This window comes from Bidens hawaiensis, unplaced genomic scaffold, assembly GCF_021521415.1.
Source record: "Bidens hawaiensis isolate Kalapana, Puna unplaced genomic scaffold, B.hawaiensis_p1.1 tig00049766_1, whole genome shotgun sequence".
Taxonomy (NCBI): domain Eukaryota; kingdom Viridiplantae; phylum Streptophyta; class Magnoliopsida; order Asterales; family Asteraceae; genus Bidens; species Bidens hawaiensis.
The window spans coordinates 1-72,089 of record NW_027498903.1 but is presented as its reverse complement, the minus strand read 5'-3'; the positions used below and the strand labels follow the sequence as shown (position 1 = coordinate 72,089).

The following is a 72,089-nucleotide window of genomic DNA, read 5'->3' as shown; positions in this document are numbered from 1 at the left end:
GACATATTTAGTGTTTAAATGGTGTTTAAAAATAGATAAATAAATTTTAAATATAAAAATTAATTCTGGAAATATTTTTATAAAATTCCCCACTGTCAAAAAGTGATTTGTGAAAAATTTCAAGATCCGAGATTAAACGGATAATTATTTGTGCTAATTATCAAACTTTTAAAGTTTTAAAGTTTAAAACGCGTAAACCGGTAAAGTTCGCCTAAACGAGCTGACCGGTGTATAAAAACCCTAAAAATGAACTATTTTCATATAACTGAGTTAAACAAGTAAAAATAAATCATCCGAAAATAATTCGGATTATTTGGGTAATTTTATCCGATAAAACAGTTTCCGGTGCACTAAAGACGGAAACGGGTTCCGCGGCCTATCGGGGCGTCTAAACCGAGTTCTAGTTTCACAACTTTAATTAAATTATCAGTCAACCACTATTTTCGGGTCGTGTGTGACCAAACTCATTTTTGAAACGTAAAAACGGATAACCGTGCTAGGCACGCAAAACGGGGAAAACAAACTAATAATAATTTTGACTATTGAACTCTAAACGATATCACAATCTGAGTCCGGAGATGTGTTCTGGGTTAACATTGACCCGGGAACGGGTACAGTTCTGGGTTAACATTGCCCCCGGAACGGGTACAGTACTGGGTTAACAGTGTCCCCAGTTGTACCGGTTGATACGGTTAAAGATTATATAAACAATAATTGTATAGTAACGATCGTAGGAATCATATTACAGATTGGACGTGTTAACTGATAATGACTGTTGTTACCTGCTTGCATGTGCGAAGGTGAGTTTCACGAGCCCCTTTTTCTGAATTGTTTTTAAATATTTTCCCGGGGCGGAAAGCATGTTACTATTGAAATGTTTAAGTACATACTGAACGCATGGATTTGCGTGTATTTATAAATATTTGATTGTACGGAAATCGTACGGAATAGGTACAGTACTTGGTTAACAGTGTCCCCAGATGTCCCTAGAAGTGTTTCTGGGTTAACATTGCCCCCGGAATGGGTACAGTACTGGGTTAACAGTGTCCCCAGATGTCCCTAGAAGTGTTTCTGGGTTAACATTGCCCCCGGAATGGGTACTGTACTGGGTTAACAGTGTCCCCAGATGTCCTTAGAAGTGTTTCTGGGTTAACATTGCCCCCGAAACGGGTACAGTACTGGGTTAACAGAGGTTTCACTTGTGGGCTCAGCATAATTACATCGATAATATTATATTATGATAATGATTTATCATGGTTTACTCAAATTGTGAAAACTCACCAACTATTCGTAGTTGACCCGTTTTCTCACATGCTTTTCAGGTACGATTAAGATGAAGTGATTGCTTACGTGCTAAGTGCTTGATGTGTGTAAGATTTGCGTGCGGGATGTTAGGATACATTATAATAAATAGAATTATGTATCGTATTGTATGATGTGTGTATCACCTAGACGGTAATGAAATACGAGATAATGTGATTTGAAGTATATTAATGTATTCGGTTTTCTTTATAAACAATGTGGTTGATATCAGAGGTGTCTGTTGCATCCCGGTTACGTTTCCGCTGCGGTTACGGGGTGTTACAAGTCCCGAGAGTTATACATACTCTACAAGCTTTAGTTCTTCAAACCGGAGTTAACGGGTGTTACAAGTTGAGAAATGGATAGTTGGGGTACCCATGGGTTGACATGGAAATTTCCACCAACTAAACATTTTAAAATAAATAATAATAAAATATTGAAAAATTTTCCCGAATTTAGCCTCGAACCACAATGAATTCAATTTTTATTAACGGGATGTAACCGGCCGGCCATGTTGACCACTTAAAGTTCTGGTCGGATGACATTTGTTCCGCTTTGACCTATAGGATCAAAAACCGTGGTCAAGTTATCCTCTAGGTAAGAAATAGCGTCTTACCTTGAGTTCTCGGAACCATTGTGCCAAGGCCTGACTCACAGTTCTCTCCCCCTTACGGCTACTACAAGAACATGTCATACTCCCATGCTTTAAGGTGAGGGAGTAAAAACAAAACAAGGGAATTTTGAAGGAATTTCCCAAAATAAAAGCAATCTAATAGAAAATAAAAGAATTTAAAAATATTTTGAATGTGAGGCATAGCCTTGGAATTTGTGTGTGCACAATATTAAAATAATAAAATAATAAAATAAAAAAATAATCTAAGTAAGCTGTAAACACATATTAAATAGCACATAAAGCAATCAAGTAGGCACGTATAGGGTCCTAAGCATATTACTGGGACTTTTTAACCACCTATCTTATAACCTTCGGCTCTGATACCAATCTGTCGCACCCCAAACTAAGGCAGAAATTCTGGGGTGTGAACCGTTGGTTCACAGCTCACAAGGTACTATCATACAATGTGAAATATAACAATATCTATTTAATTTATTTATTTATTTCAAATTTCAATTCAAGTAGACAAGTTTCCAAACACAACAACTATAACCCAAAACAAATAGATAATCTATAACAAAATACAATGTGTTCTTCACCTTAGCTTCAATTCAACTGATAACCTGCATATGCGTAGAAAATAGACAGAGATTTGTCAGCAACACATGTTGAGTGAGATGATCACCACTTCCCTCACTAATAATAAAATATAATATATGATAAATGATAAATGCTCAAACAAAATAATGTGAGTAATAATCAATCAAACCATGAGCAAATAGTTGTGTCAGTTGACCGTTGCCTTGCGAATTGGGCATTGGCTACTATGACTAGCATACAAATTTGATTGTCGGTTGATCATCGCCATGCGAATCAGGATTTTGCTACTAAGACTAGCATATAAACGTGATTGTCGGCTGACCATCACCAAGTGAACGGGCTTTGGCTACTAAGACGGTTTATAATTATACTTACTGCCATATATTATGACGGACCTCTCCAAATACAATAAAATAAACACTTAAACAAGTAGCAATTAGCATTTTATTTAAATACACACAATATTTACGTTTGCGAGTTTGTGTAAATATATGATATAAAAATATAAATTAGATACACATATGTCCCCAAAATGTTTGAAAACAATAAAATAAAAAGGGGAATGATATCTCACCTTATTGCTTAGACGAGTGTGCGAGAAATAGAATAAAAACAAGATTAGACGAACGAACCGTCCTTTAACGTGCTGACTGAGATAAATCCAAACAGGCCTAAAACTTAGATATAATAAACTATGCTTAAAACCGAGAACATAGCCACTGGAATCAATCCAAATGGATGTCTAGAACTCCGTCTAAGAGATAATTAGCATTTAAGCGAGCTGATACTGACCAGAATCCGAACCACGAGTCGGAATTCGAGTTTTGGTAAGTAGCCTTAAGATATCTAAACAAAAAATAAAAGTCTTTGAGACTGAAAGTCAGTTCCGACCAGAAGTGATAGAAATCGATTGGTCAAAGTTGTTGACCAATATGCCCTTAAAGGGGTTAGAGTCCAATTGACCCGTCAATTCCCCTCAATCTCATAAGTTGATTAAGGGTTATTGACTAAGGAATACAATAGATGATTTATAGTAAATAACTTACACGGAATGTTCATGAATGATAGAAAAACGAAGATAAATGTTAGTATTATGGCAAAGTCAAACACCAAGGCTTGTATCTTTGAGTAATACAGAAAAACGGAGGAGAAACCGAGGGTTTAATGAGGATGACGGCTGAGGGAGTTTTTATTAGGGTTTAGGGAAGTATTTGGCAGGTGATTTATGTCTTGTTTATATAGAATAGGCATGCATGAGTCAATTTTAGTTAATATGCTCGATTAAGTAACCGAATATCGATTTAATGACTAAATCAACTAGAAAATCATTAAAAATTCATTGTTGATGAAGGGGTTATTGAATGTGGACATGGACCTAATCTAGATTAGTTTTCTTGGGGCATAAATCATGTGATTTAGTCCAAACATAACCGATTTTGCACTAAAAACGAACTAGGAGTTAAAATAAAACAAAGATTATGTGTAGGTGTGTGGCCGCGCCACGCGACCAATTTCACCCTTCATGGCCGTGCGCCACGGCGTGACCATGGGGGGGAAGTTTTGTGGTTTGGCAACTTTGGTCCTTGTACTTGTTAAAGTGTTAATTTTTGATATTTTAAGAGTTTTTAAGCAAGAAATGACAAGTTTAAACAAGACAAAGGGTAGAAAATGAAAACACATCAAGGAATACTTATAAATGTATGATTTTATTAATAATAAAGATCTGATTAACGTTCCCAGATCGGTTTAAACATAAACGAATGCAAATACAAAAAGTCCGAGATGTTACACCGACCATTCACTCAACCGTATGAACTCGCATTTCCATTCCTTTGGCTGTGATCCCTGTCATCTAATCGAGCAAACATCAATCTTTCCTGATCTTCTTGGTTTTTCTTGATTCATGACCTGTGCAAACCCGTACTCCCTCTTTTAGCTTTTGTGAATTTTTGTAATTAATCACAAAACCAACAATAGTAACCACTAACTATAAAACCCGATTAAAAACAACCATTCGCAATCGAACATCTTTAACAGAACCTTTTCGAACAAAAATCATATTCTTATTTAATCGGCGTCTTTAATCGTCACTTCTTAAAACAAATCTCTATAGTTCTCTGGAGTTTGCTCCCATGCAATCTTGATTGACTGGATCTTACGTTTTTTCTGGCCGATCGAATCCTCATGCTATCTTGTTCGATTGGACATGCATCAAACACTTCCTTCTGTTCAATCCGCAACCTCGTCTCACCACTTTGATCACCACTTGTTTGAACTTGGTTGTAATTCCAGTCAAGACTTGGCCGGATCCTCCTTATCAATCACGACTTTGATCAAGGTCTTGAGTTTTTGGCCTCCTAATCGGTTTTTTTGAACTTGGCTCTGATACCAATTCAAGTCCCAGATTAATAATCAAACACAAATTAAACAAATAACTCTTGTTTATGTTAATCAGAAAATATAACTCAAAATACTAATTACAATCTCAAACCCTAACTCGGTTTGACTCTTGATTAACCCTAACTTGGTTTCACCAACTTCAAAATCTATAATGTCTAATCAAAACTTGGTTTATATAGACTAACCTAACTTGCTAGTCAAGACATTATCAAATATAATAAAACCCTAATTGCAACGCCATAAACCCATTACATAATTAATGAATCCCACTTGCCTAATAGGTCTAACCGGTCTCCTACACATGACGGGTCTATTGAGTTGGAAATTACGTCTAACACCATTTATTAATTTGGACATTTGATATACACTTAGAAGTTTATAAGAGAGATTGATGTAAAATTGTTAAAGTTGGTACTTGGTATAGATTCGGCTAGTTAATCAATTTTGTTCTATCTCATCGGTAGCGATTGCATATTGGTTATGTTTCATGTTTCCTAAAGCGAGCACAGATTATGTAGTTATTAACAATGGTAGTGTGTGTTATTCACCTTTCCAATGTTCTACTTATATATTGAAGCAATTGTTCCATTTATACATAATGGTCATTAGGCGCACAAAGTGTAGAAGCCATCATCCTGATGTCCTTAATAAGTTGGCCTTAGCCCCACTCATACGGAATGGTGTTCCTAATCTCCTACCATCTCGATCTCCTTCTTCTCGGCCCTTCTGTTTTTTCTTCTTTGCTTCCTTACTTGATTAGGATGAAGCTCAATCCTAATTTCCTCTGTCATCTCAATCTTGCTTACATTCAATTGAAATTCATCCATCTCGAGTCATGCAGCTTTCATCCTGTTTACCATTATAATGTTGTTGCTTAGAGGGTACACATAATTTGACAATGGAGAAAGCTATGCTTCAAATAGCAATATATAAATTTAAATTGTATTTCTTTTGTCAATAAAAACGAGTGAAAATGTTAACTATGAAAGATATTATAAGTTGTGACACATACAGGGGTTGTTTAATTTTTTCGTTTCTAATATTGTGAATGTGATTTTTTTTTTATTTTAGTTTATTTATTGCAAGAAGTTAATAATATACTTGAACCTATTTTGATTAATTTATTTTGGGTTATGCTCGTTTTTTAATGAAACGTTGAATGAATTATCTACTTAATTTTTATATTTATTCATTTATGTTCATTTGTTATAACTTGGATATTATTTTATGAAACTTTTCATTTAAGTTAAACTTAAAAGAAAAAATAATCACTAGTGTAACTAAATCCATGTTGAGAAATTAAATTAGGGTTTGATTACAAGGTTTGTTTTGCATTTTACGTTTCTAATATTTATATATTTTTTTGTATTTTAGTTTTATTTGTTGTAAGAAAATTAATAATATACTTAGGGTTTGATGATGAATGGGTTTCACAAATAAATGAGATGTTATAACCCGTTTAAAAGATATCTGGGTTTGATAAGACCCATGACCCGCTTATTTTTTTTTTACTATAAAATTGTTTCATAATTATAAATAATATCTTCTTTTTTTAAAAAATCAAATATTAGTTTTTAGTATATCCCTATTTTATAGGATTTTCATATCAAATAATTGGTGAGATTAATTTTTAATATAATGAGATGTTATAACCCGTTTAATAGTTATCTGGGTTTAGTGAGACCCATACCCGTGAATTCGGGTCAAATGCATGAGAATTCACCATTTACAAATAAAGCAATCTGATGACTTGAAAGAAAATATGGAGGTTTCATTTATATATATTTAAGACTAGATTGTATCCCCCGTATTACGGGGATTATCTTACATTATTCGTTTTTTAATATTTATATATGTATATTTGGATTTTAATTTTATTTATTGTAAAAAAGTTAATAATTAATATACTTGAGGTTTAATGATGAAATAGTTTCACAAATAAATGATAGGTTATAATCCGGTTTAAAAGCTATCTGGGTTTGGTGATACCCATTACCTGTTTATTTTCTTTATTATAAAATTGTTTCTTAGCTATAAATAATATCTTTTTTTTTAAATAAAATAGGATATTAATTTTTAGTATATTCCTATTTTATAGGATTTTCATATCAAATATTTGATGAGATTATTTTTTTAATATAATGAGTTGTTATACCCCGATTAAGAGCTATCTGGGTTTCGTGAGACCTTTACTCGTGAATTCCGGTCAAATGCGTGAGAAGCCTTCATTTACAAATTAAGTAATCTGATGGCTTGAAAGAATGGTTGTTTTACATTTTTCATTTTTTAATATTTATTTTTTGGATTTTAATTTTCTTTATTGTAAGAAAGTTAATAATATACTTAGGGTTTGATGATGAAAAGGTTTCATAAATAAATAATATGTTATAACCCGTTTAAAAGCTATCTGGATTTGGTGACCCATGACCAGCTTATGTTTTTTACTATAAAATTGTTTATTAATTATAAATAATATCTTTTTTTTTAAATTGGATATTAAATTTTAGTATATTCCTATTTTGTAGGATTTTCATATCAAATCATTGGTAACATTAATTTTTAATTTAATGAGATGTTATAACCCGTTTAAGAGCTATCTGGTTTTGGTAAGACCCATACCCATAAATTTGGGTTAAATCAATGAGAGACCTCCATTTAAAAATCAAGAAATCTGGTGGCTTCCATAAAAAGGGGAAGCAACTAAATCGCGACACATTACCCGTTTATTTTCTTTATTATAAAATTGTTTCTTAACTATAAATAATATCTTTTTTTAAAATAAAATAGGATATTAATTTTTAGTATATTCCTATTTTATAAGATTTTCATATCAAATATTTGATGAGATTACTGTTTTAATATAATAAGATGTTATAACCCTTTTAAGAGCTATCTGGGTTTGGTGAGACCTTTACCCGTGAATTCGGGTCAAATGCGTGAGAAGCCTTCATTTACAAATTAATTAATCTGATGGCTTGAGAGAATGGTTGTTTTACATTTTTCGTTTTTTAATATTTATTTTTTGGATTTTAATTTTCTTTATTGTAAGAAAGTTAATTATATACTTAGGGTTTGATGATAAAAATATTTCATAAATAAATGATATGTTATAACCCGTTTAAAAGATATCTGGATTTGGTGACCCATGACCAGCTTATGTTTTTTACTATAAAATTGTTTATTAATTATAAATAATATCTATTTTTTTAAATTAGATATTAAATTTTAGTATATTCCTATTTTGTAGAATTTTCATATCAAATCATTGGTAAGATTAATTTTTAATTTAATGAGATGTTATAACCCGTTTAAAAGCTATCTGGTTTTGGTAAGACCCATACCCATAAATTTGGGTTAAATCAATGAGAGATATCCATTTAAAAATCAAGAAATCTAGTGGCTTCCATAAAAAGGGGAAGCGACTACATCGCGACACATAGGATTTTTGGGTTTTTGTTTATATATATTATAGATTCGATCTTTATGTTTATATTCTCGTTGTTCGGATTACATTTTTATATTCATATTCGATTCTTTCTTACATGATCCACTTAATTCATTGATTCTTATTCATGCATGCTACTAGGGAATGATTTTACTCTTTTTTTTTCTTGAAAGGCAAACTTGTAATAAAAAGCCACACCTGAATTAAAATTCTTAGCAGAGAACAAAACAAAAATTACATGCTTATTAACAATTTTTCGAGTCACGCTACTTGTTCAAGTTAAATTACAATTACAAGATGACAATCACAAAAACAAAACTAAAACAATAGAATCAAAAAGTGTTTCTTTGTTGTCATTGGAATGACCATAAATAACTTCATTCTCGATTTAACTGAATAAAATTTTTTAAAACCGAATATGTTTGATGTTTGGTTTAATTTATTTGTAGCAAACTACTAAGAGCATTCCCAGTGGGTTTTCCAAATTATGTGAGGGAGTTTTCTATTTTTTAGAGATTGTAAAAAGTGGTTGTGAGAGGAGGAGAGAGAAAATGTTACTGTTCATGGTTAAATTTGGAGAAACACACTGTTGATCTCTATAATTTTTTAATATTTTTGAAAGTGGTTGTGAGTGAATGAGAGAGAAAAGGTAATGATAAAAGTATAAAAAAAGTATTATTTAATTGAAAATGAGAGAGAAAAGATGGTATTTTTAGTGTAATTATATGATATATATGGATATAGGGTAAGGAATGGGTTGGGAATGCTCTAAACACCCTTATCCATATTCTTTTATGGAGCAACTCAGATTTGTTTTATTATTATCAAAATTTGGTAAAATGGTAACAGTCTGAGCGCAAATCCTGATATTTTTTAATATAACAATCTTAAATATATATCTATAATATACATAAACAAAAACCCTAAAATCCTACGTGTCGCGATGTGGTCGCTCCCCCGTTTTATGGAAGTCACCATATTACTTCATTTGTAAACGGTGAAATCTCCTTGATTTAGCCCGTTTTTAACCCATTTAAGCTTTAAAATTCGCAGGTCTTGGGTCTTCAAATGGGTATAGATCGGGTCAAACAACATCCTCTGAAACCCTAACTCTTCCATTCCTTCACCACCGCCCTCATTCTAAATCGATCACTTCTGAATCATCTCTAAATCAATGTATCCTCATTGCATCAGAGTCTCTTTCTCTCTCTCATGGTTTTTTAAGCGATTCGTTGTTTCTGTGTGCTAAATCTTAGATTTTCGTTTTGAATTATTCTTCCTGAGCGCCTGGGGTTTGGGATTTATTACTATTATTATTTGATTTTGTGATTGAAATATTGAGTATTTGAATTTGATGTCGTTGTATACACTAAACCAGCATAAACTGGTATACGCCCTCCAAGGGTTTGTATAAATGCCACACAAAAAATTTAGTTAAAACTCAAAGGACATTGCTATTATTTCATATGTTCATACCTGCAAAGAATATTATTATAGGAAAGATTTCAAATTTTGTAGCGATTGAAGATGTTGATGATGTGATTGCCGCATCTAGAATGATGGTGTTCAAAAACATGTTTTAAACTATAGTGAGGAAAGATGCTGATGATTCAGCTGTATTAATTTGTTTAAAGTGTTTGTATATTTAAGAAGTTTGTGTAAGTAATCAACTCAAACTCTCCTAGGGGTGTCATTCGGGTTGTGTGAACGGTTTTTAGGTTAAATTTGTTACTTTTTATTGGTGTTGGAATCTCATCTGAATATTGACCATAATATGCTAGGGCTAATAAGTTTTTTGAGTGTAAACGGGTCGGTTGTAATCAGTAATCAGGTTATGGATGTGGGCTTGTGATTGGGTTGTAGTATAAAAAGATATTTTTGTAAAAGCTGAGAGCTCACTTTTTATAAATTTGATGTACATATTTTTATGGTGTGCAGGTAGCATAATACAAAGGTACATCCAAGGCTACAATTTTTAGCTTCTTATAGATTCTACAAAAGCAATAAGCTAGAGATGGAACGTGAAGCCATTGAACGAGTAAGTTTTAAATCTCTTAATGACTGATAAATGAAAATAGAGTTTGTAGTTTTTAAAAACCAATTAAACATTATAAGAATTAACATTTTGAAAATCAAGTTGTAACTTAGTACTATTATATTTGAATGCTTAGGATTATGCCATAGCTTCTACCAGTTTAAAAAGTTTACCTTGTGATGTGAGCTAAACTTTTTGTTCAACTTAGAAATGGCAGATTGCAAAATAAATTGAAGTTTGGTTTTAGTTGGAAACCAAAAGAAATCAACAAAAGGGCATTTTCTGAATTTCTTAAAAAAACAAGGTACAATTACTTTTAGCTTGATATATAATAATTTGTTCTTTTGATGATGACAAGGTTAAGGGGTCAGGCTACAAAGTTACTTACACATCAAGAAACAAATACAAAAATGATTTTGTTGATTTTGGTGGAATTAAGAACCAATAGAGTGGTCGGGAACGGGTCTGTAAAGGTGGAAACAGTTTGGGAATGGTCTAAAGTGAACCTTTCTCCTGAGAATCTTGCTGAATTGGTAGACCTGAAGGAGATGGTTGTTGTGTACTCTTTTCATTCTGGTAAACAGGGCACTTGGAGATGATCGATGACTTGTCGGGTATTTTTTTCGGTTCAAGTTTTAAGCCGTGTTATGGCTAATAATCTTTATGATAATAAATTAATGATGCAGACTCTCCTTGCAAATTGGAAAGTTGGATTCCTATCAAAGTTAACTGCTTCGTTTTGAGATTACTTCTTAATAGAATCCAGTCATTGTAAACTTGATTGCAAGAGGGATGACTTTGGTCTCTCCCGATTATCCGTGGTGTCCTTTAACAAAGGAATCGTCTTTCCATGCATATATGCATTGTGCTTGAGCTAAAGCGATTTGGAGAGAAGCTTATTTCGGTGGATCGAAGAAGACTACGAGACATGGTAAGAGAATTTTAAAAGCCATCATTTTTTCGTCCACTTGGTGCATTTGAAAACAAAAAAATGCTAGGATTTTCAGCAACAAGTCTCTCTCAACCGAAATTGTTTTGGAGGAGATTATGACTAACCTCTATGGTTGGGTCAAGTTTAGATCAAATCATAAGGAGATAGTTTGAATAGATTGGGTCGTCTCTCCTATTTCTTGTTTTAATATGTAAAATTTTGTGGTTTTTTTCTTTTGGTTGGTCTTTTACCATCTGTATGTTTGGATTTTCCAGCTCCTAGCTGGAGGTAATTTATTCCTCTAATATATGTTGCTTGCTGTTTAGAAAACTATAAGGACTACATTTAATAAAGAATTGATAAAATAACTATACAACGTTATGGATTAAATAACTTAGAATTTGGTGATGGATATTAAATAACTAAGGGACGGGGGTTTATTGAGGAACTTAAAAAAAGTATGGAATTGAGGAACCATGTCTTTTACATGCAAAAAAAATAATATAAAGCTTGATTTCATATGCAAAAAATTAGTTTTAACATAAACGTTTTTGAAATTTTTCTTATAAATACAAATAGAAGACACTCTAATAAAAAATAATTATGTAAGAAATATTTTTCTTACGTTTACCAGTTGGATATGATATTAAGAAGCTTCAGATCAAGTTGACTATTTTTGATGATTTTGTGTTTGTATAATCACCTGAGGAAGTAAGTAATCAGTTTGTCCAGGTTGTGATATTGCACCCATCAATAATAAAAAGTTTTTTAAATTAATTTTTGTTTAAGTGATCTCTCTTTTAGTGGAGATACAACAAAAATGTTTCTGAAAGATAATAAAATAGGTAATATTTATGTTTTATGTATCCCTTAATAACAAGATTGATTCTTGATATTTTCTTTTACAAATTGGATATTGTGACAAATTTATAATCGTTATAGTTTATTTTAATTTGATATCCTTTCAGAGGTGACAAATTGAGTTAAAAATACGACACACTCACACAGATAAGATTAATGATGAGAATGATTTTAGAACATAAATAAGACTATAAGAGATTGGTAAATTAACACATATACGTTCATATATATAGGCAAACTGAATGAAATGAATGGTCATGTTATTCACTTTTATGTTAGAAAATTATCTTTTGTATATTTTGTATAAATCTATGATGGATCTTGAAATAAAAAGGTTTATTGGATTTTAATAACTTCTATTAAACAGTATTAGCCAATAATAATCCCAGGTCAGTTTATCGCCACTAACGGTCCCAAATTTTTTAAGAGTTAGGCCTCAAGGACCCCTTGTTAAAAAGAACTTAACTACGTCATATTTTTTTTTTCCAAATTTCAAATTAATGTCTTAAGGCATTGATCTGCAGGAGAATACGAGTCGATTGATGTAAACCTTTACTCAAAACGATGATCCAAACGGCTTGATTTTTGTTAATTGAAAATTTAAACAACCGATGAAATATTTTTCCGGCATTTTTTTTTTTTTTTTTAACTTGAACGATATGGGCATTCTTATTTTTTCCATTAACTAATCTTCATTTCAATTACCTAACTATAGGCCATAATCTATTTAGAGTAAAACAAACAAACAAACATAGCTAGATACCACATTTACTACACTGAATAATGTAACATCTACTCATAATAAAAACTAATAAAACATTTAACTTAACTTGAACTTCTATATATTTATTGCATTTCCCATTCTGCAACAGAAAAACAACATAAGATAAACCTAAACAATCATTATTATTAACATAAGGATGGATATGAACCAAGCAATCCCAATCGTGTTACACATAATACTTCAACAAAAACCAAATAAAATGTGAAACAATCCATACATAAAAATATTCATAAAAAAAAGATCATATATAATAGGATTAATTGTAAGGGTATATATGAAATTGCCCCTATTATTTTAAAACATTAGATTTACATAGTTTGCATAGAATTCAGATTTAAAAACATTGGATTTACACAAGAAGTTTAAAACTAACATGTTCATTGTTATTATTCATTGATTCACATAACTGTCCACATTTGCTGTAACATTTCGGAGTTTTCAAACCGTATTCATTTACGTTTAACCCGATCCGGGAATATTTTGGATCAGTATTATTAATAAAAATCAAATCTTTATAAGTGTTAAATTACTAATGTTCACTTTAGGCCCTTGTCCTTTAAATAACGTTTAAATCCTAATGATTTCATCAAAAAGTGCATTTAAAGACCAAACACCAAACTAAAAGGACTAAAACTGTAAAAAAAAATGAAACTTTCCCCTCCTAAACCCTGGAGCGCCGCGCGGGCAGACCCTTCACCCCCGTCGCATGCCGCCTTGAACTCCCTGCACAGGTCATTTATGCTCTAGTTCATTTTCTAGCTCGTTTAAGGTATTAAATCGTTTATTTTAGGCATATTAGAGAGAATTAAGGGCCAAGAAACAATCCTATAACTGAAACATAAGTATAATCTCGTTTCTTATCATCCAAGGTCAAATCTTTTGATTATATTCAGTGATTTATTCATAAAAGTATGATTTACTTACCTAAACAGACCAAAAGCCCATAATTTGTTCGTTTATGTTTTCCTAAATAAACAAGACATAACCATCTGCTGTAAACTTTAATCTAACCCTAAAGAACATCCCATAGCCATCACCTACCTCTGTTAATCCTCCAACCCTTCGGTTTTTGCATATACGTTAAAGATTCAAGACTTGTTCGTTGACTTTGCAAACTCAAGGACCTTTGACTTTCGTTTCTCATCAATCCTTTCACTTTTCGGGTAAGTTGTAAACTGTAAAATCGTTCATACATATTCCCTAGTCAATAAACTTCAATCAATTTTGGTGGTTGAAGGGTGTTGACTGGTCAATTGCTTTAAAACCCGTTAAAGGGCAAAACAGTCAACAAGTTTGACTTTGCGTTTTCTCATGCTTCTGGTCGGGTTCAACGTTCGGTCCAGAAGACTTTTATTCTCATAACAAAATTTTAAGGCTACTGACCAAAACCCGACTCCCGAATCAAAGTTCGGATTCGGGTCAGACTCGACTCGTTTAAACATTAAAATCAACATAACTAGAGTTCTACTCATCCGTTTGGATTGATTCCAATGGCATTAAGTTCGTTTTTATTTATTGTTTCATATCACAAAGTTTCAGATTCTGATCATTAATCTCGTTGGACGCGTATTGGACAACTCGCTTAAATCATTAGTTCGTTGTCGAATTTATTTATCACTTGCATTCCGTCTAAGATGAGTTTTATCATTCCCCTATTTTTCTTGATTTTCATAAACGTTTTGGGGACATATGCGTATATAATACTATATATACATATCTATATATACATACATATCAAAATAGCAAACGTGTAATTGTGTGTGATTAATCAAATCTACTTGTTATGTGCTTATGTGTTATTGTATTGATTTGCTTGACATATCCCCTGGAGAGGGTTCTCATTCTCATTGACCATCGCCCGATTCGCTTGGCAGCGGTCTTATTCTCATTATTTGCTCATAGTTGATTTGTCGGCGCCCGATTCGCTTGGCAATGGTTTAATCAACAACTTACTTGCTTATGGTTTGATTTTATTACCGCACTTATTACGTTTTGCTTATTTATCATATTAACATTATTTTGGTGTCAAAACTTGGTGGTAAACTCACTCAACATGTTTGTTGACAAAACTCCATTTTCTACGCATATGCAAGTTGCTTTTATTGAAGATTGAAGTTGGACACGTAGACAAGACCTTAGGATATAATCAAGATAATTGTAATATGAACTCATATTTGTGTATTTGAATTCTTTTGTATATTTGGATAATGTGTGTAATATTTGTAAATAATTAATTAGATATTGTCACATTTTATATATGATAGTATCTTCGAGCTGTGAGCAATCGGATCACGTCCCGATATTTCCGCCTTAGGTTGGGGTGTGACATTTGCAGCTATCCAATTTACATAACTAAACTCTTTTTCTAAATTCATATATGATTCTTTGATTCCTCAAGGTCGAAGTTTAATTAATACTTTTGCATATATTAATAAAAATGAAATTACTATACACACATATATGTATATAAATTAAATATATACATATTATTAATAAAAGTAAATATTTTTTATTCAAAACATTAAAAAATAACATACATAATACAATAGAGGTAAACAAACACAACAAATATTAAACCTGTTAAAAATATTACATAATAGTTAAACCTGTTAAAAATATTATATAGTAGGTAATTATTTGCATGCTAATAACAGCAAACCCATATAAAACTACTATATGACAAAAACTATACTTAAAACACCCCATTATGTTCAAAACAAGCCCACAACAACAAGCACATACAAACATTCTAGCAACTCACAAACTAAAGTTAAACTCTAACTATAAACATAAGCATCTCAATCCAAAGAGTCAAACTATAAACTTTAACTCCAACCAATTATAAGCCTATTAATCTCAATTGGAATAGTCAAAACGTTAAAAAAATATAATTCACGTCACAAATTAATATATACGTGTATTATATCAAAACCAAACTTGTTTGAAAATTAAAACAAATAATTAAAAAAATATAATTACAAAATGATTTAAAAACCTAGAAGTAACCCGCGTAACACGCGGGCTAAAAGCTAGTATATATATAAACGAAACATTTAAAAGCTCTTTGATTGTTTTCTATATTTCTTAAGCCACTAAATTTCTTTATTTGTAAATGGAGACTTCTCATGCATTTAACCCAAATTCACGGGTATAGGTCTCACCAAACCCAGGTAATCCTTAAACGGGTTATAGCATCTCATTGTATTAAAATTTAATCTCACCAAATATTGATGTGAAAATCCTATAAAATAGGGATATACTAAAAATTAATAATTAATTTAAAAAAAAAAGATATTATTTATAATTAAGAAATAATTTTATAGTAAAAAAACAAGAAGGTCATGGGTCTCACCAAACACATATGGCTTTTAAACGGGTTATAACATCTCATTTATTTGTGAAACCATTTCATCATCAAATCCTAAATATATTATTAACTTTCTTACAATAAATAAAATTAAAATTAAAAAAGATATATAAATATTAGAAACAAAAAATGAAAGCAACCATTTAATACAAGGATAAAACCTAGTTTATAATATTGTTTCTTTTACACCTACCCATAAACAAAGACCTTCGAGAATATAAATCAAAGAGAAGGATTTTTCTTTGCACTCAAATCTCATTTCGGCTCACAAATCAATATATGGATAGCTAATAATTATAATTTTATGTTTCATCAATAAATACCCGATTTAATAAAATATACTTTTAACACACGTGGTATTAATTTGTTTAAAAAAAATACTTAATTAAATTGGCCATGATATTTTAAAAGTCAAAATATCAGCAATTGCCACGCAAGCATATATCCATCACAAAATCACAATTAAAAATTTGCCCTCAAGTCCTAAGGTTGGCCCAATAGCATTCAACTGCCATCAGGTGGGCCCAACCGTCAATTCTAACGGCAACTGCTCACGGCGTTAAAACGTGCCAGCCCACCACCACTGGCCACCGACCCGCCGCTATATTTATGGTTGCGCACGTAACAACCCATGCCAGCCACCAAATTGCACTAACCACCCTTATTGTTTATAATTATCTGTATAGGCCCTCCAGTTTCACACAAAATATACTTTGGGATGCAAGTTATTACTATATTTTTTTTTAAATCAGTTTTGAGTTATAATTTATTATTGACAAATGAAATGATCCAATGACAATAGAGAGGTAGGTAGACGGGCAACAAGTTACGTCGCTACCCCCTTTTGAATAGCAAAACCGATCCTACTGAAAATAAGGTTATCGTTCTTCAGCGTCGTTGAGTTACTGTGCAGATACTGCTGAACTTTTTTAGAAACGTAGCAGCATCGAAGGCAATAGACCTAAATATATCGAAAGCAAAATGAATGAAGGCGTGTTGATTCTCAACGGAGAAGTGCTCAACATTTTTTCCTGTTTCTTCCTTAACACGGTCTGCCTAGCAACAAACCCAGTGTCCCTAAGCCTGACAAGAGGGGACACCCCAGTAAGGTCCCCACAAGCATTCCCCCCCCCCCCCCCCACATCCAAACACAAGCATGTCCGTTGATCGGATAGTAGATCTTCCTTCACGCAGATCCGACAAGAAATTCACAGTAGCCTCTTTTTTTGTTGAGATTCCCGCCTGCTTTAACACATCACAAAAGGCATCCCTGACCAAATTATGTCTATATTTAAATTTCGGGAGTTCTTTGCAATGAACCGCATGTTCACCAAAATTATCTAAATAAACTTTACGGCAGACCTGGGGCTCATCAACTGGGAACAGGGGGGTCATTAAACGATATTTAAGAATGGCCTGATACTCCACTGCTGACATATGTTGGCCTAACCCTTCGATGGGGGTGACAGTCAAAAATCTTGAGCATAAGGAGTCTGAAGACATTCTAATATCGCTTTCTGATGAAAGGACAGACTAAATTTTTCTCCTAAACTTTGGACAGTTTTACTATAAAGGGCACTTCCAAACATGATAAGCCTGAAGACAAAATAATTATAATTCAGATTCAGAATAAATAAATACATACATACATAAATATGCGTGTCACATTTAATACCAAAATGATTTATACAGAAAATTACAAGAATCATATGTCTTATTTTCACCAAGTGCCTTGATAATTTAACAAAAGACATACAAATATATTATATGATTTTCTTTTTAACGGTTTTGGCACAATTGAGTGTCAAGGATTCTGAAAACTTATCACCCGTATATAAGCCACTTTGTGATTCAAAAAAGAATAGCGGCGTAGCTTGTTGCTCGCTTATCTTCTATTTCGATGTAATCTAAACTTTTCTTTAATAAGATATTTTATTATCATAACAAAAAAAATTTACCGAGTCCAAATATAAAATGTAGGGATTTTTACATATTTCTCCTTCCTAAACAAGGTAAATTACATATTTTCCCAAAATACAAGTTTTTAATGCACAATGTACAATGCTCTTTAAGCATGATTTGAGGAAATATGTAATTTCAAAGTTTAGGGAGGGGAAATATGTAAATGCCCCTAAAATGTATTATATGATCATTACGCTCTCTTTTTTCTTATTGAATTTCCTTACAAATATTAATTTCAAGGAAAGTTAATTCCTTTCATATTCAAATTTAATAAATAAGTAAATTTATATTTCTATCTGACATAAGTAATAAAATGAATCACATGAAGATACCTCACACGCAATTATTAACAAGTGACACTAGCATTTGCATATGTGTAAATATTTGTTTTATTAATATTTTATGCATGAATTAAATCAGATTCCGAAAGACATGTTTTATAAATATTTTGATCGGATTTAACATGGGTTGTTTTGGTCTATTAAAACTATCATAGGTGGCTTTAGATAAAATAAAAAAAAATAAAAATAAAATATATGGTCAGCCCGATGGTAAATTAAAAAATAAAAGGTCAAATTGGGTTGAAAAGATAGTGGCTTAGGGTTTTTTATAATATAGACATCGGGAGTCTCAGACACTAAGACATCGGCCGTCGATTAAATCACGGGCAAGAAGACTTGAATCCAGGTTTGATTTTTGGTTTTCTTATTGCATAACCCCTGTGAAACAAGTTTTAGTTTAACAGTTGAATCGGTAGTTCTATATATTCATCAATGTTTGTATGGTTTAGCGTAAGAGTTATTTATGTTCTTGTTAAATTGATGATAAAAAGCCTTAGCATCCATCTGGTCAGCCTGAACCTATTTTGGTCTGAACCCGTTTTCATCCGAACCTACTTTTGATCAAAGATTTGGTTTAACTCGAATCTATTTTGGGTATAACATCGGACACTAACCAAATTGGACATGTTTAAAATTTTTTTTTAAGCTCCAATCAGTTCTCATTCTCATTAAAATCGAAACGATTACAATAAAGTGGCAGGCAAATGGGCAACAAGCTGTGCCGCAACCCCTTTCTGAATAGTAAAACCAATTCTACTAAAAACAAAGCGTTGGGTCGTTGGAGACGAAAGTCCTAGATATTGCTGAAGATTTATGATTCAACCAAAGTACTTAAAATATAAAGTTTAATAAAATAATTTTATTTTTTAAAATTCTGATCTCAATACCCTTAAAAGGTTTAAATTGACTTATTATAGTTGTCCTTATTGCGATTGATATAATTATTCGTATTTAACAAACTTTTCAAATCTGAACATATATCACACATAAGGATGGGCAATAATGCATATGCAGGTAATCAAAGTTTCATAAGTTGGTCCAATATTATTGTGGAGTAATTATGTGTTAAGTATTGAGCATAACTACTTGTTACAAATCGCATATTGTTTCCTATTTGTTTCATTAAAGTCACTCAAACCTTTTTGTTTCACTAACGTCACCCAAACTTGTGTGTTGCTTCACTCTTATGCAATTACTAGGTTAACAAGTTACACTTGATGATGTGTCATGTTCTTTTTTCTTTTTCAATTTTTGCCGTTGATTTTGAACAAAAATTATTAAGTAATTTAATCATCTTTTTGCTGTCCATCAACAAAGAAAAGTGGAACTAACTCCTCATCAAGTGTAACCTATAAACAAACTAATTGATCAAGAACGAAGCAATAAATAAGTGTCTTTACTTGGATAAATGAAAACCTTGATTACTATTTTATAAAGTTTTCTTTGTTATTTGTCAATTAATATATAAAAAACAAACTAAAAGAAAGAAAAAAGAGAAATAACCTTACGATTCAGGTAAACGAGTATATATATTTTGTTTAAAGTCGGGACGTAACAAAGTGGTGGGCTTTGTGGAATGTTGAAAACCTAAAGGACAAATTGTATAAATATGATGAAACTTATGGATGAGTCTTCCAATGCAAAATCTATCTGTTAGTCATATTCCCAAGAAAGAAAACCACCGATGCGATGCCTTGAAATAGCAGAGAAGAGAATGCCACCACTTTACCCTCTCTCTACTTCTTCTACTCGTCTTTAAAAACCAAAACCAACAGCCGCTTATTATTGATATCTTTCATTCTTCAGCATCAAGCGCCTGGTGAAACTCAAATGCTCCGTCCAGAATTACGATTGGGTACGAGTGGCGAGGTTGTTTGAGAGGAACTCTGGTGGCCAGATTGACGAGAAGAAGCATTACGCTGAGTTTTGGATTGGGACCCATGTCTCTGGGCCTGTTGATGGGTTGAGTTTGAAGTCGTGGGTTGTGCAAAACCCCTGGGCTTTGGGGGATGTGGTTGTTGATAAGTGGGGTGCTGATCTTCCCTTCCTGCTTAAGGTAATCGCTTCATTTTTTTTCTTGTTTTAACTGTTAATTATTAATTAATTTTATTATTACAGGACAGGCTCTGATTTTTATTATTACTATTTCTATACTAGTGTAGTATTTATTTAATACATATTTATAAAACTAGTCTTTTAGGTCAAGCTAATAATTCGAATTGTTCGTGAGGATGGTTCAAGTTCATCATTAGTGTCATTTACATGATTAGTGAATTAAGGTTTTTTCATTTTTATTTTTTATTTTTTGTAATTACATCTGTGAAAGTAACTGGTTATGTGAAGTGATTTGTTAAATAATATAATACTATGATTTTGAAATTTTTTAGAGAAGTAATTTGAGAAAATATGAAGCAAGTGATAAGATTTATGCAGTTACAGTTCATTTACAGCAAGGGACGCGTGTAACATTATTGTTTTATTATTAATTGATACGTGTAGAATTGTTGTTTCTATATTTAGTTTATTTGTTTGTTTGATCTATTCTAATTCAGATGAATATGATATCGTTTCCACAATGATCAAATTTAAACAAATTTCAGTAATTATTGTTAATTTGTTATTAGTACATTTATTTAAACCGATTTTGTGTCTTATTCGTGCCATGTGTTTATGCATCAGGTTCTTTCTGTGGGTAGATCATTGTCAATACAGGCCCATCCCGATAAGGAATTAGCAGAGTATCTTCATAAGGCACAACCAAGCGTTTACAAGGATCCAAATCACAAGCCTGAAATGGCTCTAGCTTTAACCGAGTTTGAGGCATTGTGCGGGTTCATTAGTTCAGAGGTATATTATTTATATTTCAAATCCAGTTCTTTTGTGATGACAGCTGTTAATAGTTTTTGGAATTAGTTAGTTTTAGGGGTATTGACTATTGACTGCTAAGAAGTCAAAGTTTGACTTGAAAAGATTCAAACTTGGTACTTTTCTTACTAAGATTTAAGATATAGATTTTTGTTCAAGTTTGTTATCTCTCCAAATTGTTCTCGATAAGTTACAATTTACATCAATTTCATAGTTTTAAAATCTTATTTTTCATTTGAAAAAGTCAAAAGTTTTGACTTTTTAATCAAGAGCTAAGATATACCATTATCATTCTGTTTTACATATACAATTAAAAATAAATATATAATGTAATGTATATTATTTAGTTATTTTTATCATAGCTTTATGTATAGTAATATCCTTATATAAATTAATATTTAATATTTTAAATACATATATTATAAATAATATGTTAGTTTATACTCGCGAGCCAAGCTCGAACTCCATAACTGCAGCTCGGGCTCAGGCTTGGTGTGAGCTCGTTTAATTTTTCTCTATTCGGGCTTTTAGTGAGTCAGTCACTCTTGTCTCTGCTTCTTAACGGGGTGATTGACTCGCTATAACGTACTCACAAAGCTTGTGATCTATTGTAGGAACTTGATATTGTGCTTGATATGGTTCCGGAGATTAACGAAGTGGTCAGCAATGCTTCTGTTGACCAACACGATGGTGAGGTCAAAGGACGAGATCTTCGGTCAATATTCACTAAACTCATATCAATTGACCGAGACGTGATTTTCAAAGCACTATCTAAATTGGTCAACCGTCTAACCAGAGAAAACGAGGTATATAGCCAGTTTTCATATAAAACGAAAATCTACAAAAGTTATTTACAAAATTACATTTTTACCCTTTTCAGACAAGGCAGTTAACTAGCAAAGAAGAACTTGTGTTGAAGCTTGAAAAACAGTACCCGAATGATGTCGGGGTGTTGGCCTCCCTTCTCCTTAATCTTGTCAAACTCGAACCAGGTGACGGCCTATACATAGGTGCAAACGAACCGCACGCGCATTTAAACGGCGAGTGTATTGAGTGCATGGCAACCTCTGATAATGTGGTCCGCGCGGGCCTCACTCCAAAATACATGGATGTCAAAACCCTATGTTCCATGCTCACATACAAACAGGTAACCTTAAAACCGACAACAGAAAGTCAAACTTTTGTATATCAAGTCAAATGTTGTATGTATCTTCACTTGTTGTAAATTGTAATATAACAATTTTATTTAACTACAGGGGTTACCCGAAATCTTGAAAGGTGTACCTATAAACCAATATGTGAGACGATACACACCACCTTTTGAGGAGTTTGAGGTTGACCAATGTGTGGTTGACCAAGGTGGATCGGTTGTGTTTCCGGCGCTTCCGGGTCCGTCTGTTTTTGTGGTTATTTCAGGTGAGGGAATGATGCTGACATCAACAAGTGAAGATGGGGTGTCGGAAGGTGATGCGTTGTTTGCACCTGCGGGGACCGAAGTTCAGGTGAGTAGTGAATCGGAGGTGCGGGTGTATCGAGCTGGAGTGAATAATAAGGTGCTTTTGAACCCTTGAAGTGGAGTATGAAGAACGGGTTAATGGTAGTTTGTGTACATTTAAGTTTCATTACGTTTACAGAATAACGGGGTTATGGTTATAATGGTTTTTAATATATAACTAGTGTTTTACCCGGCACGTTGTGCCGGACAAGTCAGTAAAACTTGAGTGGTAGTAAAACTCAACCGTTGTCGGCCTTAAGCATTGAGGCGGTAAGTCAAAGCAAATTTGGTCAGTTTCGCTTACGTGCGTTATTGTACAGAAACTAAAACAAAAAATTTTAAAAATTGAGGTAGACCAATGGGCGGCGTCGGTTGGTAGAACTCCATTGTTGATAAAAACCCATCTCTCTACACGAATTCGGTCTGTTTCCGTCACGTTCGTTAAGGTACCAAAACTAAAACGAAAAAAAAATCAGCATTCAGTCGGTTTTTGTTACGTTCATTACGATACTTGAAATAAAACAAAACACAATGAGTCTAAACGGGCCTGGTCGGTTTCCATCACGTTCGTTATGGTACCAGACCTAAAACAAAACAAAAATAAAATTGGCATTCGGCTAAATTTTGTTACATACCTTACGAACCGAAACTAAAACAAAACAAAATACCACCAATAAGGTGCCGCAAAGTAGCCAATAAAGACTACGGCACCAAAGTTATAAATTATTATATATAATAATAATTATATACAGTTTGGTTCAGTTAAAATATATTTTTTTTATAGTTTCTGGTTTCATGCGGGTTGATTTGACCCGTGTGCTCGTGTTGAAGTAAACAATATACACTAGAACGTAAAAAGTTTGTAGAAAGATTCTAGCTATGCTTAAAACCAAAGCTAGAAACTCAAGCCGGCCTGTGGTTAAGACTGGTCTACTCAATTAAATTCATGTGAACTATTACCTAATATATATATATATATACACTAGCTTTTAAATCCGTATATTACATGAGATTTGTTAAATAATAAAAATTAATAAAGTTTGTTATTTGAAATAAAGACATAAAATTAAATGAAAAAAATAATGCAATACAGTATATAGTATAAACAATAAAAAGTCTAGAATCTTAATTTTACAAATAAGAGAAAATCTTTTTATATACAACATTTGTAGTTTTATCACAATTATATACTATTTAGTATTATTAGGACTATAAACATAATCAACATTTTTTATTTCATGTTTTTACTTTGTATCTTTTTTTTGTTTGTTTCAAATAATTAATTTATTAATTTAAACATTGACAAATCTCATGTATGACACAAGTTCTAGAGCTAGATGAAATAAACAATTGATAAAATAAATTTATTTAGGTTTACATTCATAGCCTAATTTTCCTCCTAATTCTCTAAGTTATAACCCTTTTGGCAAAATGGTTTTACCCATGATCCATGAATAGCTAGGATGAATGAGGTGAGATATTAGAAAATTAGAAAAGAAATTTAGGCTAGGATTAGATATGGTTAGGACACCTAAGCATTAGTATTTTGTTTATTATAAGAGTAAGATAAGATTTGGCAAAATGGTTTTACCCATGATCCGTGGATAGCTAGGAATCTATGATGAATAAGGTGAGAGATTAGAAAATTAGGATTAAATATGGTTAAGACACCTAAGCATTAATATTTTTGTTTATTAGAAGAGTAAGATATTTTTAATGTTAGGGTACTCCCACCTCTTGTCCTTCATCCAATATCATTTATTTAACATTTTTTTCACATACTCTCTCTTATCCACGTTAGCGTCATATCATTTCATCTCAACCATCTCAATTCATCCCTAAACCTTTGCAATTATCTCATAACCATCCCAATCCATTTTTTAAAGTAAACCAAAAAAAAAGAAGTAAGAAAAAAAGGAATAAATAATGGGGTGGAGATCGACAAGAAGTCACTGATCCAAGAAGCATTTTTTCGATACCGAAGGGGACGGGCCGGTGTTTCTGCCGGTCCCCAACCCCTCCCGATCTCCTTCCCACTTCTTTTTGTTCTATCAAGAATACCCCGGACAATGAAAGGAAAGCAATGCGGAGGAAATCTTTTTCTTTTTCAATAGTTGGACTTTTTTATAATTGTTCTATAAAGATTCTACTTTTTTTCTTTTTTTTTTCTTAAATTCCAAGTTAATTGCCACGATCACATCTAAGATTTACTTTTTTGTAACTCGGTTTCATGTAGCTTGTTTGGCCTACGTGTTATGTTTGTGTCAGGTTTTATTGTCACAACTTGATAACCCTGATGAAATCATAATCTTAAAACGTGATTATAGTACCTTTTTGTTAATTATTATCTCCAATTGTTACGCTCAGAGCCTCATACTACCTTTGTTAATATAAAAAAAAGTCCACTTGGACACAAGGCTGGCTCAACTTGATTATCTTAACAAGTTGAAGCACTAAGCACAAAACTTGTAGAAAGCTTGAGGAGCTTGTGGCTAGTTGAGCCAACTTGTTTATTTTTAGAAAACAAAATTATGGTTTGTCTCTGCGTTGGATGGACGGGGCATTCTAGAGGTCTTATTCTTAATTTGCGCGTTTTGTGTCACCGTCGTTTTTGGGTGGGCACAGTCTAACTTCTACCGTTAGATTTCCGTATAGGTATTTGCTATAATGACTATTATGCTCCTTTCTGATGAGCAACTCGTACTCCTGTGCTAACGAGAATTTTCATATGTGTCCCTCTGGCTTAATTTCCCTTCAATATTTAAATAATTGTTTTTTCTAATTTAACCCCTCAAAGCTATGGAAAAATCAATTTTGGTCCCTGAAATTTTTTTTATAAAATTATAAAAAATCCAATTCTTATAAATTTCAACCAAATAACATCCAAATTTCAACCCGAACCTTAAAATTTTAAGTTGATTATTTTTTTCACACTATTCAAACGAATAACATCCAAACTTTAACACAAAACTTAAAAAAACTTGGTTTTTTTCAAAGTTTTCAACCAAAACGGGACCGAAACTTTAACAGTAAACTAGTTTTTTCCACAATTTTCAACCGAATAATACCGAAACTTCAACACGAAACTAAAAAAAAGATGAATTTTTTCAAAGTTTTCAATCAAGCGGGCCCGAAACTTCAATCCGAACATCGAAACTTCAACCCGAAACTAAAAAAAAGTTAATTTTTTTTCAAAGTTTTCAATCAAACGGCCCGAAACTTCAATCTGAACATCGAAACTTCAACCCAAAAAAAAAAAGTTGATTGCTTTTCAAAGTTTTCAACCAAACGGGCCCGAAACTTCAACACGAACACCGAAACTTCAACCCGAAACTTAAAAAAAGTTTATATTTTTAAAGTTTTCAAGCAAGCGGGCCCGAAACTTCAACCCGAACACCGAAACTTCAACCCGAAACTACAAAAACTGATTTTTTTTAAAAGTTTTCAACCAAACGGACCCGAAACTTCAATCCGAACACCGAAACTTCAACCCGAAACTTAACCCGAGCCTACCATGTGAACTAAGCTGATCTTTGGTATTATTACGGAATATGACACATATATTACCAATTTCAACAATTCATCTTCCCCAAAATTATGAATAACACAGATCTTGCATATGCTTGAGGCCAAGTATGCCTTAGAATTTAATTATCGAGTAAGCGATTAACCGTTTATTTCGTAATGAACAAACGAATAACCAAACAAGTCTGGTTATGACCCGGATATCTCGGAGGGGGGCATCTATGAGTGATATGCGTATATTATAAACTAACATATTGATTTTATGGCCTTAGTACAATAGCAAACTAGTTAAACGAAAAGATACTCGTTTAACTACCCGGTATGATTTTAAAAGCGAAAGTTAATTCCAAAACAAGCATTGTATCATCCGTTAAGCCGAAAAGACCTAGGAAACATTTATTTGGGATGTTTTAAGCGATCCGTGAAAATATTTTGGATTTTTACAACCTAATAGTATATTTTTCTAAATTTACAAGAACTTGGCTGAAAAACACTCGTTTTCGCGTTGTTTGTCGCACCCGATATATTTTTCTCACCAAAAACAGAACCCGAAATAAATTTGAACTCGGGATTTCACGTTAGGCACGAAAAACGATGCAAAATGGACTAAAGGGGGCCCAAGAGGACCACACAAGGGGGCGGCCGCAAGTTAAGGGGTCCTATCCCTTTGATATTTGTGTAAAATTTTTTTACCACATCCAAACTCAAATATCTTCATAGACACTTCTGCTCATACTCTTCCTCTTTCATTTCCCACCAAGACCCTAAGGTAAACATGAAGATTTGATCATTTTTGGCTTGATTTAACCTATTTAAACATATAAGATCATGGTTTGATTAGTAAAAACCATGATTAACAATGTAAAACTCTTTAAAATGATCTAAAAATAGGTTTTTATCCTAAACACATGTACTAAACTGAATCAAATACTTTTTTGGCCATAAACACGGATTAGATGGTTTAAATCGCGTGTTTACGGTTCAAAAGTTCGGTTTAAAACCCTAATCGAAACCCTATGTTTTAAGGCTGGAATTTTGATGATACATGCTTGGTTTTGTGATATAGGACCTATAGTTACATTAGATAGAAGACCAAGGATCTGGACAATCAAGTAAAAGGTTGAAACAGTCGAAAACCGCAAAGGTATTACCGAAATACTCATTTAAGGGGTTGTTTAGGATGAGATTGTAACGTGCTTTTTGTTATCTTGTGAAATTTTTCAGGACATAAGGGACCATATGAATGAGTCCCTGTCCAAATTTGGTAATTTTTCGATCATTCAAGAATATTGACAATATTTATTACCGTTTGTGAACGTTTATTTGGGAAAAATACTTAAATTGTTTGAAAATTATGAAATTTTATGGATAACTAAGGTATGGTATAATATGATCATATGTAAAATTTGGGGTCATTTGGAGAACCCTAGCTATGTTTTCTGGATTCGTGTTTATTCGAGTTTTAATGGTTGTTTTTGGATCAAAAGGGTAACTTGGCAATATTTTTATGTTCTAGAAATTTTATAGACTATTTTGGAAGTTATTTGGATCACTCAGAAAAATTACCGAATTTTTCAGAAGTCGTTTGATATAAACGAACGATTTACGGATTAAATATAGCATATAAAATGAATTTCTATAAATTAATAAATCAATAAATAATTCCAAAAATATATTTATAAAAATTTACATATTTTAATTAGTGAGTGTGTAAATTTTCATAATTTAATGATAAACAGATAATTAGTTATGCTAATTTGAACGTTAAACCAATTCAATTCTGATAAAAACTGACAAGTTTGTGATTAACGAACCTGTTGGAATATCAGAACCATCAAGAGTGATAAAAAATCATATTTTTTGGGTTAATTGAGCAAAACCAAACTTTTTGCGAGAAAACCGGACAATTCAGATGGATTGTGCACGTTTTTCTCCAAACCAAACTGAATAAACGAAAATTAATCATGTGACGTATCCAGACATCTAAACTATGATTTCTCTTTATAAATTTAATTATTTTATTAACCGACACGTTTACCCAAGTTTATGTGGTCATACCTGTTTTTTAAACGCGTAAACGAGCAACTTAGCTTAGCAGGTGAAACTGAGCCAAGTTCGATTTCAGCATTAGACATTGAACATCACAATCTAAGCCTATTGACATGTTCTGGGCATGACAGCCATGCCCAGACTAGATATACATCCCAGTTTAATATGGAGATTATAAAAATATTAAAATATTAATATTATTATAATATTGATTGTATGGACTAAGTGATAGCACGTGAAACAAACCACGAGCTGAGATCACATTGAGTACTTACTAAACCGTGAGTTTCATGAGCCTTCGTTTTTAAACTGTTTTACGAATTTTGGGGTGAAAAGCATGCTTATATATATTTATCTGTTTGGAAACGTATTATCATAGAAATTGCCTAAGTGTTGATATACGAAAAAATCCCTATAGTAATTGATCATGAGCCGTAAAATGTGGATAGTACTATTGATTATATACATGACTTTATATATGACAATTCAATTGAGTATGGGGCGGATGCCAAGGTTCTACTGCAGTTGAAAAAAATTAAGTTGAGTATGGCTGGAATGCCAAGATTCTACTGTAATTTAATAAACTAAGTTGAGTATGACACATATGCCAAGATCTACCATAACCAAACAAGCTAAGTTGAGTATGGCACGTATGCCAAGGTCTACTGCAACTGAACAAACGAAGTTGAATATGGCACGTATGCCAAGGTCCTACTGCAACTGAACAAACTAAATTGATTATGGCATGAATGCCAATAATCTACTGTAATTATACATTACTATATATTACATGCACACTATGTAGTACTAGACATAGTTACTCGAGACATGTTATGTGGGGAAGGGGGGCCACAGTGATTGATTGCGCGTGAGAAATGGAGGCATGTAGCACGAACAAACAGTCACGGTCTCACTGTAGTTTTTCATAATAACATCATAAACATACAAACATACCTATGTACATATAAACATACACATGTACATACAAACAAACAAACGTACGTACATATATATACGCACATACAGACAAGCTATGATTGTTATAGTACGCATAACTGGTTTCGTTAAAACTTATGAAACTCACCAACTATTCATAGCTGACCCGTTTTAACGTGCTTTCCAGGTGTCCAGAAAGGTGGATTAGATTGCTTATGTGCTACGTGTTTGGATTGTGATCGATGCTATGTGAATTGATGCAACCCTATTAGTAAGGAGTGGATGGCAGACTGTTCTTGTTTTGTATTACTTAGTTTGTAAACAAAAATCGAATAATGTAATATAATGTAATTTAGTTTGTAAGGTTTCTTTATAAACAATGTGGTTGATACCAGGTGTCTGTTACATTCTCTTTAAAGAAATAAATGAAGTTGTTACAATTATTTGCTTTTGTTTGGACATGATTGATTATTTTCTTGAAATTTGTGTACTTATGTTGCTTTTAACTAATTAATGATATTATAGTCATTTAATAGTGTCACGTGTATTTGAGCAATCTGTACGTCACAATTATTTGCTTTAAACGAAGTTGTTACAATTATTTGATTTTGTTTGGACATGATTGATTATGTACTTGAACTTGTGTACTTATGTTGCTTTAAGCGAATTAATGATATTATGGTAATTTAATAGTGTCACGTGTGTTTGATCAATCTGTACGTTACACTCGGGCGTTTTCGTTTAAGCCGGGGTGTTACAGCCTACAATCTCAACTTCTCAGGCATGACATGATTTCAGGACTAAAACCTCCTTACACTTTCTTTTCTTTTCTTGGTACGAACACAAACAATAAAAACGGTGTGGATCTTGACTAGCAAACTACGATCAAACAACTTGGTGTGTAACGAGCCTAATGTCACACCCCGACTAACAAAACACGGAAGCGTAAAACGGGAATGTAACAGACACCTCTGGTATTAACCACATTGTTTATAAAGAAACACTACAAACTAATTTTACAATATTTTACAGCGATCTAAATTAGTTTACAACTAGGTGATACAAACTAAATCCAGCCCGTTAAGCGACTTTACTTCTTACTAGCACACTTGCATCAATTCACCCAGCATTGATCGCAAGTCAAACAAGTAGCACATTGACTTTCTAGTCCAAGTCTGGCACACCTAAAAAACATGTTAAAACGGGTCAACTACAAATAGTTAGTGAGTTTCACGAGTTTCAAGAAATCAATTGTGCGTATAACAATCATAGTTTGTAAACACACAAGTATTTATGTATGTACGTTCACAAGTACGTGTGTAATTATGCTAAGCTACAGTGGAGCCTTGACTGTTCGTGCTGCGTGCCTCCATTTCCCACGCTCAATTAACAACTGTGGCCCCCTTCCGCCCACAACATGCTCTAAGTAGCCATGTCTAACACTACATAGCGTGTTTGTATCATTATGGTCATGTGCAAATGGCGTTATGTGTGACACGGCAAACAGGCCGATTCTGTTTGGGTTTGTCAAACCAATAGTACTATTCACAAGCCACCGGCTTGAAGTTAATCATTGTGTTCGTGGGGACTTTCGTGTGTTAGCACTTAAATAATTCTCATCATCAAACAATTCAGAGTATATAGATATGTATCAACATGTTTTTCACCCCAAAAGTTCGTAAAAATAGTTTAAAAGTGAGGTCATGAAAGTCACGGTTTAGTAGATGTTCGGTACTGTATCGGTTCGTGTTTCGTCTTACTTGCTCTTACTTAGTTCCTATAATCAATATTATAATAATATTAATATTTTAATATTATTATAATATCCATACTAAACTGGGCTATATAGCTAGTCTGGGTATGGCTGTTACGCTCAGAAAGTGCCAATAGGCTTAAATTGTGATGCTGTTCAATGTCTAATACTTAAATTCGAACTTGGTTCAGTTTCTCCGTTTTACCAGCTAGGCCAAGTTGATTGTTTACGTGTTTTGGGAACATGTATGGGTATGTAAACTTGGGTAAACATGTTGGTTGATAAAATGATTAAGTTATAAAGAAAGATCACAAATTAGGGGTCTGGATTCGCTACGAGGCATATTTTCGTTTATTCAGTATGGTTCAGAGAAATACGCGCATCATTCACCCAAATTGTCCGGATTTCTCACAAAAGGTTCGGTTTTACTTAATTAACCCAAAAACATGGTTTTTGATCACTCTTGACGTTTTGATATTCCAACAGGTTCGTTAATCACGAACTCACTGGTTTTTATCAGAATTAAATTTGTTTAATTTTTAATTTAGCACAATTAATTATCCATTTATCACTAAATTATGAAAATTTAGTAACTTATCAATTAAAATATGTATATTTTTATAAAAGTATTTCTAGAATTGTTTACTAATTTATTAATTTATAAATATTCATTTTATATACTATGTTTAGCCTGAAAATCGTCCGTTAATACCAAACGATTTCCGAAAAATATGAAAAAAATTCATGAGTGACCCAAATACTTACCAAACACCTTGCAAAATCGCAGAACCTAACACTTTTGTCAAATTACCTTTTGGAGCCAAAATCGACTATAAAAACTCTATTAAACGCGAATCAACAAAACATAGCTAGGGTTTTCAAAATGACCCCAATTTTCACATGTGATCATTATTACACCAAATATGAGTTTCTCACAAAATTTCATAATTTTTCAAGTATTTTAAGTATGTTTCCCAAATAAACGTCCCTAATCAGTAATAAATTCGCCAAATATTCTCGGATGACCGAAAAATTACCAAATTTGGACAGAGACTCATTCATATGGTCCCTGATGTCCCTGAAAAATTTTACAATATAAAAATATGCACATAACAATCTAACCCTAAACAGCCCCTAATCGAGCAATTTGGCATTACCTTTGCGATTTTCGTTCGTTTTCGCTCTCTTAATCAAAATTCTGGGTTCTTGTGCTTCTAAGTAAGGTAGATACAGGTCCTATATCACAAAAAAATCATGTATCATCAACAAAACAACCTTGAAAATTAGGGTTTCGGTTAGGGCCTTAAATCGAACTTTTGAACCGTAAGAATGAGATTTAAACCCCTTAATCCATGTTTATGGCCAAAAAACTTATCAAAGCAGGTTCTTAACCATCTGTAGGATCAAAACATATTTTTGGACCATTTTTAGGGTTTTTGCATGGTTAGAAATTATTTTTGATAATCAAAGAACAATATTTATGAAAAAATCATGATTTAAGATGCATAAAATGATCAAAATTGATGTTATTACCTAGGGTTTTGTCTGGATTTTGATGATCTCAGTTGAAGCAGTTTCAAACCATGTTACTTGATGATCTTTTTGGAAGGTCTTGGAAGTGTTTAAATATAAAAAAAATGTAAGGGGGTGGGCCTCAACAATTGCGGCCGGAAGTGTCACACCCTGAAAATCTTAATTAAACAGCGGAAGGCTTTGACTAAGTCGTTTCGGGTGATGACAGACGCCATTTCAGCCAATCACAATTAAATCTACATATAATACATAAATTGAATTTTATTCAACCATCAGAGTTTTTACACGTGTCATAATACACGATTTTATTCAAATACAAGTCCAAACTTTGAAAAGTCAACAGTTTCCATTCAAACACACACGTCATCTTTTCCCATGCCCTCCACGAAGCTTCCACCTTTTTATTTACCTGAAAGACTCATTTAAAATATTTTGTCAACGCAAGGTTGGTGAGTTCTCAATTTTTAAAACCATGTATTTTGAAACAAAGCTTTTTTTTGTTTAATTATTTCCATAAATACCACTTCGTCCATAAGGCCCGAGGTCAACTTTCATTGAAGTAGCGAAAATCGCATTAACGACTTACAGTCGTATCAATATATATAATCCTCTTTGAATGCTTACGAAGGTAATCCATAATTCAAACTTTATCTAACATTTTATTATTATAACAAGTGTATTAGTTATAAGTTTGCAAGAAATATGACACATGAAAGGAATTTAAACCTATAACCTGACACATACCAAACTCAAAATATTTGCCCCCAACATTTAACCAGAGCGACTGGTCAGCAGGCAGGGCGTTACCCTGATAGATCTATCAATGTTTCTACGTCCCAATACATGGTTAACGGTTATAACGACCAGGTAGTTGTTTCCTTACCTTCGCGTTCATACTATATTTAGGCAGTTGTTTCCTTACCTAAGTATTTCACGTCAGTCTGATTTAACCCATTACATTTAATACAATTGTAAAATAAAATGCTCACGAAATGTGTCTTTCCCCCAAAAACATTTAATTATTAAAACGAGGGGGTGTGTGAGAAACTCACCTTCGGTAGGTAAAGCTTCAGATATGTCAAACACCTCGTGTCCTATTAATATAGTACACGCTTTTAATAATCTAACGTTTTAGTTTTCTTAAAATGTTTCTTTTTATCTTTTTATTAGTTCAAGTTCGAAAGACTCGTTGGTAACTTTTAGTTTGTTTCAAGTCCAATTCATATTTTCACACAAGCATACAAGTAGTCTAACTTACAAGTAGTCTAACTTAATTTTTTACTAGCAAATTTTGTATGTCTAAATACAAGCATCAAGTAATAACACCACAATAATAATAATTATTATTATTATTATTATTATTATAGAAAATAATGTTATATTATTTAATATTATCTAAATTTATATTCTAGCAATTATTATTTGGAGGACTATTTATAAAGTACAAGATTTATAATATTATATTTCTAAGGTTGTTTTCCCTGGTTTCGTGTTTAACGACGAACCGGTTAACTTTTCGTTTATAAAAATCATTGTTTAAAGTTTAGAAAACACTTCTTAGATAAAAATATATAATTTTAATTAGTTATTTTATAAAAACACCTTCTTTCTTATTTTAGTTATAATTTTCACGGAAACGAAAATTTTAACGTTTTCGTGTCGGTTTTCGAGGATCAAGTTTTTACCAAGTTGTCCTTGTTATATACATTATTTTGAGTAATGTATATTATTTTTAGCTTTTAGGGGCTGTTCTAAAATAGTCCCGAAAATTGTGTCGGTTCATGTTAAAAGGTCGAACTTTTTTGACCGTTTAAGCAACCGACTAACAAGCTAAGCAAAACTAAACATGTTGAACACATTATGCACCAAATATAATCACTTTAAACTTATAAAACACAAAATTTTTCTAGAATTTAATCATGTGTCATATAATTATATTTTCAATTAACTAAAAGTAAACATGTTCATCATGTTCAAGCTTCATGTAGTAATAACAATTTGACTAATCATTTAGTACTTATTGTGTGATTTTACTAGCACTTAAAATCAGATTCTATGGCCATATAAGAAGTTTTAAAATCTTAGTTCCTAATCAAGATTGTTTAACAAGAAATTTGAGCATGTTTTAACTATGCATGTAAATAAGTACTTTATGCAATACAAGTTGTACATTTTCTTATGTTCATGTGGGTTTTCCATATAAACATTCATTATTATGTTGTTTCTTTTCAAGTACTCTAGTTTTTGTATATATCATCCATCAAAGATTTTCAATAACATTATCAAAACAATATTAAGATTAACACATTTGAACGTCTAGATCATAAACCAAGTTTCAATATGTATAAGCATGAAAAACACTCCCACTCATACTCACGGCTTCTTTCTCAACATCAATAATTATTAAAATGGAAATTAAATGCACATGTACGCATGTATATAAATATATACATGTATGCACACATGCATACTACCTTACGTGACACACACACACACAAACATTACCCATGTTCCATTTTTATATTTGATTTGATGTGATTTCTCCTTTGTGTGAAGGATCTAAGTATGAATGAACAAACCTTTTTGTTCCTTTACTAATCTTAAAAGGATTAAAAATCTAATCTAGTGGGTTTTACCTTGGGGTTTTGAAATAGAGATGGTGATGAGTTTTTGGTGTATTCCTAGCTTTAAAGCTCTTAAATTGCTCCTAAAAGGCTTCCAAAATAGTCCCAACACTTAGATTCTTCAAGGTTTTAAATTAATCAACAATGGAGAATGAAAAATGGTGAAAATATATTGGTAGGGTGGAGGTGACGGTGAGAGAGAAGGAAAAGAGGTTGGAGTGTTAACTTAACTTGGCTTGTTCATAATTATATGTGAAAGATGGGTGACAAATGGCAATGTGTGTTGAAGAATTGGACACTTTTCAAGCATGCCTTATACCATCCTAGTCATCTCTTTAATAGGGCCCCAAGTTAGATGTTTTGAAAAACCAAGTGTTTCGGGGACGGTTTGGGTGGAGGTAGGGTGGGGTTTGTGTTAGTGGGTTTTTAAACAATTATCTTAAGTTTCCGTTTTAACGTCTAACGAACTTTAGCTAATCAAACGAATTCTGATCCTAATAATTTCTATCAGATTTTATCTGATATTGAATTCCTGACAATATGGACTAAAGAAAGTAAATTTTGGTGATGGTTGGTTTCGGGTTCATACAGTGTCCGACACTGGCTCTTGAACCGCTATTTTTTTTAAAATATTTCTAACCGAACATTCTTAAAATAAGTTTATAACTTATTACTAATGTTTTTATCATAATAATAATTTTTCGAGTTATTCCAAATACTTTGGACATTTAACTTTTATTTTTAAATCGTCGTTGGTGTTCGTTTCGCGTAGTGTCCGCTACACGACAAAATTTAACTTTTCGAACATAAATAAATATATCACACATATTTGGAGTTTTTGGACTAAAATAATGTCACTTTATTTATTATATTATTTTATTTACATAAGCACGGTTACATTAGTCACAGGATTAAGATAGTTTTTAGCCGGGCGTCACAGGAAGTCCCCATGGGCCTCATATTGGCCCAATTTTCTCGGTTTGTGTGCCCGAACGTGAAACCCCGAGTCCAAATTTATTTCGGGTTCGGTTTTTGGCGTTAAAATATATCGGGCACGACAAACAATGCGGAAACGAGTGTTTTTCGGCTAATTCATTGTAAATTTAGAAAAACATATCATTTGGTTGTAAAAATCCAAAATATTTTCACGTATCGCTTAACATCCCCAACAAGTGTTTTGTAAGTCTTTTTCGGCTTAACGGATGATACAATGCTTGTTTCGTAACTATCTTTCGCGATTAAAATCATAGCAGGTAATTAAACGAGTATGTTTTCGTTTAACTGGTTTGCTGTCGTACTAAGGCTATAATATCAATATGTTGGCTTATGTTAAACTTATATCACTTATAGATGCCCCCCCCCCCCCCCCCGAGATATCCGGGTCATAACCAGACCCGTTTGGTTAATTGTTTGTTTGATACACAATAAGTGGTTAATCGCTTATTCGTCATGTAAATACCGAGGTGTATCCGGTTTTGTCACGAATGTCACACCTAAGCTCTGATACCAATTGTTGACCCAGACAGAACAAACAATCAGATCAAACAAATGAATACGAGATGTTTGGGTGACAACCCGTGACTCTTTTCATATAATCAAACGAACTTATCATGAACATACAAGGAGAAGAAACTCCTCTTGACACATAAAATAAACAATAACCTACACCTCTATTTAAATATATACTAAACTAGCCATCCAAGACAGTTACTAAACTTGTTCTCCAAGAATTTTTTTTTTTCCTAAACCTACTACAATTCAATAAATATAACAAAATAAACTCTTAACTTTATTAGTAATTCAAGATTAACCTTCATGAAAGACGTAAAATATGGTAGAATATAGACATTATAAGCTAAAAAAATCTATAACTAAAATGTATTAACATTTTTGTTATACTTTTTGGGTTTAATATTGAAGAGTTTAAAAAGTACAAAATTTAAAACTGATATGTATTACTCCCTCCGTCCCATTAGAAGTGTCCATATTTCCTTTTTTATTTGTTCTATTACAAATGTCCACTCTCAAACGTTATTAGCCAATTTCCAAATTTATCCATAATCACACAAAACTAGTATTAATAAACAATATTGATCGACCCAATTTTTAAGGGCATTATTGTCATTTGGTATGCAAAAAAGTAATCATTCAATCCACCTTAAACTTTATGTTTTTCAAACCATGACACTTCTAATGGGACGGAGGGAGTGATAGTTTGGTTATACTTCTGGGTTTAATGTGTGTGTGTGTGTATTGGTTTTGGGTTTAATATGTAGGAACGCTGATGATCATACTAGGGCTTGCAAACAAAGTGCGAATGCCGAATAAAAGGTCCAACAAGATTAACCGGTAATGTAGATAATAACGTCCATTTGCTTGTTTTTTGCAATCGTTCATGTTTTCGTTGTATTTTTTTTTTGAAAGAAATGCCTTTAGAATTTAGATCAATCATCAACCTATTCCTTAATGTTTCTAGACTTTTTGTTTCATGGGCCCACATTTTACACTCTCCCAGCCAAATTATATACATATATATATATAGGATTGTTTAGAAGAGAAGTCAAGTTATTCTGAGAAGTACGAGAAGTCATTTATAGCCCTTGATTAAGATGGATCAATCGCCTACATCACTTATGGCATATTTGTAATTAATGGTTCAATGATTTAATGAAATTCTAACAAAAAAGGGTAGTATAGTAATTTTGTAGCTAATAGACTCAACATCTGACAATTATAAATCCCAAACTTAATACTCCACTCATGACTAATTACTTATTCCCAAAATTAACACCTAACAACTCCAGCAAGTCAATCTCACAAAAAATCAATTGATTGTTCATATTTTCCTTCATTTGCAGAAATTCATTCATCGGGATTCTATAAAAGGGGAATTTTAGGGTTTTTTAAGAGCATCAGCAGGTGAGGTGAAGCCATAACAACCGTCGGTGTAGGAATCTACAATTACGAAGGTTAGAAGAATGTTGTAAATCTTATTTCTTGTATTGTGTGTTCCAATTAATGTAGAAAATCATGGATGTATGTTATTTTGAAAATAATCGGTGGTTAAAGGACCACTTTTGTTTAGTCAATTTATTATTATTATTATTATTATTATTATTATTATTATTTGTTTGAATCAATGTAGGAAATTTTAGCGATGTGTTAGTTTGATATTAATCATTGGTAGAAAATGTTAGGGTTTATGCTTCTCAGTCCAATTTCATGTGTTTTATGTTTTGGTGTTAGTTTATTCATTCAAAATTTCAATTTTTTCCCTTCATTTTCATTTAGCGAAACCGTCACTGTGTTTGTGAAGAACTGAATTGTGATAGTGGCACTGAATCATCGGAATCACTTAGAATTTACTTTGTTTTTGGAAATGGTTATTGGTGTAAAGATGAAATTTGAGATATACAAAGAAAAAGACGAGGCAGTATAGGTTATGTTTGCGTTCATAATGATTTGGATTTTGTTTTTACTTTCTTTATTTTTAATTTTCTTTTGCTGATAATGATACTTTTTTACGTTCATGCATGTGTAGGTAATACAAAAATAAAGGTTAAATGTCATTGAAAAGGTATGCGTAGCATGGAATTAGTTGTTAAGAACTTTTGTTACACAATACGTATTTAGTGCAAGAATATCACGTGACTTTATGGTTTTCAATTGTAAACAACAAGTTTGGATGTTATAGTTACAATTAGGTATGTGTGGGAAGCATGCTAAACATATACAATATGTGACTGTGTAGGTAATGGATGATCTGTGTGTAGGATTCATAGTAGAATGTGAAATTTAATATTCATAATGACATGTAGAGTTGTGTAGGGAAATGGCGATTTTGGTAGGTGTTGTGTGTATATATGTGTTGGTACACATTTTTGTGTATTTAGCTCATGTATAATCCTTGCTTTAGGTTTACTTTACACCTTTAGATTTTGCACCTACATAATCTTATTTTTGGCCTATTTGTGTGTTAAATTTGTAGCTTTGTCAGTTTAGTGTAGATGATATTTGTAGATAATATGATGAACATATGGTGTTTATTGACCTTCATATAGGGAGAAGAAGCGCGACCTTCATATGGTGTTTATTGACCTAGAAAAGGCATACGACAGTGTGCCACGCCAAGTGCTTTGGGAATCCTGGAGGGTAGAAGGGTCCCGAGGAAATATATAGAGATAACATGGATATATATGCCAGGAGTGCTACAAGTGTCATGCGCCCGTGGGGGATACTGACCTCTTCCCCGTGGAGGTAGGCCTTCACCAGGGGTCAGCGTTGAGCCCTTTTCTTTTTGTAGTAGTCTTGGACGAGTTGTCAAAGATGATTCAGGAGACACTCCCGTGGTGCATGATGTTCGCAGACGATGTTGTGTTAGTTGCCGAGACAAAACAAGATCTAAACATGAGACTAGAGGAGTGGAGAACAACCTTAGAGAGAAAAGGTTTAAGGATCAGTCGCTCTAAAACGGAGTACCTCCACTGTGTTTTCGGTGGAGTAAATGACAATGAGGACATCCAGATCACCATTGAAGGGCAAGTAGTCCCACAAGTAACGAAGTTCAAGTATCTTGGATCGTTTGTCCAAAGCGATGGGGAGTTAGACAGTGATGTGGCCCATCGAATTCAGGTAGGATGGTGTAGATGGAGAGCAGCCACAGGTGTATTGTGCGACAGGAGATTCCCAACTAAACTAAAGGGAAAGTTTTATAGGGTCGCAGTTAGACCTGCAATGTTATATGGAACAGATTGTTGGGCCATCAAGAAGGCACACGAGCGGAAAATGGAGGTAGCAGAGATGAGAATGTTGCGCTGGATGTGTGGGCACACAAGGCTAGACCGAATAAGAAACAGTGTGTTTCGGGAGAGATTAGGGGTAGCTAACATATCAGACAAAATAAGAGAGTGGAGACTAGGAGGGTTTGGACATGTGAAGAGAAGGCAGACAACGAATCCTGTTAGATCCGTAGAAAACATTAATATAGAGGGGAGGAGGGGTAGAGGCCGACCAAAATTGACTTGGGATGAGAGGATTAGACATGATTTGCTAGAACTAAACCTCTCTGAGGACATGGTTGAGGATAGGAATTCTTGGAGACGTAGAATTAAGGTTAATGACTTTTAGGGAGAAAGTAATACCTTAGGAGGCTTCCCTTTACCTTATTTTTGTTCACACGCCATTATGTTATTTTCTTTTCATATATTATGTAGTTTCTTCGTTGTTTTTTATTTTTATTATTTCAGTATATCTATATATTATTATCATTATTATTACTAAGTGTTATTATTAATTATATTACTGTTGAATTTTGATTGCTTTTATATTCTCCCATACATATGATTTTTAGAGCTGAGGGTCTCTCTGGAAGCCACCTCTCTATTCTATTGAATAGAGGTACGGTGTGCCTACATCCCACCCTCCCCAGACCCTACTTATAGCTTTGCTATTGGTGGGATTTTATACTAGGTATGATAGATGATTGATAATTGATGATGATGACCATATGTGATCTATGTATGATAATTTATGAGGCTGTAGAATATTGATGATATGTGTGTATGATATGTAGCAAGTAATACAAACATATATGATCTGAGTAGGGTTTTATATAGATGGTATGAGTAGCCATTATGCTAAACATATATGATATATGACTGTGCAGGTAATAAGTGATTTGTGTGTAGGAAAATAGAATATGAATTTTAATGTTCATAATGACCTTTAGAGTTGTGTAGGGATACGATGATTTGGGAAGGTGTTGTATGTATATACGTGTTGGTACACATTTTTGCATATTTATCTCATGCATAATCCTTGTTTCAGGTTTACTTCTAATCTATTTTTAGGTTTTGCACTTAAATAATCCTTTTTTTGTGGTCTGTAAGTGTATTAAATTTGTAGTTTTGTCGGTTTTGTGTAGATGATATGCGTAGATTATACGATGAGTATATGCGATCTATGCAGGTGGTATGATAATTAGTGTAGGTAGATTGATGATATGTATGCATGATATGCACCTAGTATGAGAATAATATATGATCCAAGTAAGGTTTTATTTAGATGGTATGTGTATGATTATGCTAAACATATACGATATGTGACTGCTTAGTTAATAGATGATCTGTGTGTAGGAAGGTACGATGTGAACTTTAATATTCATAAAGACATGTAGAGTTGTGTTGGGATATGATGATATGGAAAGGTGTTGCATGTATAGATGTGTTTATGATGTTCGATGATAAAACTTGTATTGTGAAGACTGGTGTGCATGAAAACAGTCACAAAATGGTAATCCTTAACTTTATATCTATAACTGATCTGTAAGTTTTATTCTGTTAGCATTCTACTCACTCAGATGCTATTTTTCTTTATATAGAAGGAATATGTTGTAAGTGTAATATTTCGGATTTTTCAAATCGTATTCATTTACGTTTAATCCGACCCGAGAATATTTTGGATCACTATTATTAATCAAAAATCAAATCTTTATAAGTATTAAATTCCTAATGTTCACTTTAGGCCCTCGTACTTTAAATAACGTTTAAATCCTAATGATTTCATCAAAAAGTGCATTTAAAGACCATACACCAAACTATAAGGACTAAAAATGCAAAAAATGAAACTTTCCCCATTGTGGCCTGGGCGCTGCGTGACGGGACCACCCTAGGTGGCCGCGCGGCGCGACGGGGTACCTCCACAGATCATTTAAGCCTTAGTTCGTTTTCTAGTTCGTTTAAGGTATAAAATTGTTTATTTTAGGCATGTTTGAGTGAATTAAGGTCCAAGTAAACATCATACAACAAAAATACCATTCCTAATTCGTTTTCCCTTGTCCAAGATCAAATCTTTGTGAATAAATCGAAGATTCTTTCCTTAAATCGCATATACTTGCTTAAACGGCCAAAAAGCCCATATTTGGTTCGTTTTAGCTATTCTTATATAAACACATCATAATTCCCTAATGTAAACCTTAACCTAACCCTACTACATCTCCTCCAGCCGTCACCTACCTCTGCTCATTCTCAAACCCTTCGGTTTTTACATATTCGTTAAAGACACAAGCCTTGACGTTTGACTTTGCTTATATGTTGATCTTTGACTCGTTATATCTCTTGATCCTTTCACTTTTCGGGTAAGTTGTAAACTGTAAAAATGTTCATACATATTCCCTAGTCAATAACCTTTAATCAATTTCTGAGATTGAAGGGTATTGACTGGTCAATTGCTTTAAAACCCGATAAAGGGTAAAACAGTCAACAACTTTGACTTCTCGTTTTCTCATACTTCTGGTCAGATTCAATGTTCGGTCCAGAAGACTTTTCTTCTCGTAATTAAATTTTAGGGTTCTGAACAAAACCCGACTCCCAACTCGAAGTTCGGATTCTGGTCAGACTCGACTCGTTTAAACATTAAAATCAACATAACTAGAGTTCTACTCATCCGTTTGGATTGATTCCAGCGGTATTAAGTTTGTTTTTATTTATAGTTTCATATCACAAAGTTTCAGATTCTTATCATTAATCTCGTTGGACGTGTATTGGGACGACTCGCTTAAATCATTAGTTCGTTTGTCGAATTTATTAATCACTTGCCTTCTGTCTAAGGTGAGTTTGATCATTCCCCTTTTTATCTACTGTTTTCAAACGTTTTGGGGACATACGCGTACTTATTCATATTTTCTATCTATATATATACACAAAATCTCAAATATAATCATTGTGTGAATATTAGTTGAATGTTATTTGCTAGTTGCTACATGTTTAATTGTTTACTTGATAACGTTTCGGAGAGGTCCAACATATTCCCTTGTAGAGGGTTCTCATTAGTATGATCATACGACCGTCTTAGTAACCGGAGCCCGATTCTCTTGGCAAAGGTAAAACGACAACCTTAGTCATTGTAATCAATGCTCGATTCGCTTGGCAACGATTTCATTGGCACACACGATTTGGTTATATGCATGTTTGTTATGATTCGATTGATTATTATCACATGGTTGGTTTGCGCATTTATCATTTATCATTTATCAACTATATTATATATGCTATTATTTAATGTTTCAAAATTGGTGATCATCTCACTCAACATGTGTTGTTGACAAACTCTATTTTCTACGCTTATGCAGGTTGCTTAGATTGAAGTATGGATATGTAGTCAAGACCATAGGTTATATCGAAGACAAACTTAAATTTAATTGATTGTATTTATTTAATTGAATTGTTTTGTTGTATTTGATTATTGTGTGTACATTTGAATTAAAATAATTAATTAGATATTGTCACATTTTATTTATGATAGTATCTTCGAGCTGTGAGCAATCGGATCACGCCCCGGCATTTCCGCCTTAGGTTGGGGTGTGACAGATTGGTATCAGAGCCGAATGTTATAAGATAGGTCGTTAGAAATTGTCCTAGACGTATGTTAGGAACCCTATACTTGCTAATCTGATTTGCCTTATATGTTATTTAAATAAATTGCTTACAGCTTGCTTAGATTAATTATTTAAATTGTATTTATCCTGTTTATTTGTTGCACACACACGAATTCCGAGGTTATGCCTCAACTTTCAAAATATTTTTAAATCATCTTAATTTTTGGTAGATTATATTTTATTGTGGGAAATTCCTTAAGAATACCCGTGTTTTGCTCTTTCACCTTGAAGCGTGGGGGTATGACAAATCTCGTACAACCACATAACTTCAAGTGGTACCCGTAATCGGCTAAATGGTTATACTTCCAAATTATGTTTTAAATTATTTTAAATGTTTAGTTGGGTGTCAAATCCATGGAAATCCATGGGCACTCCAACTATTCATTTCTTAAATCATTTTCGATTTGATTTTTGGGTTGGAACGTATCGTCCGGGGTGGTTCCCGAGATATACCAACTATTTATATTTGATTCGTTGATTTGATATTTAGTTGAGTCGGTTAAATGCCATGTAACGCTCATGGTCCGAACAACTTCATTGATTCGATAATTCGTTAATTAGTTGGGTCAGTTAAATGCCATGTACACGCTCATGGGCTGACCAACTCAATTGTTTATTACTAGTTATTTGAATTGGGCCAACAAATTCCATGGAACGCTCATGGGAGGCCAATTCACAAACTTATGTTGTTTTATTTAGCTGGGTCATTCAAATTGCCATGGAAAGCTCATGGGAGGTCAACTCGTTTGATATGCTTGGTTATTTTATTTTTGGAAAATTCTATAAAACATTATTTACTTAAATGCTCCAAACTCATACATATTATTTTAATTCTTGACTCGTCCTCGAGTCTTCACTAATACTAATACATATACATACGCATCCCCATTATCTCATATCAACTTATTCACACAACTTACCTATCATTTCATTAAAATTTCATCCTTGGTCCTTGTAGAATGTCTTCTCTAGGAAATCGTCGTAATCAACGTCGTTCACCTGTTTCCCGTAATTGCCATTCGATTACCAAAATCGTCAAGGAGTTCGCTGCTATATTCCGTTAACCGAACAACCGCCAATCTCGATAAAATTAAAATACACCGAACAAGAAATCTTATACTAACTCAAATCCGTTAAAATATTATTTAAATTATATTTTCTTATTTATATCCATATCCTCAAACTATAAATTTCTAAGTATATTTAAATCTTTATCATCAACTTTAAACTATAAATATTTTATTATCTCTTGTTTTCCTCAATATCATGATGGTTTTCACAACTTATTTTCTACTTTATAAATCTTCATTATTAAAATTCAAATATTGTAAATTTTATTATTATAAACTAAATTATGTATTCTCTAAATTTAATTTCCATTTTTAAATTAAAAATTTTCCATTAATTAATTTAACTTTTATTATTAAATTGACCTTTGGATTGAACATTCATCGTAAATATTTCAACTCCCTACTTTGATTTTTTTTTTGAGAATCTTGAACGTTTTAAATGATAAATTCGTAGTTTTAGAATAGTCATGGTGGTTCATGCATTTCTTGTTTCGCATTTATCTTATTTTATGCTTTACTTTAATTTAAAATTTGTTATTTACTTAAATTTCCATTATCTATAATTCAATTTACATATTCCCTAATATTTATAACGATTTTATGAAAAAGGAAAAATCCACGAATTCTCAACTTAATCTAATTTAATTACTACTTTACATTTTATATAATTTTAAAGATTTAATTGGTATAGGACTATCTCGGTGATTCGGGAATATCCGCTTCCCAGTTTAATCTATTAAACAACTTAAATCAAATAGGTATATTTTCGCATTATCATTAATATTTAAAATTATAAATTACTAACTATTATAGTATTCTAGAATATTTTAATCAAATTAATCAAATCTCAAAACCACAAACTCGAAAAGCTATGTTAACTTCTCTTTAAACTCAAAAGCACTTAAATTAACTAAACTTAACTCACCAAAATTTTTGTTAAACTTATATTTTCAATCTTAAGAACTTCATTACTAAAGAATGTGATCTTTAAGAACTCCGCATGCCATTAACTATTTGTTATAAATTAAACCTTTGTGTAATTCATCCCCTAAGTAAAATTCCTTTATCGAAATTAATCTATTAGGATCTTGTATCTCTATCTCATTTCCTTAATCTCAATTTTCACAATAACATCTGTTTCACCGAATCTATTTTCTTCAATTTTCAAAAATTTTACTTTTAAAAGGAAAAGAGGTTTTCGAAATCTCACAGTTTTTTTTATTTTTTAACTAGAAAAAAAATTTATTAATTTGAAACTATATTTTGAATTATCAAAACATTTGTTTTCTCTTAAAAATTTTGTTTCAAAACATTTGTTTCCTTAAAAAATGATGATTTTAAATGTTTTATAACCACATGATGAAACAAGTTATGCGGAGCATCCGACAATAAGAGTGTCACACCCCAACCTAAGGCGGAAATGCCGGGACATGAGCATGATTGCTCATAGCTCGAGGTGACTATCATGCAAAAATATGCTGACAATATCTAATAATTGATTTAATTTCAAATAACCAAAATATCCAAAAGTAGCAATTCAATCAACAAGAATCCATAACAATAAAAGAACTAATCCATAATTTAAATTAAAATAAAATAGTTCTTGATAAGTCTTATGGTCTCATATAGCAATCCAAAACTCCAAGTCTTCAATTCATACGATAACCTGCATATACGTAGAAAATACAATAGGTTTGTCAACAAATAATTTGAGTGAGCAAGTCATTAAATTTTGCAATAATATGTAATATGAAAAGATAGCAAAACGTAGATAAAGTGGTAAATAAACCAAACCAATGAGCAAATAAAGTGTCAAGCGAACCATTGCCAAGCGAATCGGGCGCCGGTTAAAACTAGACGGTCGTATGATCATACTATAATAAGAATATGGTGGACCTCTCCGAATGCGCAAATTAAACAAGTAATCAATTAGCCATTTAAGTCTAGCAATTCACACACAATAAAACGTTTGCTAATGATTAAGATATGTATAATATAAATACTTTAAGTACGTATACACCCCCAAAACGTTTGAAAATACGTGAAAACGGGGGAATGACAAAACTCACCTTAATAACAAGCGAGCTAATACGATATTAAAAATAAAATAAAGAGTCTTCTGATTAACGCGCCGAACGAAGATAATCAACAGGACCTGAAACTTAGCAGTATGAAAGTATAAGTAAAAACGAACCTAACAACGCTGGAATCAATCCAAACGCATGAGTAGAACTCAAGTTATGTCAATTTAACGTTTAAACGAGTCGAGTCTAACCATAATCCGAACTTCGAGTCGGGAGTTGGGTTTTGGTCAGAACCCTTAAAATTTTATTTCGAGAAGAAAAGTCTTCTGGACTGAACGTGGAATCTGACTAGAAACATGAGAAAACAAGAAGTCAAAGTTGTTGAATGTTTTACCCTTTATCGGGTTTTAAAGCAATTGACCAGTTAATACCCTTCAATCTAAGAAGGTTATCGACTAGTGAACGTTTAGGAATGAAAACTCAGTTTACAACTTACCCAGAATATGCACGAATGATGAGATATAACGAGTCAAATGTCGTTAAGCATGCAAAGTCAACCGTTTAATGAACGGTTCTTCAACGAAACACCAAAAACCGAAGAGAATTGAGAGAGGCAGAGAGTATGGACGGCTAGAGGATAAAGATTAGGGTTTAGGTAAAGTTTTGTGGCAGGGTTTAAGGCTTGTTTATATAATAAAAGGTTAAACCGAACCAATTATGGACGTTTTGGCCTGTTAAGCAAGTAAATAAGTCTTTTATGATCAAATCACTGAATAAAATCAAAAGATATGATCTTGATGGTTAAGAAACGAACTAGGACATATATTTAAGTTATAAAATAATTTCTTGGCCCTTAATTCTCGCGATTCAAGCCGAAAATAACCGATTTTATACCAAAAACGAGCTAATAAACGAAAATGAACTCAGATTCTGCGTGAACTGACTGTGCAGCAGCACCATAACGCTGTGTGGCCAGCTTCTGACCACCTCCGCGCGGCGCTTCGGCGTCCAGGTGGGTCAAGTTTCAGTTTTGTGCAATAAAGGTCCCTATAGTTTGGTTTTGATTAATTTATGAACTATTTTTGTTATAGTTAGTGAATAAACAATCATTAAAACATTGAGGGCTTAAAGTGAATACAAGGAAACTAGATGACTCATAAATGCAAGGTTTTATTAAAGATTTGGATCCGAAATAGGGTCGTACAATGATAAAGTGAAATGAACGAATACGATAAAAACTCGAAATGTTACAAAGAGTAATTATGGTTGCGAACATAATTATCCAAGTCCTCGCATGGAAATCATAATACGTACAATTGTGTCTCATGATTTAGAACCTAAGGTAGCTTGGGTAACAGTACGAATGATGAGATGATAAGGACATGGTGCATACGCCGCTGGTACATCCTATACATAAGTGCCCTTATCGGATTGCCATTCGAAGCGTTGCTTCGGTTATTGAAAGTTATATGTTATGATATTTTCCTTAAAAGTATAAATTATTTTCAAAATGATGATGTTTTGGTTTTCCTTAATTTCGGGACGAAATTCCCTAAAGTAGGGGAGACTGTAACATTTCGGATTTTTCTAATCGTATTCATTTACGTTTAACCCGACCCGGGAATATTTTGGATCACTATTATTAATCAAAAATCAAATCTTTATAAGTATTAAATTCCTAATGTTCACTTTAGGCCCTCGTACTTTAAATCACGTTTAAATCCTAATGATTTCATCAAAAAGTGCATTTAAAGACCATACACCAAACTACAGGGACTACAAATGCAAAAAATGAAACTTTACCCATTGTGGCTGCGCGGCGCGACGGGGTACCTGCACAGATCATTTAAGCCTTAGTTCATTTTCTAGTTCGTTTAAGGTATAAAATCGTTTATTTTAGGCATGTTTGAGTGAATTAAGGTCCAAGTAAACATCATACAACAAAAATACCATTCCTAATTCGTTTTCCCTTGTCCAAGATCAGATCTTTGTGAATAAATCGAAGATTCTTTCCTTAAATCGCATATACTTGCTTAAACGGCCAAAAAGCCCATATTTGGTTCGTTTTAGCTATTCTTATATAAACACATCATAATTCCCTACTGTAAACCTTAACCTAACCCTACTACATCTCCTCCAGCCGTCACCTACCTCTGCTCATTCTCAAACCCTTCGGTTTTTACATATTCGTTAAAGACACAAGCCTTGACGTTTGACTTTGCTTATACGTTGATCTTTGACTCGTTATATCTCTTGATCCTTTCACTTTTCGGGTAAGTTGTAACTGTAAAAATGTTCATACATATTCCCTAGTCAAAAACCTTTAATCAATTTCTGAGATTGAAGGGTATTGACTGGTCAATTGCTTTAAAACCCGATAAAGGGTAAAACAGTCAACAACTTTGACTTCTCGTTTTCTCATACTTCTGGTCAGATTCAATGTTCGGTCCAGAAGACTTTTCTTCTCGTAATTAAATTTTAAGGGTTCTGAACAAAACCCGACTCCCAACTCGAAGTTCGGATTCTGGTCAGACTCGACTCGTTTAAACATTAAAATCAACATAACTAGAGTTCTACTCATCCGTTTGGATTGATTCCAGCGGTATTAAGTTTGTTTTTATTTATAGTTTCATATCACAAAGTTTCAGATTCTTATCATTAATCTCGTTGGACGTGTATTGGGACGACTCGCTTAAATCATTAGTTCGTTTGTCGAATTTATTAATCACTTGCCTTCTGTCTAAGGTGAGTTTGATCATTCCCCTTTTTATCTACTGTTTTCAAACGTTTTGGGGACATATGCGTACTTATTCATATTTTCTATCTATATATATACACAAAATCTCAAATATAATCATTGTGTGAATATTAGTTGAATGCTATTTGCTAGTTGCTACATGTTTAATTGTTTACTTGATAACGTTTCGGAGAGGTCCAACATATTCCCTTGTATAGGGTTCTCATTAGTATGATCATACGACCGTCTTAGTAACCGGAGCCCGATTCTCTTGGCAAAGGTAAAACGACAACCTTAGTCATTGTAATCAATGCTCGATTCGCTTGGCAACGATTTCATTGGCACACACGATTTGGTTATATGCATGTTTGTTATGATTCGATTGATTATTATCACATGGTTGGTTTGCGCATTTATCATTTATCATTTATCAACTATATATATATATATGCTATTATTTAATGTTTCAAAATTGGTGATCATCTCACTCAACATGTGTTGTTGACAAACTCTATTTTCTACGCATATACAGGTTGCTTAGATTGAAGTATGGATATGTAGTCAAGACCATAGGTTATATTTAGGATAAACTTAAATTTAATTGATTGTATTTATTTAATTGAATTGTTTTGTTGTATTTGATTATTGTGTGTACATTTGAATTAAAATAATTAATTAGATATTGTCACATTTTATTTATGATAGTATCTTCGAGCTGTGAGCAATCGGATCACGCTCCGGCATTTCCGCCTTAGGTTGGGGTGTGACAGTAAGATACCTAATGGTCATTAAGGCATTTTAGGGAGGATACGATGGATTCTTGGATGCCAAATTGGTAAAAGTTAAAATGGGCTACACGAGAAATTATAAAGATGTAGGGAAAAAAAAAACATATGGAGACTTTCATGTGAAAACAAAATTGGTAGTGTGGTATGTTAGATTACTCAACAAAGTACAAGCCATGAGTGTTGAGTTTAAGGGTAATATTTGTGGCTAAGATTCTTTCAGACCTAAACACTAAAAGATCAAATATTCGAAAGTTCCTTGTTCGGATCAAATGTTTTGTTAATTGACATTTTTTGGTTTAATATCATGGTTATGTAACATGTGTATTCAATTTGTTTCTTAATTTGGTTGATTGTTATAAAGGATTTTATAATGTATACTTTCAAAAGGAAAATGAAATTATCCATGTGTATAGGTAATTTGTTTCTTGTATGTAAAACCAATTTACATTATTGCCAATTTCAATTATTTGTAATATGTGTATGATAATTTATTTACTTTTTTGCATTTAGGTGATTTACGAAATACACAGGTACAAATAAAATATTTGTTTATACATATTAAAATGATCAAAAATAACAGTAATAGTTTCCATATAAACTATGTAGGAAGTTTTACCATTCTACCCCTATATTTAATTAAATAAGAAAACGAAAAGAAAAAATATGATTAGCTGGATTAACTTCTCACACTTCTCGCAATAACTTGACTTATCTTCTAAACTTAAACACACACACACACACACACACACATATATATACACACACACACACTAGATTTTATCCCCCGTATTACGGGGGTTGTTTACATTATTCATTTTAATATTTATATATGTAACAATATTTGAATTCTAATTTTATTTACTATAAGAAAGTTATTGATTAATATACTTGAGGTTTGATGATAAAATGGTTTCACAAATAAATGATATGTTATAATCCGGTTTAAAAGTTATCTGGGTCTGGGTTTGGTGATACTCATTACCCGTTTATTTTCTTTATTATAAAATTGTTTCTTAATTATAAATAATATCTTTTTTTAAACAAAATAGGATATTAATTTTTAGTATATCCCTATTTTATAGGATTTTCATGTCAAATATTTGATGAGACTAATTTTTAATATAATGAAATGTTATAACCCGTTTAAGAGCTATTTGGGTTTGGTGAGACCTTTACCGTGAATTCAGGTCAAATGCGTAAGAAGCCTTCATTTACAAATAAAACAATCTAATGATTTGAGAGAATGGTTGTTTTACATTTTTGTTTTTTAATATTTATTTTTTGGATTTTAATTTTCTTTATTGTAAGAAAGTTAATAATATACTTAGGGTTTGATGATGAAAGGGTTTCATAAACAAATGATATGCTATAACCCGTTTAAAAGCTATCTGGATTTGGTGACCCATGACCCACTTATGTTTTTTTACTATATAATTGTTTATTAATTATAAATAATATCTTTTTCTTTTTAGATTAGATATTAAATTTTGGTATATTCCTGTTTTATAGGATTTTCATATCAAATATTTGATGAGACTAATTTTTAATATAATGAGATGTTATAACTCGTTTAAGAGCTCTCTGGTTTTGGTAAGACCCATACCCATGGATTTGGGTTAAATCAATGAGAGGCCTCCATTTAAAAATCAAACAATCTAGTGGCTTCCATAAAAGGGGGGAGCAACCATATCGCGACACGTAGGATTTTATGGGTTTCGTTTATATATGTTATAGATAGATAGATAGATATATTTGAGGTTCAGCCCAATCCCATGGTGATCTAAAAAACATCGAAGCACTGTATGGAGCTGATGCAAGCCCAAGCCCAAGTTATAGGAGTATAAGGTTATAATAGAGTTAGGGTTTTCATATTCTTATTCTTGTTCCTCTCAGCCGATTCCTCCCAGCAGCCATCCGGAATCCCCCATTGTGCGCTCATCTTCCTTCTACCTTTCTTTCCAAATCTCGTCCTTAATCTTCACTTTTTATTACTTGTTCATATGTCCTTAACTATATTGATTGATTGATTGTTTTTTGTTATCTTGGTTTAGTAGAAATTTCTGTTAATTTATTTTTCATTTTTTTAACCCAGGTTTCATCTCTACTTGTTTAGGGTTATTTGATTATTTAACAACTGTTTATAGATGTTTTTGCACTCTATACTCTAATTTGCAGTAATCTGTTTAGTCATTTTTTAACAATTTAATTTGGATTTGTTACCTAAGTAATCTCTTCTTATTAGTTGCATTGTATGTGTATGCGAAAGTATTTGAGTTGAAACTTATTACTAACCTTGAATCGTTATTCCTCGATGATTAGTTTGACCCTGCAAAATGTACACTTCAAGGAAGAAGATTCAGAAGGACAAGGATGTCGAACCCACCGAGTTCGAGGACTCCGTTGCTCAGGTATTTCTTACTTGCTGACCTGCGTTTTGCATTTTTTTTATTATGATGCTTGTATCGTTAAATCATAATGGTTTATGCAGGCGTTGTTTGATTTGGAAAACGCAAACCAAGACCTTAAGAGTGACTTGAAGGATCTTTACATTAACAGTGCTACGTGAGTGTCGCTTTTCTATTTGCACTTTTGTTTATTTGATTTTGCTTTCATGATTGTCACTGTTGTTCATTATTATTTTAATAACTTGTTTTAGGCAAATTGATGTCTCTGGAAACCGAAAGGCGGTGGTGATTCATGTTCCTTATAGATTAAGGAAAGCGTTCCGCAAGATTCACCTCAAGCTTGTCAGAGAGCTTGAGAAGAAGTTTAGCGGCAAGGTACACTTTATTGTTACGTAGCGGTGTTTGGTTGACTGGTCGAACCATTGGACCGTAACTAACCTATTTAACAGCTAAGTTAAACAGGTTGGCATGATTAAGCGTGCCAAACGGGTTTGAGGGTTGTAATAGAAATGCTAAACAGTCATAAGCTCTTTGGAGGGTAATCTTGACTAACGGTTTGATGTGTTTACTTGTTTAACCAAATGGGTAAATAGTCTATGTGGTGTGCATGGGTCAGTTATTGAGGTTTTGAAAACTGTCCCTTTTTTTGGGTTTCAGTATTTTTGGTTGTCATTTAAGCAAGGAATTACTGGGCTGAATAAATGGTTTAATATAAAGAGTTTGGGTCTAAATCTTTTTGTTAATTAATATTTAGTTAGTCATTTTACAATTGGGCTAAAATTTTTGAGTGTACTTATATATTGAACTCCTATAAATTTCTTAAACAGTAAAGTTAAACATTAACAATCCATAAATTTGGTTTGGCCCTTTGGTTAGAATTACACGCAAAAGCAAAAGATTACCGAAAGTTCAGTTTTTACGTAAATGTTGGTCATTTTGGTTCATTATTTGGTTACGGATCGGTTTTTTAAGTTGTTTGCACACGTAAGTTTATCCAGAACGTCTTGTTTATTTATACACATCAAGTTTGTTAGTTTCCCTATGTTATTTTTCAAAGTTTTTAAAAATGAGCAAAAATATAATGGCAGGATGTGGTTCTGATTGCAACGAGAAGGATGCTTCCGCCACCTAAAAAGGGTTCAGCTGTTCAGAGGCCACGTAACCGTACCCTGACGGCTGTCCATGATGCCATGCTGGAGGATATTGTGTACCCTGCTGAGATTGTTGGAAAGCGTGTCAGATACAGAGTTGACGGGTCCAAAATAATTAAGGTGATTTAATTAGTTTGGTTAAACTTTGATGTTTTTAATGGTTTGTTTTGTAATATTTGTTTATTGTTATGGTTTTGTTATAGATCTTCTTGGACCCAAAGGCAAGAAATGATACCGAGTACAAGCTGGAGACTTTTGGAGGAGTTTACAAGAAGCTCTGTGGGAAAGATGTCGTGTTTGAGTATCCGATAACCGAGGCTTAAATGATCTCTAGTTATTTAATTGTTTCAGTTTTGTTCTTGTCATTTGAAATGCTGCAACTCTGTGGTGCATTTTGATGTTTGACTTAAAGATGTTCAGATTGTGCTCAGGTTTTTGTTAAGTTTGGTTGTGGAACTTGCATTTTATGATCTTTTCTTGATTTCTTTTATCTTAATTATGCTGTTTATGCAACATATTCATGAAGCAATTTCTATATGTTACCCTTCCACAACATCTGAGTATATTGTTATTTTGTTTTTCTTATAAATAATACCATTTATAACTAATATATCTTTTCAGTTTGTGTACTTTTAACCTAATGTTGGTAATCGGGAGTTTTTAGGCTACTTTAAAATGTTGGTGGTATTCGAAAATTAGTGAAGCTTCTACTTATCAACTCTTTACAAATGTGATGAAGGCTGACTATTTATTTTAAACGCTGCTTATACAAATCACCTTATAGCATAATAAAATAAGTATCTAGATAATGGTATTAAGGGAAGGTGGACTAAGATTTATGGACAACGACAAACCGATCACAGGGTGTATGAAGATTTATTGATTATTAGTGGTGCAGGAAAGAAATAATTTTCTTTTCTAAAGAATAGGAAGGCGCTTAATCTCTCTATCTTCTCCTTCATTTAGGGTTCCCTTACCCGATTTTCTTTGCATTTAGAGGTGGTTGGAGTCTCGCATTAGCGCATTTTCTTTGCCAAACCTCCACCCCGATCACCCTAAGCATTTTTGCATACCTGGAGTCATTTCATCAAATTTTGACTTGTTTGAAAACTAACAAGGTACTATGTTTATTTGTTTAAAATTGCATGTATTTAAGACATCCATATCTATAATTTATCACCAAATAATTTGCTGTTCATGAGTGTGACTTTTAGAGACATGGCCGGCTATATTAATGCATTTTAATCATGTTGTTTTAGACTTATAGGTCGCTGTTTTAGAAAGTACTCTTCAAACAATTTACATGGTATCGGAACAGGTTCGAACCTGTGGACTGTGTTGGTGGGCTCATGTCGCTCTTCAGACTCGTCGAATGATCCACGGGAGCAATGAACTCTAGATGTAATGACAGTGTCGAGACACTTTTTTCACAAACTTTATTTGACTCATTTTTTTTGAGCAATAAACAACTATGCCAAATCCATAACCAATTAGATTAAAGTATGAACAAAATTCGATGATTTCGATCTACACATCAACACTTGCCTAATTTTTAAGGTAGTAAACAAAACATCAATGAATATCGGTTTTTGATTCTCTTGATATGTTGATGAATGCCTTGGTGATGGCATGAATGAGTATTCCAATTGGACAGAACAAGAGACAGAGAGAAACCGAATGCCGGGTCTCAATCTCGTTCTCCAACCCATCTTCATACACCTGCCTGTTTACAAAACAATTCAATTCGGGTTAGCATTTGGTACGAGCCATGGTCAAGTGGTAAACCAAGAAACATGACCTTGCGGCAAAGAGGTCAACAGCTAATAAGTGGATCCAAGCCGAGGCTAAAGTCATCTCGTTTGAAAACATTTTAGCTATTCCAGGAAGCTGCCAATAAACAAATCGTTTGTAATGTTATAAGTTATAACCATGTATATATGTTTATAGTGGATAAATCTAGGCAAAAGTTTTTCTTTTGCGAGAAAAAAGTACAACAAAATTAGTCATTCATCTTTTAAATTATATAAAAAAAAAGGTTGCAATGCAATGCTCATTCATCCCTTTAAACATTCGAAAAAAAAAACACAAAATTAGTTTTTATAAACCCTACACACATGTAGATTATGCGGATCATGTGTATGGATGTTTCCTACGCATATCTACACATGTGATAGTAAACGTCTGAAAGTGAAAAAAGAAGGTATGAACAAATTACTTTTAAGGTTTTTCTTTTTCTTTTTGTCTAAAACATGTAAAATGTAAATTTTTAAAAAAATTGAACCATTGTTAGAAAAAAGTTAAGACGATAAGGTTTGTTCTTTTGTTCTCGCAATAATTTAGTCTTTTGTAATGACATCTCCAAATGTGTGTATCATGATACATAGGGACATGTTCAATATAGAACCAGACCTCTGGAAGCCAGTATTTGCTTGCAAACATTAATCGGATTGTATCTGGTGTCCACGAGAGGTAAAGAAGGTATGAGTATAAAACCCCGAGTACGACATATGGTATGCTACTTCTCATGCACTTTTTAGTCTGCACCACATATGCATTGCTATTAGAATAACATTGTTGCAACAAACTTTGGTTCCATTAAGAAAATTTCTAACCGATAAGTTCTTCTCGATTAGAATAACCGTATTGAAACAAGGGGTGACATTCATGTTGGGTCGGTAGGTTTGATGAACCCAAACACCACCCATATATTTTTATTAAAAATAAATTAACCCTAGCCGATACATGTAAAATTGTGTATCCCATGTTGACCCTATAAAATATACTTTTTAAATTTTAATATTCTATTATTAACATGCTGATTTCTCTAATTAAACGGATTAAATAGGTCAACCCGAACACGACTCATTTAACTATACAGGATACCAAAACTGTATTATTCATGTTTCGTGACAGATTTCACCCCTAATTTCCAATATTTTGGAGCCAAAATGATTGACCCGATCGAACCAGACTGAATTAATTTACCAATTCGGCTCTCGGGGCTGCAACCATGAGGGTGTAGAACGGAAGAACAGCTGCAGTTCCTAACGTAAAAGCGTCTCCCGCTGATTGTGGACCTGTGAACCCTACACAAACCATAACTTAGTCACATTGCATTGAACAGATACCCGGTTAAAGTTTTACGTTTTCAAACTATAAAAATTACATGATGCGTGTAACCATATGCTCTTTCTATGCAGATTGAACCTTCTCGGGTTAGCTACAACAATGGCCCGTGATCCGCCCTTAAAACTCCAGCCACTTGTTACCTTGTATCCAATATGAACACCGTATAATTCAGAGTTCACTGCTTTTAGAGTGAATGTGGTTTTCGAGTGCTTAATCTGAAATAAAGGAAAACCTGTAATTAGGCCCGAGACAAAAATCAAAGGTAATGACATTTATATTGCAGTTTAAAACCCGTTATCATACAGCTATACTCCTACTACTGTAACAGAAATAACTGACACAACCGAACAGAAATAACCGAATTTACGATTTGGTTTCGGTTTCAGTTTTGCATGTACTGAACCAAACCTGTTGTTACCCAGAATTTTGTTATTGAATTGAGTGATAATATTTTTAAATTTTTAATGTTAGATAATTCATAAGAAACTAACTAAGGGTGTACAAAAATTGTAGAACTAAAAGTGTAATAATCAATTGATCATAAATTAACAAAAAAAATAGGCCTAAATGAAATATTCTTGGAAATTTTGCACTTCGGCCCAAAAATTGCGCAGATGAGAAAACTAAAAACGAAAACGAAAACCAAACTGTTTAAATCTGGCTCGGTTCGACTCAGCTCAATTACAGCACTACCAAACCGATTCGATTTATACTTGTTTTTATGAAGTTTGGTTTGAGTTTTAGACGAATGTTTGAATATATTATTGAACAGTCCAAGATTGTGCAGACCCCTTATCTAAGAACCTAAGTTGCTAAGAGATATTGAAACTGAAACATCAAAATTCAAAATAAGCAACTTAATTGGATAAATGAACACTAAACAAAGATAACTCATACCCAGATCATATAACAAAGAATGGATAAATGATGATATTTGAAAGAAACACATACCTTGAGTGCCAACTGATGGTGGCAAAGGCAAGAAGAGAAAGCCATAACAAAAGCAGAGAATATGAGAATGGAAATAAGTTAGTCTTCATCTAGATATATATTTATATATGATTAAAGAAAAAGGATTTTGGAAGTGGTAGTAGTGTGCAAGAAAGAGAAGGAAGTACAACTAAACTAAACTAATTATATGGATACAATACAAGAGAAGAGAGATGGACATTCATTCATCTCACCTATTTTTCTCCAAATAATCAGGAAATTAGGGCTACTCTTATATTAAAACAACGGAATTAGCATTTATACTATAATAAAAGTATTATATAATAACAATTATCATTCATTTAAGAAAGAGTATTTTTAATTCAAAGTTATAAAGACAAACAAACTTTAATTAATAAAAGTTAATGAAACAACGTAAGAATAAGAAAATCAACATTATCCTCCCTCCCACTATAGTTGGATTGGATGTTTCAGGTGGAGTCCAACTCTATCCATGTCATTTTCCATAAAAGTACCACTGCATTGACACATGTTCCATTTCTAGCCCTTGAGAGTTATATTTCATACACTAAAAGTCCTTTAACAACTTCAGGATGGTTTCTTTCTCTCAATTTTTATAATTTAACTAAAAATTTTTTTCTCTCTAAATTTTTATTCTCCTTTTAAAAGCTCTCCACATCTCTCTCTCTCTCTATTATTCAATTAATTTATGTTTTTTTTTTAATTATTTTCTCTATATTTAAAGATTCATCGTAGCATCTCTTAATTTTTTCCTATGTTATTAGGTATTTGTTTAATCATCTATATTTTCTTTAAATTTTAGAGGAATATAAGATAACGATTACATTGTAATCTTCATAAATGATCATATATATATATATATATATATGATGAAAACCTGTTTTGTGAGAATTTTTTTAAAGAATTTTATCTTTAATGGCCTTTTTAAGAAGGCTCACAAGCACCTTCTCTATTTCATGCTAATGCTTCCCCTCATTTCCATCATGGACTACCGACTACCTCATTCTTTCTTCTTCCACAAATCACAACTTTTTTTTTCTTTCTCCTCTCCTTCACACAAAACCTACACTGGCTTCTCACAAACTGCGCATGTCTCTCTATCCTTCTCACATATGTAATGTCTCTCTCTCTCTCTCTCCCACATTTGAATTCGTGAACCACCCATTCGAAAACATCAAAGTGTATGTATATATCCTTATAACTCTCAGGGTTAAATAAAAATATAATTCAAATAGGAGGCGAAAGTATGAAAGTTTTGTGAAACAAGACCCATGGTACATGTAAGCCACATTTGACGGTCCTAATTTGCTGGGTGGTGCACATGGGAAGTTGTCAACACCAATTACTCTTTCGGCCTTTTTTTTACTTTATTTTTAATCATAAATAATAATAACAAAAACCAATATTGTTTTCTAATAAAGTAATGTTAATATCCTTTGAATTTTTGTCTAACTTATCTTTCCTTACGATATAAATATTATCCATGCTAGAATCCTTTGCAAAATAAGTATTGTTTCATATATATAATTAAATTAAATAAGTAGTATATAGATCACATGATAGTTATATCGGTTATAGTTAACTGAGTTGAACGGTTAAGTCCAAACATGCAAAAGTGTTACTAGTTATGTGAATCCCGAATGAGCTAATACAGATGGGCAAAGAGTATGGTTGAGTTATACGATAATCACACGAGTTTATGAACTTTTATGCACGTTAAGAGTGGTATGTTTGTAACGAGCCCAGCCAAGGACCGCTCTAGCTCAACTAGAACTTCATACCGAGTTAACTCGGCTATTTAATCGAAACTAGAATCGAGCTGGAACCATAAACTTGAGTTTGACTCGATTAAAAGTCAAGCTGGCTCACTCACTCAATTTGGCTCGATCTTAAAACTTATTTTATAACTTATTCTTGCTAAAGGGCTAACTAAATTACACGTTTTTTTTTTTTCCAGAAAGTTACCTTGCTTTTATAGAAAAATGTTGGTCTATGCACTTTGTTTTTCCATCAATGTGACACAAAGTAACAATGAGTAATGCTTAAACTTTAAATAAAATTTAACTATTGTATGTTAACACTTGTAATTACTTAAATCGTTATATGTGAAATCACTTTTTTGTCCTCCTTATATATATATATATATATATATATATATATATATATAGGATCAAGATCATGTGAGAACTTTTTGGAAATTAGGAACTATGAGAACCATTTTGGACCACAATAAAACCCAAAAATAAAAAAAATCATAAAACAAAAAAAAACACAAAAATAAAAAAAGTAAAAAAAACCAAAGTTCTTATTTATCATCCTGGTTTCTAAAAAAAATGTAAAAAAAAATTCTCGGTTTAGCTAAATTATATATATACATATATGTATAATATGTACATATATGTACACACTTTTTTTCCTATACACATATGTATAATTTAAGGTAAATGATAATGTATATATGTGTACATTACATAACTAGAGATTAAATGAAAGTATACATATGTGTATAGGTTTAATACGAATTAAAAAGAAAAAAAAATCGGTTTTTTTATTATACATATATGTATAATATGTACGTATATGTACACATATGTTTTTTATACACATATGTATAATTTAAGGTAAATGATAATGTACATATGTGTATATTACGTAACTAGAGATTAAATGAAAGTATATATATGTGTATAGGTATAATACGAATTAAAAAGAAAAAAAAATCGGTTTTTTTTAATGAAACCGGAATGAAATATAAGAATTTTGGTTTTTTTACTTTTTTAAAATTTTCGGTTTTGTTTGTTTTATAATTTTTTAATATTTTTTAGAGGGTTTTTTTAGTGGTCCAAAATAGTTCTCAAAGTTCTCAATTTGCCAATGGTTCTCTTAGGATCCTTACCCTATATATATATATATATATATATATATATATATATATATATATATATATATAATATTAATGGCTAAGTATAAAATGAAAACTCACTTAAGTTTTGAAAACTCTAGAAACTCATTCTCAACCACATGTTTTTAATTAATGTTTAAATCTTGTGGTCCACAATTAAAGTGAATAAAAAATGTAAATATAAATATAACGTTTTCTCTCTCCTGAAAACATATATAAAAATTAGTAAAAAAATGTTATAAAATAGCAAAACATTTTTTTTGATGTTTCGATGTTTTGTATTAAATGTTACAATATATATCACATTTACAAAAAAAAAAAACGATGTTACATAGGGTTTTCGTGGGTTTTCACAACTCAAGTGCGTTTTCATTTTAACCTTAATTAATTAGATAACTTTATATATATTATTTAGCTATATTTTGTCATAATTTATATATAATAATAAAAATGTAAATATTATATATATATATATAGACAAAGTATAGAATGAAAACCCACTTGAGTTGTGAAAACCCTATGTAACATCGTTTTTTTGTTACATATAATATATGTTGTTACATTTAATACAAAACATCGAAAACATAAAAAAAAATGTTTTGCTATTTTTTTACATTTTTTACTAATTTTTATATATGTTTTCAGGAGAGAGAAAATGTAAATTAACTTTTACATTTTTTATTAACTTTAATCGTGGACCGCAAGATTTAATTTTAATTAAAAACATATGGTTGAGAATAAGTTTCTAGATTTTTCACAACTCAAGTGGGTTTTTATTCTAACCTAACCATATATATATATATATATATATGTGTGTGTGTGTGTGTGTGTGTGTGTGTGTGTGTGTGTGATCAGCATCATGTGAGAACTTTTTGATAATTGAGAACTATGAGAACCATTTTGGATCATAAAAAACCCAAAAATAAAAATAATCATAAAAAAAAACACAAAAATAAAAAAAGTAAAAAAACCGAAGTTTTTATTTATCATCTCAGCTTCTAAAAAAAAAATTCCCGGTTTAGTTAAATTATACATATATGTATAATATGTACGTATATGTACACATATGTTTTTTTATACACATATGTATAATTTAAGGTAAATGATAATGTACTATGTGTACATTATGTAACTAGAGATTAAATAAAATTATACGCATGTGTATAAGTATAATACAAATTAATTTTTTTTAATGAAACCGGAATGAAATATAAGAACTTTGATTTTTTTACTTTTTTAAAATTTTTGTTTTTTTTGTTTTATAATTTTTTAAATATTTTTTAGAGGTTTTTTTAGTGGTTCAAAATGGTTTTCAAAGCTCTCAATTTTATAAAGGGTTCTTTTAGGATCCTTACCCTATATATATAATACTAGAATAAAGTTATATAAATAACAAGTTTGCATACCTACTCGAGTTCGATAAATGAAGCCTGAATTCAAGCTTGTTTATTTCACGAATTCATTTTTAGATTCAAGCTCAAACTTGTTAAAGCTCGATCCCAGTCCGCTCTTTTAGCCATCCAATATCGAATAACTTACACCTTCTTGCTAGTTCGCACTCCTAGTTTTATGAATCTCTAGTTTGCATCTTTTATTTAGTTTAATTAATGTTTGCTATTTTGGGCAACTACACATAATGGGCCGGTTACCAAACCCATGTTAGGCATCGTTTTATGCTATTTAACCATTGTTGATTATAGTGCAATAGGATATTATCACCCGCAAGACAATTGTAGTAGTTCTTACCAAATATTTTTTGTTTTATTTCAATTTTGATTAGATCTAACATTGGTATCACAGCTTGATTTGAGAGCGACTGACACTGAACGGCCAAAAGTCTTAGACCGGGTCCAAAATTAAACGGGTTGACTCGTTACGGATAGGATAGTTTTGAAAGGTTAGGCTGGGTGTACCCTGTAAGGACAGACACAACTTTGTTGCAAATTTTTTGGTAAACACTTATGTTTTAGAAATCTTTGCATAAACATGTGCTGTCATTTAAATAACAAATACAATATAATATGTCAATACAAAACTAAAGCATAGCACGTGACACAAGACCTTCTTAGTGGTTCATCCATCGTGTCGGTTAGTCATAAGGTTATGACGATGACTACATCAAGGAGGTGAGACAAGGTCCACAATGGGTGTTTACGGACCAGTTATTATGAAAATTATAGGTCAAAACACTAACTACAGTTTAAAAAACGAATAACCCAATCGTTAGATGGGTCTACAAGATAGCCGGTTTGGTGGTTTAGCGATTGTGTTTTGATGGTTTGAACCCATTTATTTTTTCAAAATCATTAGTTTGTAATATAAAGCCTAAAATAGTGAAGATGGTTAAAATATACAAATAATAAAGGTTAAACTGCCAGTTCAAAGCTTCAAACAGGACTAAACCGTAAAACCATGAACCGAACCGTTCGGATTTTAGATGGTTGAGTCGATTCCAATATCCCTAGTCCACAGGTCTGAGGTAAGGAGATGTGCTGCATTCTATAACTATTGTATACATGGGTGGAAGCGTGAACCTGAACCCTATCTATTTTCAATTATTTAAACGAGTATAGTACCGTATTAACGAATAAACCCATTGTTTTTTGACGATTGAACCCATCAATAATTTAAAAATATTTTGAACCCACTAATTATGAATATTTTAATAAAAAAGATCCAGTAAATATTTTTTTTTATAAACTTTTAAAGAAAACTACTAGAATTAATAAATTCAAATGAATTAATCACTTATAAGATATAACTTATTAAATGAACACGAACCATATAATCTATCAAAAAGAGAGACAAATTAATAATAAAAAAATTGGCCCAAAAATTTAATAAAGATGTGACTCAATTCAGATTTATAACCTAACAGGAGTAATATTACAGAATTTTTAAATTATTTAAAACCCACAAGAAACTCTTCATAACTAATATTTTTTTATAAAATTTTTTGCATGTGTATATTATTTAAGTGTAGTTTTTATCACTTTTCAGATTTATATTTACGATTACAATTAAGAAAATTAGTTTTGGCACATATCTATGTTTTTTTACGCATATGTAAATATGTTATTACATAAATTTTACACACGTGTAAGCATGTGATTTATATATGTAATCAAATATTTTTTTCTAGAATATGATAAACTAGTCTCAAATAATGTTAATATATAAAAAAAATTAAAAAAAATGGTTGGTTGTTATGAGTTCTTAAAAGTTCTTAATTTTTTTTGAGTTCTGAAAGGATAAAAACCCACTTAACCTAAATAGTAAATATCATTTCAATAAGATCTGTGATTAAAAAAAAATTTTAAAAATAAACTACGGATCAGTTCCCATGCATTCACGCAACCAAGACCGTCGACCTTTACGGCAGGCTTCACTTGCTGTTGACCAGCAAGTTCGTATTTGACTGGCTCATATTTTACGCATGCTAACGATCTCTTTTAGGATTGCCAACCTCTTCTATTAATATTCAACCCTTGCGTCACATCACTTCATTATTGAAAACAAGTTTCTTTTCTAAAGTCGCTCATTGAAGACGTTAGGGGTGTGTATGGGTTGGTTTGGAGCGGTTTTGGGTCAAACCCATAACCATACTGATATGTCGGTTAATGGATAACCATAACCATAACCGATCTGTTATGGTGGTTTCGATTACTTGGTTTTGATGGTTATACCAAGTAGGTTATGGGCCGGTTGACATGACATAATCCAACAAACTATATATTCGGTAGTTTTAATACCAAATATTCAAAAAATGACTTTAAATGATCCATCAAATGAAATTCAAGTTAATTCGATTACTAATGTTGAACTGAAAACATAAAAATGTACAATTCGAGACGTTTGGTGAAAGTTAATTCAAAACATATTATTGGTTAAATAAATGGTTCGATTCGGTTCTGGCAGGTTTGGAATTATCTTTAACCAAAACTGACCCGTATTTGACGGTTTACAAAAATTCATTAAATCGACCCGTTGGTTATGTTGGTTATTAGTTAAAATCGGTTTGGTTATGGCGGTGATGACCCGATTAACGGTTATGACGTTTAAATTGTTCATCTCTAGAAGACGTCAAGGATCCTTTTCATAACATGATAACTCTTAGGTAACAATTAAAATATGTATTTTTTTTCTTTTTCCTCTTAACTTCAAATAATTTCTTATTTTATTAAATGTTGGATGCACTTTTGTTACGATATTGCATTTTTATATGCAACCTGACTCGGCCTTAAAACTTTGACACCGGATATTAATAAATCCAAGCATGAAAAATTCTGAACGCATATTAAAAAGTTTCTGAATCCGTCACCGGTGTATATATACACACACACACACGATTATATATATATATATATATATATATATAAGTTAAAATACAAAGGACAACAAAAATGAGAAGGAATCTGATCCATTGATCTTAGATTTGAATAGTGGAGATTAATTTAAGAAAATAAATTGATGAGAAGGGCATAAAGGTAATAACCCATTTTTGTTGACTTTCTCTTTCCACATGCAAGGCACATGTCAATTCTTCTATCATTTTAAAACGTCCATAACTTTTTCATGCAACATTATTTTATTTTTAAAATTTCACCATAATAACAAACGTTTTTTTTATCTTTAATATGAGTATCATATTGTTATATAAAAATAAAAAAATAGTGGGTTTTTTATATTGTGTTATTGGTTGTTCATTATGATTTTTAATTGGTTTTTCTATGCATTGTGTTATGGATTTTGGTCATTGTGTTATCAGTTGATACTCATATTAAAGATAACAATTTAAAAAAAGATTACGTCATTGTGTATTTTGTCATTGTGTCTTGGTGCTCATAATTTGTCTTTCTACTTATCATTGTGTTTTAATCATTGTGTATTACATTCATGTCATTGCGTAATATGTAGTTTTTATTGTGTTTTACGTTTCAGGTCATTGTACCTCACAGTTTATTTTCCAGTAGTGATATATGTGTATGCTTTTGAAAATATTAACGCTTTTGAATATTAACAAATGCTATTGTTAACTAACTTCGGAATATTTGTAATATTTTGACTTACGATGTCTAATATATATATGATTTTGATGCTGCATTTGTGTAATTAATGTAAAAATTAGTAATTTTATGCAATATATAGAAATATTTTTTTTTTAAAAGTATATGATGACATGTATAAATGCTTGTCGTAAATTGGTGTCATAAATGTGAGTAACGAAATCGTGTCATACATGCATGTCATAAACGCATGTCACAAATGAGTGTCATTAAAGCGTGTTATATAATATGACACGCATGTGCGTGTCATATTTCCTTTATGACAGGGGCTTCAACGACGCGCATTTGCGTGTCATCTGTACCCATCAATGACACGCAGCGCGTGTCGTTAAAGACCATTTTCTAGTAGTTTGTGTTATATGTATTCACCATTTGCGTGTCATCTGTACCCATCAAACCCTAAGTATATTATTAACTTTCTTACAATAAAGAAATTAAAATCCAAAAACTAAATATTAAAAAACGAAAAATGTAAAACAACCATTCTCTCAAGCCATCAGATTGCTTTATTTGTAAACGAAGGCTTATCAAGCATTTGACCGAATTCATAGGTAAAGGTCTCACCAAACCCAAATAGCTCTTAAACGGGTTATAAATCTCATTATATTAAAAATTAATCTCATCAAATATTTGATATGAAAATCCTATAAAATAGGGACATACTAAAAATTAGTATCCTAATTTATTTAAAAAAAGATATTATTTATAATTAAGAAACCATTATATAATAAAGAAAATAAACGGGTAATGGGTATCACCAAACCTAGATAGCTTTTAAAACGGATTATAACATATCATTTACTTACGAGACCATTTCATCATCAAACCTCAAGTATATTAATTATTAACTTTCTTACAATAAATAAAATTAAAATCCAAATATACTCATATAAATATTAAAAATGAATAATGTAAAACAACCCACGTAATACGGGAGATAAAATCTAGTATGTATGTATATATATATATATATATTATATATATATATAGGGTTAGGTTAAAATAAAAACCCACTTGAGTTGTGAAAACTCTAGAAACTCATTCTCAACCACATGTTTTTAATTAAAGATTAAATCTTGTGGTTCACAATTAAAGTTAATAAAAAATGTTAACATAAATATAACTTTTTATCTCTTCTAAAAACATATAAAAAATTAGTAAAAAAATATTAAAAAATAGCAAAACAATTTTTTTAATGTTTCGATGTTTTGTATTAAATGTTACAACGTATATTACATGTAACAAAAAAAAACGATGTTACATAGGGTTTTCGCGGGTTTTCACAACTCAAGTGGGTTTTCATTCTATATTTCCATATATATATATATATATATTATATAATATACCATCAATGGGGCAAATTAAGACGCTTATTTTAAGTAATTTACAACATTTAATGCATTAGGTACAACATATAATAGGCGGCAAAAATGTCATTGTTATATAGAATCCCATGTGCAATTGAAATTTCTTCAAATATTTACAACTTTAATCCCTTAAAGTTACAACATTGGTCATAACCTTTTACTTATATATTCTTTTATTTTCACTTTTAACCCAATTACCCCACGATTTTTAAATGATCATAACTTTTTTCATACGTTAATATTTTTTAAAATAAATGGCATCATAAAAACAAGCATTTTATTATCTTTAATTTGAGTATGATATTGCTATAGTTTTCAAAGTAAAGAAAAACATTTTATGGAGATGTGTTGCGGTTCGGTTTTGATGGCTTTATATTAAACCATGAGCCAACTTTGCACGTTTTTTTTCGTTGAAAACCAAAACTGAATTGTTTAAAATTATAACCCAACTAAGCTGAACCATTACAAACGACTAGGTTCCGATATAGTTTGTACTTCGATAATAAATTGAGTTTAAAATAAGAATTAGTAATCTGCTTGTACATTCACTTCAAACTAAACACCAACTAATATGTTATTTAAGAGAATCATAATATGCAAAGATAACTTTGGTCATATAAATGATAAATCTTATTACAACAAATAGAATGCGGATTCATAACAAAAACAAATATTACAAAAAAATCATATTAGAAATTGGGTTAAATTAAAGTTGTAATAGACGAGTTTACTCATATCAAATAAAACTTTGTTTAACTATATTTTAACTATATCTAATATATATTACAGTATAAAACATATCTAATATTAAATATGTAAATAATTAACATTTCAATATGTACGAATCAGCTTCGTTTCAATCGTGAAACCAAATTGATGAACGGTCTCATAATTTACGAAGAATGAACACCTATAAATTTATTACATGATTATCAAAGTATGTCTTTCCCGCTGCATTGCGCGGGCACTCTTCTAGTGGTGTGTGTGTGTGTGTATATATATGTTAAGTTAAAATAAAAATCCACTTGAGTTGTGAAAACTCTAGAAACACATTCTCAACCACATATTTTTAATTAAAATTTGAATATTGTGGTTCACAATTAAAGTTAATAAAAAAATATAAACATAAATATAACTTTTCTCTCTCCTGAAAAGATATACAAAACTTAGTAAAAAATTGTTAAAAAATAGCAAAACAATTTATATTTTTCGATGTTTTGTATTAAGTGTAACAACATATATTACATGTGTGAAAAAAACGATGTTACATAGGGTTTTCACACTCAAATGGGTTTTCATTCTATACTTCCCATAAATATATATATATATATATATTATATATATATATATATACACTCTTAAATATATATAAACGAAACCTTTAAAAGCTTTCTGGTTGATTTCTACATTCTCTCAAGCCACCAGATTGTTTTATTTGTAAATAGAGGTTTCTCATGCATTTGACCCGAATTCACGTATTTGGGTCTCACCAAACCCAGATAACCCTTAAACGAGTATAACATCTCATAATATTAAAAATTAATTTCACCAAATATTTGATATGAAAATCCTATAAATAGGGATAATACTAAAAATTAATATCCACAATTAAAAAATAAGATATTGTTTATATTAGGAAACAATTTTTATAGTACCAAACCCAGATAGCTTTTAAACGGGTTATAGCATCTCATTTATTTGTGAATCACTTTAATCATCAACCCTAAGTATATTATTAATTTTCTTAAAATAAATAAAATTAAAATCCAAAAAATATATAAATATTAGAAATGAAAAATGAAAGCAACCCTGTAATACGGATAAAACCTAGTGTGTGTGTCCTATATATATATATAGGGTAAGGATCCTAAGAGAACCATTGGCAAATTGAGAACTTTGAGAACCATTTTGGACCACTAAAAAAATATTAAAAAATTATAAAACAAACATACCGAAAATTTTAAAAAAGTAAAAAAACCAAAATTCTTATATTTCATTCCGGTTTCATTAAAAAAAAAACTGAAATTTTTTTTCTTTTTAATTCGTATTATACCTATACACATATGTATACTTTCATTTAATCTCTAGTACGTAATATACACATATGTACATTATCATTTACCTTAAATTATACATATGTGTATAGGAAAAAAATATGTGTGTACATATTATACATATATGTATAATAAAAAAAACCGATTTTTTTATTTTTAATTCGTATTATACTTATACACATATGTATACTTTCATTTAATCTCTAGTTATATAATGTATACATATGTACATTATCATTTACCTTAATTATACATATGTGTATAGAAAAAACATGTGTGTACATATATGTATATGTATAATTTAGCTAAACCGAGAATTTTTTTTACGTTTTTTTTAGAAACCGGGATGATGAATAAGAACTTTGGTTTTTTTACTTTTTTTAATTTTGTGTTTTTTTGTTTTATGAATTTTTTTATTTTTGGATTTTTTTATGATCCAAATGATTCTCATAGTTCTTAATTTCCAAAAAGTTCTTGATCCTATTATATATATATCCAAAGTTTTTGTAAGATTCTTGACTTAAAAAGCAGTTTGCAAGGCACAGAATTTTGAATTGGAGGTTCTAAAAATACTCGATTGCAAATTAGGTAGGGATTCATTCAGTGGAAACGGATATGATATTAAATTATGTTTCTAATACTATTGAAATCATACCAATTCAATCCTTGGATTCATTAGAGTTTTAAAATATTCTTGATGTGACCTAAATTGATTGAGTGGTTGGTTAATTAAAGTCTTATACTTTGCTATTTTCCTAACTTGATCGAGACGGTGAAAGTATAGAACTGTAGGAGTTCCATATGTCAAACTATAAAATTGTGGATGGATAAGGAAGACTATTTTTTATGGATGATACATATTTTAAAATTTCCAAACTTAGACCGAAATAAATGGTGTAGTTTTAATCTTTGCTACGCAAGTATTTAACTTGTATTCTTCGTGGTTGTCCTTGACTCAAGTCTCGCAACTTAGTAGTTTCTGCCAGTTACCATGTATGCATAAAATATGCACGAAATAGCAACATTCTATACAAGTTTAAGACTAAAATAATTAATACAAATACACGAATTAAATGTATAACAACTTACCAATCTATCAAAATTGACCATAGTGCTCGTTTGTATACCTTATGCACTTTTGATCCGAGTTGGACAAATTGACAGTGTTGTACGGAAATTTTGAAGATCATTCGTTTTAGCTATTTGGTTGTTCCAAAGGACTTCAAACGTAAATTATGATTGCATATGTGGTATTTTGACTTATATGAGCTAAAATTAGTATCATCAAACCAAGCAAATAACTTAGGAATGTGTGCACCAGTAAGCAATACTATTTTTTTGTTTCATTGTTGCCTAAAAGTATGTTAGTTTAAATTTTTAATCCCAATTATAAACTAGAGGTATTTAACCCACGCGTTATGATGTATATAGCTAGAATTTGATCGGTAATCGGATCGTTCATTACAGTATCAGTATGATATAGGGAATGAGGAGGAGGGATGTTAGGTGAACCGCACCTATATTCGGGAGATAGAAATGCTCAACTCTAAAAAAAATCATACATGGATTTGAAGACTATATTATAAACCTAGGAAAAAAATATATATAAAGAACTAATAAAAAAACAACATTAAGACATATGTTCTGTTTGTTTTTGCTTAAATGTTCTGCATAGGGCTTATGTTTGCAGGCGCGCAGACATAAGCTCCTGAAGACTGTTTGTTTTTTTTTAGAAAAAAAGATCTGAAAAATGCTTTTATGGTATTAAAAAAATAAGCTATTGTTCAACTTTTTCACACTTGTTCACATCCTACCAACACCCAATGTCCAACACATCACCACCCACCATGAGCCACCACCACCACCCACCGTCCGCCACCACCCACCCCCCGTTGACCACAACCATCGTCCACCACCACCACCACCATCCATCACCACCACCACCACCCAACGTCCGCCACCACCACCAACCGCCCGTCGACCACAACCACCCACCCGTCCGCCACCAACACCACCCGTCCGCCACCAACACCACCCACCACTACCACCGTCCATCCCCCACCACCACCCACCGTCGGCCACAACCATAATCCACTACCACCGTCCACCACCACTACCACCACCCACTGTCGGCGACCACCACCGTTCACTACCACCAACCACCGTCCACACCCACCACAACCGTCCATCACCACCACCTTCATCGCATACCCACAATCATCTACCACCAATCGTCCACCACCACCCCACTTCCATAATTTGTACACAACCACCAATTATTTTAGCAGTTACAGATGTTAAATGACTTATATCTACTATAACATATATGATAGATAACTAATTTTAGCTTATGCAGACAATATCCACTTTATAAAACAAACAGTATTATATTTTCAGATTGCAGATCTTCAGACCACATTTCAGTTGCAGACATGAAATCAGATGAAATAAGATTGCATACAGTTTTTGTTTTAAAACAAACAAACAGCGACCATAGTATTAGTAAGCGAGAGACATATAGTAGAAAGTATGCAGAGTGCACAACAATTAACAAATATAAATAACTAGA

General features: G+C 32.0%; 3 protein-coding genes across 3 annotated transcripts; 2 read left to right on the top strand and 1 right to left on the bottom strand.

Annotated features, from left to right (window-relative positions):
- Positions 1-20,447: 20,447 nt before the first annotated feature.
- Positions 20,448-23,156, top strand: LOC143598186 (mannose-6-phosphate isomerase 1-like; the record flags this gene model as incomplete). Its single annotated transcript, XM_077076473.1, has 5 exons — positions 20,448-20,697; positions 21,321-21,488; positions 22,121-22,312; positions 22,387-22,653; positions 22,763-23,156. Coding segments are annotated over 5 exons (1,192 nt in total), but the record flags the coding sequence as incomplete, so codon positions are not given.
- Positions 23,157-52,378: 29,222 nt separating this feature from the next.
- LOC143598185 (small ribosomal subunit protein eS7-like) lies at positions 52,379-54,511 on the top strand. Its single transcript, XM_077076471.1, has 6 exons — positions 52,379-52,403; positions 52,794-52,882; positions 52,963-53,036; positions 53,131-53,254; positions 53,968-54,150; positions 54,234-54,511. The coding sequence occupies exons 2-6, from the start codon at positions 52,808-52,810 to the stop codon at positions 54,351-54,353; spliced, it is 576 nt and encodes a 191-aa protein (XP_076932586.1). The 5' UTR covers positions 52,379-52,403; positions 52,794-52,807; the 3' UTR covers positions 54,354-54,511.
- Positions 54,512-55,509: 998 nt separating this feature from the next.
- LOC143598184 (protein ABA DEFICIENT 4, chloroplastic-like) lies at positions 55,510-57,431 on the bottom strand. The gene is made up of 5 exons (XM_077076470.1): positions 57,197-57,431; positions 57,016-57,116; positions 56,440-56,568; positions 55,829-55,917; positions 55,510-55,753 (listed from the first exon to the last, which is right to left on the bottom strand). Exons 1-5 carry the CDS (start codon positions 57,429-57,431, stop codon positions 55,603-55,605), a joined length of 705 nt encoding a protein of 234 aa, XP_076932585.1. The 3' UTR covers positions 55,510-55,602.
- Positions 57,432-72,089: the final 14,658 nt, after the last annotated feature.

Bases quoted from the DNA above. Each gene is read 5' to 3' on its own strand.
- LOC143598185 (XM_077076471.1), top strand. From the start codon at position 52,808: ATGTACACTTCAAGGAAGAAGATTCAGAAGGACAAGGATGTCGAACCC. The intron at 52,883-52,962 runs GTATTTCTTACT...TGGTTTATGCAG, and splicing joins TCGAGGACTCCGTTGCTCAG to GCGTTGTTTGATTTGGAAAA. The intron at 54,151-54,233 runs GTGATTTAATTA...GTTTTGTTATAG, and splicing joins ACGGGTCCAAAATAATTAAG to ATCTTCTTGGACCCAAAGGC.
- LOC143598184 (XM_077076470.1), bottom strand. From the start codon at position 57,431: ATGTCATTACCTTTGATTTTTGTCTCGGGCCTAATTACAGGTTTTCCT. The intron at 56,569-57,015 runs GTAAATTAATTC...TATGTGGTGCAG, and splicing joins CAGCCCCGAGAGCCGAATTG to ACTAAAAAGTGCATGAGAAG. The intron at 55,754-55,828 runs GTCATGTTTCTT...TTTTGTAAACAG, and splicing joins GTTGACCTCTTTGCCGCAAG to GCAGGTGTATGAAGATGGGT.